Genomic DNA, 72089 nt, shown 5'->3' on the forward strand with positions numbered 1-72089 from the left:
CAAAAAAATATTTATTTTGTATTATTTCAGGATTAGGCTGGGTTAGAACAATTTCAAGGCTGAGTGCTGCGGCTAGGACATTCTAGGGGATGACCCCAACTTTATGTGTTAAAAAGGAGGGGGAATGGAAGGGGTTCCAAAAATTGTTCTCTAGAAAATTGCTAACTTTTGTTAAGATCTTTTGAAAAAATATCTTGTGGAGGGGCGCCGCCCTCTGGGATTGAAGGGGCTAGGAGATGCCAACCTCTGGGATTGAAGGGGCTAAAAGTTGCCACCCTCTGGGCTTGAAGGGGCTAGGAGATGCCACCCTCTGGACTTGAAGGGGCTAGTAGATGCAAACCTCTGGGCTTGAAGGGGCTAGGAGATGCCACTCTCTGGGATTGAAGGGGCTAGGAGTTGCCACCCTCTGGTATTGAAGGGGCCACTAGTTGTGCCACTTATTATGGATTACGAATTACAAAACCCCTTCAGCTTACGTAAATCAAAATATCAAATTTTGTTAAATTATGTTTCGTGTAAATTTGACTTTATTTAATAAAAGTTAATAAAATATTCTTGATAATTTCTAGAATTTAAATATTAAAATTTGTATTTAAAGTGTGTAATATCATTTATTACATAAATAAAAAATTTCCTGGATTACACATAACACAATATACAAACTCAAGGAAATATATTATACACAATATACAAACCCAAGGAAATATATAATACACAATATACAAACCCAAGGAAATATATTATACACAATATACAAACCCAAGGAAATATATTATACACAATATNCTGAGCACAACTCAATCTAACTTTACTATCCATGTCAAACCGGACACGATCTCATAACCTATCAATGCCAAACTACTGGGCACGATCTTATCAGATATCAATGTCAACACGGACACAAGCTTGTAACCTATCAATGTCAAAACAATGGGCACGATCTTGTCAGCTTTCAATGTCAACAAGGGCAAAGCTTGTAATCTATCAATTCCAAACCTATGGGCATGATCTCGTCAGCTATCAATATCAACACGGACACAAGCTTGTAATCTATCAATGCCAAACCTCCGGGCATGCGGATAAATATAAACGTAGTTAATCTAATCACAATACATGTTTTAATCATGTTACGTAGTTCAGGTTTTACTAATACCGTGTTACATGCTATTTATCACAATTACACGATATTTATCAAAGATATACATGTATCTAATCTGGGGTTGACCCGCTTAAATTCTATTGATGTAATAAATATACTAGCTTTGCTATACAGAACCAAAGATATTTGTATTCTGACACAATAAAATATTGATTGCTAATTTCCAAATACTTCTGTAAAAGCTGAAACCAATTCTTTAATGTTTCTGCTAATAAGTATTGAAGAGAGTTTTTTTCTCCATATCTTTGCAATCTGTTGTCGTAGACCTTTGATATTTCAAATTGTGAGTTCTGTCGGATCTTGAAGAGTGTAAAGAAATTGAGTCTTTGTCACAAACTCAAATTGTATAACCCCTATATCTGTGCAATCTGATGGTGTAAACCTTTTTCATTTCAAACTTAGATTATTTGATGTAACAAAATTCATATTTTGAAATATCTGAGGTCTACAACATTGGTTTGCAAAGATATTGGGATTAAAAAATCAGAGTTTGCAATATTAAAGGTATACGCCATCAGTTAGCAAAGATAGAAAATTTGAGTTTGTGGTTAAAACTNATCTTTCACATGTTTAAAGTTTCAAGTATTTTTCATGTGAAGGTTAAACTAAATCTTTCTGCCTCTTCTAATTTTCAGCATGTGTAGTATGCAGTATTCTCATTTATTGCTCAATTCGCTGAACTTCTTTTGCAATTGTGTGTCAAAATGAAACTTTAAATTGAATAATCAAAATAAATAATTTTGTTTCCTAATAACAAAAGTATATTATATCCCTGTTTTCTAGGCTTGTCTAAACTTGTTACTATTACCACTAGTAACTCCCACGCAGATACAGGTATGACTCATCCTATAAGCTCAAGAAACAGGGACAAATACCTCACATTATAATCAATATTGAGCCAAAACGAAAATAATTAGAAAATAAATAAAAAATAAATGAATATTATTTTATTTTTTTGCCCTGAAATGGTTCTAGAATAATCTTCTGAAGGTATACAAAACTGTCTTTACTCCATACTGTACTCATTCACTTCTACTCCTCCATTGAACAACTCCAGGACTCCATTATACAATATCATGAGTAGAGAAACATATTCGGGAGTCTTTGATCCAAGGGAGTACAAAAAGGTAACAATTATATGTATTTCTGGAGTAAATTATAAGAATTGCTCAAAATATCAATTTTCGGGCACTCCTAATCGCGAAATAAAAAAATCTCTTTTTTTGGCAACACAAGTTGGATAGCTGCTATAAAAGCAACAATAAATCGCTTATTTGACTTTGGTTGAAAAGTAAACGATTTGTTTGTTGAATATAACTATGGTTAAGGCTTATTTGGCAGCAATCCAACTTTTGCTGCCGAATGAGCGATTTTTTTTATTTCGAAATTTAGAGTTGGGTCTTTCTTTTCTAAATTAAAATTGTCGTATTTTTAGTAATTATTTAAAACATTTAAACTTTGTTTAGACTGATACTGAATGGGCTCGACGCAGGAAACCTGAGTTCCTTGGTCCAGGAAAAATACATTATACAAGAGAAGTTGTCCGAGACATTCCTCAGAATCAAGATCAAAGGGGGCAGTATCAGGACCAAAGCGGCCAAAATCCGAACGTCGGCTATACCGGTCAAAATCTAAGAGGAGCGAATGATTATCAAGAAATTGAAATTCGTCAGGATGGCCAGGAGGTACGTCGTGGAGTTAGAGGTCAGGGGGGTGGTCAGGGGGGTGGAGTTGAAATCAAGATCCAAAGGAACCCTGATCAGGGTATGTGGCCAAGAAAACTAAAATCTGACCTCACTAGGCTGTACTAATTTTTTTGTGACGAAAATCCATTTTAAAATATCAGAATTTGTAAAATTTTAGAATTCGTTGGTGGTTAATTTATTTTATAATCAAATATTAATCTGTAATCAAAATTATTTTTTTGTTTGTATTCCCTTAAATTGTAAGCTAAAATTGTTTTAGTGTAAATAAATGCATACAAAAATGGATAATTATTTGCATGCATACTATATTTTTTCATCCTAGATTTCTTGACCATTTAGGCCAGAAAAACACATTTCCCTCTTGTTGCAAAATTAACAAAATTTATGTCTCGAAAAGTCGTTTTGCACGTTTTTATTTTTATAAGGAAATCTAAAAAGGATAACATAAAAGGGTGCATTGATCGCATTTTGATTGATAAAATTGGGGAGGTTGCTGTAACTTCATGTGACCCTGGGGAGGTTGACGTAACTTCATGTGACCTGGGGAGGTTGACGTAACTTAATGTGACCTGGGGAGGTTGACGTAACTTCATGTGACCTGGGGAGGTTGACGTAACTTCATGTGACCTGGGGAGGTTGATGTAACTTCATGTGACCTGGGGAGGTACTTCATGTGACCTGGGGAGGTTGATGTAACTTCATGCGACCTGGGGAGGTTGACGTAACTTCATGTGACCTGGGGAGGTTGATGTAACTTCATGTGACCTGGGGAGGTTGACGTAACTTCATGTGACCTGGGGAGGTTGATGTAACTTCATGCGACCTGGGGAGGTTGACTTAACTTCATGTGACCTGGGGAGGTTGATTAAACTTCATGTGACCTGGGGAGGTTGATGTAACTTCATGAGACCTCCAATTTCTAGAGTTTTCAGTGTAACCTTTCAATCTTCGTTAAAGTAAAAATGATAAAGATATCTAAATGTCTTCCCAAAAAATTAAATCCTGTAATTACGCAGCAGCGACAAAGAAAGAAGTTAACAAAATTCAACACATTTTACGATAGAAAAATGACAGTATATTTTCGTTAGTTTTTAAGATTTGAAATTAATTTATAAAAATTCAAATTTTTTGAAATTCACCTTTTTTCCTGTCAGAGACAACTTAAGTGACCTTTTCTGAGTGGAATGTTCGATTTACAACGAAAACCTTAAAACCTTGGCCTGAATGCAGAGAACTCTGTGGGTTTATCTAAAAAATCATGCTGTTTAAATTGCCGGAAAACTGGAGTGCTACAATGCAGTACAGTATAAACTTTTTGAAAATACCGAATATGCTAGATGTCCATTGTCCATTGTCTAACGCGGTTTTTGAAAATTTAAAGGAAAATATTCTTTTAATCTTTTGTGACTTCTGGAAAAAAAATTATTTTTCTAAAATATAAACTGTTTTTATACAAAACGAGGGGAGAAAGGCAAGTCACACCCGTTTTACCTCCGACTTCCGGTCCAGATTGTGTGTTTTAAAATGACCGAAATTGATGAAAATGCAATTTTTACTTCAATCATATTTATTGAAAAGGAATATCTCCCGTTGAATTATAGCTTAAAATGTGATTTTGTTACGCATTTTATTCACAAATATGAAAAATAAATGCAGTTTTTTTTCAGATTTCATTAAAGATGTCTTTAAGTATGTTTTTCTCTCTGTTGGGAAAGTTTAGGTTGTCTCTCGTCACTGCCTATGGCTCTAAAAAAGCAAATGTAAAAATGGGTTAAAAATTGCAACTATAACATTGTCATTTGTTTAGCACATGCACTTATATGTAATATGGGAACCCAGCTTTACCTGGAAACTAAGTATTTTTTTTACAAAAGTCTAATCCACTTTAAAAAAAATGATTAACCAAGGTTAGAAATTTTATTAAATTTGAGGTAACTCGGTTTTGTAAAGGAAATTACAATATATCATATATTCCTGAAATCTAGGTTCTCCATCAAAAAGTCAACGCACTCAATTAAATGTAATTTAACCAAGTTACGTAGATTTCCACGGTTCTACCGATTTCCTCAGTTAAAATTCGAGGCAAATTGGTTATAGGGACTGTAAAGGAAAAATGAAACCTGAAAACGATACCTGTCTCGAGAAATTGATATAAAACTGTGTCAAAATTATACCAAAACAGGCATGTTCCAGATTTGGTATTAAAGTTGTAGTATTAAATGTACCATATTAAAAAAATACGCCACCAATATGAAAACGCCTACACACAACAGGAACCCGAGCCTCAGGTTTCAGCCTATACCCCCTTTCATTTTCCCTTTACAGTCCCTTTAAGGGGTATTTTAGTTATGCTTGGACATCCAAACAAACAAAAGGAAATTTCATCTTTATATAACTAGATATAGAATTTCATAAAAATGACATGCCTTTCTAAAGACAATATTTAAATTTCTGAGGAAAATCTTATGTTGTGAATACCCAGTATCTCACTGTTTCACACAATACTTAATTCTAAAAGTTTAAACTTGTTTTCACAATTCTATAAAATAATGTTTCAAAGTACAGACCTAACACGTGTCCTATGTCGGCTTGGTTTCAATTTTGATAGCGCGGTCAGACTTTTTTCAGTGCCCGGCCAATCATTGGCCTATTTGACCTTCCCCGCTAGCTTAGTTTAATTTGTGAACTCAATGCAATCATATTTTTTGAACATGTGTCATCAAAAAATTTCTCCGATTTTCCTGATTTTTTTTATTTATTTATGTAGGTTTTTTTGGGTGACATTTCATAAATCCGTACTGGGCATATAACATAATGTAAATGTAAATTAACGCATTGTATACAGTAGTAACTGAAAACTCCTGTTCATGTACTGTACTGTACCAACTCGGAACCAGCAAAACATGGTTGTACACTTTACAGCCAGTAATACGGAACCATACACTAATAGGGAGATTAAAGATAACACCAGGTGTGAATAGAAAAGATGTATCAAGAGAATTGATATTATGCTGTGAGAGGTAAAACAGGGGTACATATTTCTTTTTTAAAAATATCCCCCCCCCTCCAGTCAGGTATTTTATAAGAGGGTTATTTGCTGACTTGCTGAAAATAAATGATTTTAGGGGAAATTAGGTGGTTAAAAGTATAAAAAAGGACAAAAAACTTAAGCCTTTTGATTCAAATTTTTCGTTTTTTCTCCACGCAGATCTTCATAAATCATGAATCCCCCACCTCGAGGGGCAAGAGCAGGAAATTGTTAGAAATATACACCCCTGGGGTAAAATAATTGATTGTTGAATATCGACTGCAGCCATCTGTCACAAACAAGAAATATTAAGATGAGGAAGCAACCCTGCAGATTCCTGTGTACTGCACCGTGTTTACAAACAATGTCCTGAAGGTTAAACTGTTTATATTCCTCCAAGAAATTTCAGCACACTGTTTACACCAAGGTTATATCAAGAAAGAAATTGCTGGAAAATAGTCGGAATATTTTTTTGAAAATGTCTGCACTCGAAAAGAAAAATCCGCCATTATTTAAGAATAATGTAAAATGGCAGACTCTCAGTGTAATAGTTGAAAGCTAAAATTATTTATATAAAAGCCTAAATTTCATATAATCTAACTTTGGTATACAAAATCTGCTTTAAACACTACAATGAAACTACAATGACGATCTAAGTTAAAACTCATTAAAATATAAAATATAATGTAAGTTGATTCTTACAGTAATATTTCTTGATAAAAAGTCATAATATTGTTTTATATCAAATAGTATATTGTATAATTTGTCCACAGAAATATCCAAAGTAAACACCAAGCAATCATGGACGAACAGACATTATTTTAGAAATATAACTCTATCTATTTATCTTTCTATCTATCTATCTATCTATCTATCTATCTATCTGAGAGTTTCACCTGCGAAGTCGTGTAAGTGTGACGTATATATTCATCTTGGTTCAGTCAACCTTTACTATTCTAAACCTTAATAGATACGTCATACAGTATATATAAACCGTATAAGTATGTATGTATAAAAGGAACTTAGCTCACTCCACTAGACTGAAAGAAATAGTCAAACTTGTGTGATTACTGGTACGGCGTTTTTACCTCGTCGCTCTTCTAGTACTGATATTGCACATACCTCTATGAGAGAAATAGGTAATCCTTTGGTTTCATCTCAGAGATTAGAATTATATTAGTTTTTCTTAAAAGCTATTCAACAAGAGGGGAATTATGATAAAAAACATGTAACAGAACTGAATTCTTGCCACAAACTCAAATTTACAAATACTGATATCAAAAGTCATAGATTGCAATGTAAAAGGTCTACAACATCAGGTTTCTAAGATATATGGATTAGAACACTAAAGTTTGTAGTGAGTGTTCAGTTTCTTCAAAACTAACTTGAAATTTACTTTATTTGACGTGCCTCTATCAGAGAGTACTTCAGTTTCTTGAAGGAATACATATTATGTAAAAATAAACCTACGCCAGATCAGCGCTGAAACCTCTTCAACACAAAATATTTCCGGAATAATATATTTATTTTCTCAATTTTCTTGCTTCGTTTTTATTTTAAAGGAGAACTCCAATGTAAAATTTTTAAGTTTTGCCCCTGAAACTTTGCTGAGACAACGATGTAAAGAGTAGCATTGTGAATAGGACATGTCATTTTCAAGTGGAGGTTCCTTTATAATCACATTGACAGACCCTTAAAGACCATGCTTTATTTTCGTGGATAAGAGAAAATTTTGTAAAACGTAATATCAGGAAGACAGTACTTAAAGACGTTGCAAAAAAACGCGGTTAATACATTCAAGATATATAATCATGCAATTTAAAAAAAAAGAAATATGAATTGTTGAACCCTTAAAAGGGCGAATTTATGTTAGTGAAAAGTGTATATATCTAAAATTCTGTCCTTTAACTTTTTTAGAAAAGTTTAATATAAATCAGCGTTTGAAGAAAAAATGCGTGAAATATTTGGTTTGATGGCGTTGCTGCAGCTGATGCAGATGAACAGCTGGGTAGAATCCAAGATGGAGGACGTTTTTAGTTCAACAGCTGAGTTAGCAAATCTTCACTCAGGAAACAGACTAACTAAAACTAAAATTATTTGATTGTTTTCTTTCAAAAAACATGTTTTCACCAATGGGCTTTTCTACCGATATCAACTCATGTGATATTATTTATTATTTATTTGTTTATGAATTATGACACTTTTCTCTTGCTTAATCATAATCCTAGCTTGGGAACCCAGCTTTGCCCAAGGTAGTTATAGTTAGTCCCACCGTTTACCCGCGCTTTGTAGTAAATTACGATTTTAGCTTTTTTCCCCTATAGAAGTGGACCCGCTCAATTTAGAATATCAATAGTTAAAAACATTTCTATGGCTCTATTGAGTTCCCCAATCAAAATTTGAGACAAATCGGTACAGGGGCTCCTGAGTTATGATCTGATAAATAAACAAACAAACAGACACCCATACAAAATGAGATTACAACTTTATATATAAAGATGATACATATTGGATATATATTGCTTTTTCAAACCAAAATTGAGATCATTATGTCTTAAATAAACTAAATCAATATATATAATGTAGTAACCTCTGTTTGTGTGTTTGTTTGTTTGGACCCCAGCTTTGACTGGAAACTAAAATTTCACTGTAAATATGTCAAACCACTCAAATTCATATTTTAACCAAGCTAAGAACATTCCCGTGGTTTTCCCGAGTTCCCCAATCAAGATTTGAGGCAAATCGGTGAAGGGATTCGTGAGTTATATGATCGGACATCCAAACAGATTATTTGAAATATATAGAAACAACATCATGTCTTATCATGAATCAAGATTTTTTTCTTCCAAGACAAGGGTCCTATCTCATAATACTTATATTAAAGGGAAACTTTGATGAATTTTAGGAGTGGTTCGATATTAAATGAATCGAATAAAAAAGGTAGCCATTAAAAAAAAATATTTAAAAATGAAAACGAAAATCCTCTTAACATCAAACTAAAAACTGATTGCTGTAAACACTGTATTTCTAGATCACAACTAATATGTAGATAATAAAATTGTAATATTTTTGTTCAAATTATACAAAATCCTTACATTTCTGATTACTGGGGTAATGGTTTATGAAAGATACTCAATTGCAAATACATGACTTTACTGATCCGTATTTCAAAGTGTTGCGACCTTCGAAAGTATTTCTGGAATCTGGGAAGACTAAACTTTATACTCGAATGGTGTTCTATAGCAATAATTTTCATCATCATACTAAGAGAACTTTGAAATCCCTTTAATGTGCAAATAAGAATAAAAAGAAGGAATTTAATTTTAAAGAAAAACTTTTTGTTCTCATATTTTATACATTAATGTATTTTTCGTGGAACAGGGTGAAAAATACATTTCAGACTTTTTGTGCAAAATAAAAATAAAGATTGAAATAAGTTCCATTCTAAATATCTAAACCGTTTTTCTAAACCCCTTTCAGTGGATAAAACGTGTTAAATTTTTAGTGCATTTGAATGAATAACAATGGTTAACGAATTTTTATGTGAACGATGGCGTGGTTCAGAAAAAAACGAACGATAGACGAACGACTTAGATCGTTCAAAGAATTATCCTTTTTTAAACAATCTATCTTTTTAAAAAAAACGATAAAGAATACAGACTTGAAATAACAAAAAAAAATTTACTGATCGAACGAATTTTCCAAAACTTAAAAAAACTATAGTTTTTTTGAACGACTGATTTGTAAACAAACTTTTAAAAAAACCATTGTTTTTTTTACTAAACGAGTGAATTTATTGAACGATCAATGCCACAGAACGATCGTTCAGTAAGAAAATGAACGAAATAGATAAAAATAATGAAACCAATTTTGTTGAACGCTTGAAAAAAACAAACACAAACGAAATGGGTCTTTCATAAACGATGAACGAACGAAGTAAAAAATACCATCCCACCCATCTCTAGTTCTCACTGTGTACTTAAACCACTACTTATCTAGATTTAAAATGTTTATAAAAAGGAAATGCCATTTATCTTCTTCTCTAGATTTAAAGTGTCTATAATAAGGAAATATCATTTATCTTCTTCTCTAGATTTAAAATGTTATTTGAAGGAAATATCGTTTATCTTCTTCTCTAGATTTAAAATGTTTATATGAAGGAAATATCATTTATCTTCTTCTCTAGATTTAAAATGTTTACATGAAGGAAATACCATTCATCTTCATCTCTAGATTTAAAATTTTGACCTTTTATTAAAAGGTTTATTTTACTATCTATACAAAAAAACAATTTGAAAGTACGTTAATAAATATTTTCATAAAATTTTGCTTTTATGGAGTTTTAAGGAACTTCCATAGTTGTTTCACCATTGCATTTTTAGCTTTAGAATTTCAAAACTTGACGGGCATCATAATATGCATTATTAGGAGTTGAGTTCAAAAACCGGTTTGATATTCTATATTCACAAACAATATATTCGCGAATTGGACAAATTGAAAACCGACATTTTTGAGCATTTTCAAGCTCACAAAATATTTAGGCCCTATCGGTTCAACCGTTTTAACCCCTACTGGATATAAACTAAAAGAGAAAAACTAATATGTTTAGCTAGGGGTGTATCTATAAATGATGAGACTTTACAGTTGATTAGTAGTTAATCAAATATTCCCTGCAATTCTAAACTTATTGGACACATTATTCAATATATCATTAATAAACTATATTAAATATTAAAGGCATCAAGTATACCCAATCGTCATTTTTAACGGGGTTTAAGACTCATTCTTTGTGTGTAATCCTGCATAGTGTAGAAAGATGTGCACAATTTACATCTGGGGGCGAAAACGTCAATGGGGTGGGGGTGTACCAAAAGAGTGTGCGTGTCTGTGTAATACAGTAGAGAAGAATCTTGATATTTGTAAAGTCTAGGAGAGTACATTTGTTTATTGTTAATTGTTTACTTAAAAATAAGCTTAATATACATGTAATATATTATTTATGTATTTAAGTCAAAATACTATATAAGAGAAATTTTCATGCAACGAATAGAATTTGAATAAAGTTTACAATAAACTACTCGTTATTAAAGCTTAATATAATTGACGATATTGTTCTGCACTTTCCTTGACTGTAGTCATGTGTGTGTGTCTTTACCAAAGCGGTGTGCGCGTGTGATAAGGAACCCGTCTGCAAAGCAGTGCGACTGGCTTTCTCATGCCAGACCAGCGCTATTTCCATTCTCTTAATTCTTGTTCCATGATTTACATCCTTATTGTAAGTGTTTATCTGTGAATTCAGTGGAGAAAGAACTGTTACAGTACATAAAAGAATACAAAAAAGAGCTCGAGGAGAGCATCAAGAAGATAAAATCATCAGGAAAAGTTTTTTAAATAAGTTTTTAAATAAAATATATATTAGAGTGGGATTTAGAAAATCCTTCGGTATGAATTTTGTCAGTCCCTTTCAACCTGAAAGGGAGTTCAAAGTGTACAAATCATGTAAATGTTTACAAATTATATGCAGTAGAGTACATTAATACAGTATGTAAGTTCCCTAGACTATCCATTTCAATTTTGAATTTTTTAAAGCTGTTAAATAAACTTAATAAAATGAATTAGTGGAATAAAAAACATCATTTGATTTAAAGTTATAACGGAAAATCATCGTTCGTAAAGTGAAACGCATAAAGTCTATGTGAAATGATTATTGGTAAGTTATTTAACCAGCCTATTTCATAATTTGGTTTTCTTTTAATATTAATTTCAGATTTTTCTATAAAATGATGTTCCAGGGCCCAAAAGGTTTATAGCACAAATATGTGAAGCACACCAGCAGTATGGAAACAGTACAACAAAATGGCCGTTTTACACTTTTTCTAGTAAATTCCACTCTAATATATTTCTATTCTCTTTGTTTAAAGGTGACAATTGAAACTACGGTCAAACAACAATTTTAATTGCTATGAAAAGTAGAAAGATAGAGACTGGTAAGGGGGGGGGTCAAACTTGTTACAAAAGAATAACCCCTTGCTATTCATTCACAAAATCTCATCTGTGAACAATTTAATTTAAAATTTCAGAAATTTATATTTGAAAATTTATTCTATGAAGTGTTGTCAAGGGTGAAACCAAGGTTTATTAAATTCATTAAGATTTAATTATTTGGCTTCAAGCGCTAAAAGTTTAATAAGTTTTCGTCATGTAGTTTTCATTTCATGTCAGTTTTGTTCATCTTTAGTAAAAAGAAATTATGTTTATGCAGCAATTCAATGTGGGTTCAAAAAAGCCTTGCTTAAGAATTTGTATCTTTTTTGAAAATATGAATTTTGTGAAATGATGTTGAATTTGAATTTAAATAGTTTTTTTTTTTTTAACAATTCAATGTGGATTTTATCCCTTAACTGGCTGGGGATCGAACGCCCCCCCCCCACTTATTTTTTGCCTTAAAAATTGCTTGACTGTAAGTCTATAATGGTTGGGATTCTCAGCCTTTATAAAGTTTTAAAAAATCTTAGATTCGGGATTTTTTAGATTATGACATTTTTTATTTTATTTTTATCGATGAAAAACTTAAACAATAGATGATCTTAGTCTACCTATTATTCACCCAAAGTTCGAAGGTAAGCCGATTTTTTAAAATCAAACTAAACTTTTAGTTATTCCTATAAAAAATCATGTATACCTTGAAAAATTACATTTTTACTTTTTTAAAGAGAATTTCTTTTTATTCTGTTTTTTTTACTAAAGTATTTGATTAAAATATTGATAAGAATATAATTTTAAAACTCCTGAGTCGGCGATTTAAAAAATTCAGGAAAATGCGGCTCGGGTCTAAGCTGTCATTGTGCCTTATTTACGGCTTGAGCTTTCGGATTCAAGCTGCATCTTATTTTTAACGGAGTTGAGTTCAAAAACCGGTTTGATATTCTATTTGGCGGATTTTCACGGTAGGAATTGGCGCATTCCGGATTTTTATGAGAACAAGATTCAACATTGAGCCTTATCTCCACTAAAACCAACCAAGGTCAATTTCTTTTCATTGGGTCGAGCCGAAGACCTTGCAGCTGTCAATCTCGTGACACAAGCTGTCGTCAGAGTTGGGTCTAAGATTGGGTCTAAAAGTCGGGTTTAAGGAATTACGACTCGAGTCGAAGTTTTTAAATCGCGAGCTCTGATTAGTTCCTTAAATTGTTAAGAATTGGTTGAGGGGCTTCCTGAGCTGAGTGAAGTGGAAGGAGGAGGAAATGGGATTTTCTTGTTGCAGGTCATATAAAGTTTTTTTTTCCGTCAGAGCACGTTTTCTTACAAACATGTTTTTTTCTAACGTTTTCAGTTTTAGATAACTTTTCGGCATAAACATCTCATGTTGTATCACGTTTTACTTTTTATTTTTAGCACGTTTTATCGGCATAACTTGTTTTTTTGTCATAGCACATATTTTCAATTTAAGCTTTTGTACAGCAAAACAAATTCAAGATTGATCAAGTTTTTTTCTTTAAAGTAAGCTTTTATTTGTAAAAGTTAAGATTTTCTGTCATATCACGTGTTCAGTTATAGCACGTTTTATTTGCATAGTTTTTTTTCGGCATAGTACTTGTTTTGTCCTAGAACGTTTTTTATCATTAGCTTTACTTTAAAGGATAACACATTCATGATAAATTAAGTTTTTCGTTAGATTAATTTTATATTTGTAAAAGTTAAGGTTAACGCCATAGATATATAAAAGAATGGATATCATAGATAAGTTTTGATGCAATTTTCTGGCTGGGGTGTCATGCAGTATATTAAACATTAGACCCTTGACTTACAATTTGTCTGCGATTTTGTAAAAATAATAGGTGGTTTAGAAACATTATAAATCTTTAAAACTTGGTAAAATTTAGCCTCCTTCAAAGAAACTGTCGAAGATACTAAAGATTTAAACAATATTGACAGTATTTTATATTTTGAATTGTAAACACATTTCTCAATACCTCAGTCAATTTTTAAGGTACAAAAATAGCAGACCACTTTTTGGAAATCCCAAATCAAGGAGAATTTGATGCTACTATAATGTCTTTAGAGGCAAGAATGAACGATGAACTGCATAAACATTTGAAAGAGTGAAACCTTAAGCATTGCAAAGATTTTAAATATGTTACTAAAAATCTAAGGTCCTCTAAGCTATATCAGCTGTGAAGCCCATCTCAAAGTATGTACAAACTCAAGATATATAATGTTTTTACGGTAATTTTAGTTTTTTATTGTAAAACTAAAGTGTTTCGACATTGTACGTTTTTTGTTAAAGAATGTTTTTTTTGCATTACTCGTTTTTTTTCGTTATAGAACTTATTTTAGTTATTTTAGCATTTTACAGGTGTAACACGCTTTATAAATATATGTGTTGCATAATATATAGATTATATATTACTTTATATATGTGTTGTACTACATCTACATTATGAACTTTTTATAATACATCTAGGTTATGTACTTTTTATATTACATATAGATTATGTAATTCTTTAAAGTTGCATATATATGAAAATTACAATATACATAACATAAATTATGCTGTTCCTTCACAATTTTTTTAACGAAGTTATTAAAATTCTAAATGTGGACTCTTTAACCGTTTGTTTTTATAGACATTTTTTATAAAGGAATTGAGCTTTTACCACAAACTTTGATTTTCTAATCCCCATATCTTTGCAACCCAATATCGTAACTATGAATTCTGTTAAAACTAGAAATATCAAAGGTATACACATCAGGGTGCAAAGATATAAGGATTATAAAATATTATTTTGTGACACAGACTTTATTTGTTTAGGAAGTGTATCAGCTGAACTCAAGTTTGCTGAGTGAAGGAAAAGTAAGATTAAACGAAGAAGAATATTCAGCAAAGCATTCACTTGCTTATGCAGACATTGAATTTGTTGCCAAACTTGCTTATAACAGGTCAGTCTTTTTAACCTTTCCACTGCACTATATCTTTTAAAAAGTCGTCAATGCTTACTATTTAATTTTGGGAGCACTGTACCTTTATAAGAAGTTGTCTGCATTTACATTGTATCGTGTACAATTAAGGTGAAGAAAAAATTACAATTCTTTACATAGCCTAAAAAGACCATAAATAAAATTCCCACGCCACCCCAAACCTGAATTTTTTTTTACATCCTTTTCCCACGTACAGCACCCAAAAACAACAATGATCAGTGTAGTTGATTAATTAAAATCTAACGTGCCTTTTACTCCACCTGTCCTGACCGGAAAGGAATGAAGTCTACAAAAACCCAAAATTTTTAATTCCTATATTTTTACAATCTGAAAGTGTATTTCAAACTTAAATTAACTGATCTAACCGAATTCATAGTTTGAAATATCCAAGGTTTACAACATTGGTGGAAAAAATATAAAAATAAGAAAATCAGAGTTTGTGGCAAAAACTACATTGCTTTTGATCATTTCTGTGCGCGGAAACTTCTAAAACCAATTTTAAAAATTTCCTCGGAACTTGTTTATAAAAGATATGCATGGCCGCGATCAAGAGTTTCAAATTTAATTCAGTAAGCAGTACGTGTCTTTTTAACTACAGCGAGATACATTTTCGCGAAAATGTAAAAATTAAATTTTGTTTTCCAAGTTTTCTCAGTTATTTTCGGGAAAATTAGATTCAAAATAGTTGTGACGTCAATACTTAAATCTTCTGATTTGACACAAGCTCAATGAAATTGAATTATTAATTGAATTAAATGAATATATCGAATATTATAATTTTAGTCATTTTAATGAGGTTTTATAAATATCTGATAACCTTGGTCAAAAACTACCTTAGACCAATCAAAATTAATTTTTTAAAGAATTTTTTTTTCAGAGGATTTTATGATCGTGCAGTGGAATGGTTTACACTGGCCGCTAGTAAACCAATGCATAAGGAACAACATTTAATTATAAATATTTTTTTTTGAAAATCCGCTTACATCGATTGATTGATAAAATTTTCTGAAGAAACTTCGAAAATATATACATACAAAATACATACATACAGTCGTCGGTTTGTGATGACTTTGACTGAACAAGGATCTCGGACATAATTGTATTCAACTACTGAAATGCTTTTAATTGCTAAACACTATGTTATCAAGCTGTTATGTATTCAAGAAATATCAATAATTACTTTCTAACAGTGACAGAAAATAAAAATTTACTTTAGATTGTTTGAAATAATGAAAACAATTGTAAGTTACGCTATTTTAGTACTATATCAGCTGTTTGTGTTCAGACTACACATCGTGAAGTCGCGTTTTAGAGAATTTCAATAGGGTTTTGATATGTTTAAACAGAAAGATCTCTCTACTCAATAAAAAGTTGAAAGTGTCAGGGTACCGTTGTGAATTGTGCCTAGCCCTTTTTGCATGGAAGGACACTTGAAATTGCGCTTACAGTCCCTTTAATCATATTTGAAAAATATCTAAAAACAATGTTGAACCGAATAGAAGGAAAAACTCCGAGTGACCAAGCTCCTTGCAACAACTATAAAGAAGCATGATCTGGTTTTAGATAGGTAAACAATTATAAATAAGTCTCACATATTCTTTAATTACTAGGCTTCCAGACAGTTTTGTCTCCCTTTTCTAGTAACAATTTTAGCTGTTAATAAGCTGCTATTCTTTTTTGAAAGTCGTACTCGTATTTTGTGGATTTTTGTGTTTAAATTTTAAAATAACAAATATAGACAAATTTTTCGGGAAAAATCTGAGTTGTCCCATGAAATTTTGGTCGTTTTGACGTTTTTCGGACACAGACTCACAGAAATCCTGACAAACAAGCAAATAAATACAGATTGATAAAAATTCATAATATTATTTTTTTTAAATTCAAATAAAAAACTGAGTATTTCAAAACTTTGATTGGTTTCTCGTTTCATCTTAATAAGATTCAATTTCGCGGATTTGTTGAAATCAAATTATGGCCTTTCAAATGCTCTAAACTTCAAATATACAGGGTGTCCCAATAAACATTAACCAGCAACTCTCTAGAAATATACAGGGTGTCCCACTAAACATTAACCAACATTCCTCTATATATATACAGGGTGTCCCGATAAACATTAACCAACAACCCTCTAGAAATCTACAGGGTGTCACACTCTAAACATTAACCAACATTCCTCTAAATATACAGGGTGTCACACTAAACACTCAGTTTAAAGATTGTAATATTTTAGACTAAAGCGCGATTGAATTCAAATTAAAGAAACCGAACACATCTCTCCCTGGTTAGTCCAGGGTGAGTAAAGAATCAACCGTAGATGTCGAGAAGCTATTAAGAAAATCCCGCAAATGTTTTAAATTTCTAAAACAGATACATTTTCTCTTCTCATACTTGTGCATGAAATCAAAACTAGAGGAACCACTGGCCCAGAGGGCTCAAAGTCGCGCAAGTATAAACTAGAGGAACCACTGCACTGCCCCAGAGGGCACAAAGTCGCGCAAGTATAAACTAGAGGAGCCACTGCCCACGAGGGCACAAAGTCGCGCAAGTATAAACTAGAGGAGCCACTGCCCACGAGGGCACAAAGTCGCGCAAGTATAAACTTTGCCCTCTCCTTCTGTCTAGTTGACAGTGCGTATACACTCTTGGATTCGAACTACCAACACGTTATAAAATATATTTAATTGTTCAGAAAGGGATCTGAGGGGTCAAGTAGATCAGAAACATGGCGGACCAATCCCCTTCCCTTCGATCCAAATCTCAGGAAACAATCAAATAATCTATTTTCTTTAATGGTATCAAAAAATATCTTCTTGAAAATAATTTTGACTGTTAAAAATTGATCTTTTGGCGCCACCTTTTTTGGAACTTTTAAATTATAAAGTTCCTAAAGCAATGTTGAAATTTGTAACTGTTTTAAAGGACATATTTTTCAAAATTCTGAGGTCACACATTAAAATAATCAGTAACAAATTACAAATTCCGTGAAAAACAACTTATTCTAAACGAATTTTAGAAATAATAGAACCTTTCCAATAATATTGTTTATTATAACAATAAAATACAGGTCAGCTAGTTGTTGTTTTACAATTTTTCAATAAAATTATACTTCCTATTATTTCATTTGCAATAAGGTATCTAAAAATATATTATTTCATTTGCAATAAGGTATCTAAAAATATATTATTTCATTTGCAATAAGGTATCTAAAAATATATTATTTTATTAGTTTAGAATTTACAAACTAAACAGTTTTGATCTCGATCATTCAAATTAAATGTGACTAAATTAAAAAATATTGAACTTAGGAAAAAATATTGTTTCAAATGAATGAAAAAAGCAGATAAAATTACAAGCATGCAATGTGTTATGTATTTTATATATTTGACCGCAACGCTCGACCCCCTATACTAGCTGCAGAGCTCGTCTCCTAATCCTAACCCAGCTTTATCTGAATTAAGGCGAGATATTTTACATGCAGAGCTGATAACTTTTTATCCTGAACCATTGATCCCAATATTCACAATGGACACTTTAAAACTGTATTCTTTCATATTTTTTTTATTACTCCTCCTCTGATCAAAGCTACATTAAACCCCTAAATAAGTCGGATTATAAGAATACAAGAGTTTGCAGCTCAGTCCAGATTTTTTATAATCACAAAAAAGTTAATCATTTAAAGTAGTACGGTTTAAGAAAGTGTAATTTTATTGGAAATTTCATTAAAGCAAGTTTAAATTTTTAGATGTAACTCAGTCGATGTAGAAAACGAAATTTTTCCATCGACCATAATTTTTACAAATGAGGAAAATTTAAAGTTTCTGGTAGACCTGACAAACTGTTTAATGCACATATCAGAAGAAAGAAAAGTTGTCCTTTGTAGAGATAGTTCTTCAATATCTTTATCTGATTGTAATGCATTGAAGAAAGAAGAAAAAATTCAAGGGATTTGACTTTCAATATTTCGTGTTTTTAGACAAATATTTTTGAAAATTTGACATCGCACTTGTAATCAATTTTTTCATTTTCACTAAACTCCCCAGTCCCCTCTTCACTTCCATACCTCTAGATGGTGTAGATTAATCTTTGAATTAAATATAACCTCAGGTTTAATTTATTTTATCGAGTTTAGGATGGAAGACAGGAGATTTATTCTGATTCTTTGGAAATAGAAATGTTTACTTTACTCTTAACCCAAAAGAGAATTGTCCTTGGCTGCCCACCCCGGCTTCCTTTTTGAAATTTTTTTTTAGCTTTTTAAAACTTTTAAGAGAGATATTTTATTTTTTTTAAATATGTTAGTTTGAAATATTTTCATTAGGGATTTTTAAATAAGTTGATTAAATAAGTTGAAATTTTCTAACAAGCCTGGTAAAGTTCTGGGCAATCTAATATTTATATCAAATTTTTAAAATACATAACTTTATATTAATGATTCGATATCACCCAGCACTCTTTCCCAGTCTATTAGGATTAATATACAAGAAATAAATCTCAATTTAATCAAATCAGATTGGTAGAGAATTGGAAATAGAAAAAACCTTTTGCAATATTTTAAGGCGATTGTACAGGGTTAACCACAAAAAATGAGACTCCAGAGACGAAGCTGTGCTGAATTTACACAGCCTGTTTTCTTATATTCATGATTCCCTGCAATTGTAAACTTGTTTCTTTTTTGCTAAATCATATAATAAGCTCTAAAAGGCTAAATAAAAGGTAGACAACTTAATTTTACCTTTGGATCGTCATATTTTAAGAGTTTTAGGTCGTCTCAGAGTCTCATCATTTGTACATTTTACAAGACTAAAACAATCCTGTTTAAACAAATCAAAATTTAATTATAGAATAAATTATTAAATTCATATTTAAAGTAAAAGTTAAAAATCTAGAAAACAGCAGCAAAACAGCCAGCAGATCAGGTATGTTTTAAACAGATTATATATGGGTTATTTAAATTGATTGGAGATTCTAATTGTGACCCTTCATTCCTAGATCCAAAGAAATTAATTATTTTCAATATAGGGTTTTCTTATAAGTTACAAGCGCATTTATGCTGCAAAGACAACGCAGGAAGCTATGAGAATCCAACGACAATTGTTTCCTTATTGCATGTCACTCAGAAGTAGGTTTGAAGGGTACCGTTGTCAATCGGACATGCAGAGTTCTTATTGCTTTTTCAGATTTATCTTTTCCTTGCAAATGCTTAATTTTTTTAAAAAGATGTTTTGTTTCTAAATGGGTTTAGAGTTGTTTACTGTTACTACAATTATATTGTTTGTTAAGGAAAGTAATGACTGGAAAACTCTAATAATACAATTATATTGTTTGTTAAGGAAAGTAAAGACTGGAAAACTCTAATAATACAATTATATTGTTTGTTAAGGAAAGTAAAGACTGAAAAACTTTACTTCAGTTATATTTGTTATTGAAAGTAAAGAATGGAAAACTTTAATACAATTAAATTGTTTTTAAGGAAAGCAAAGATTGGGAAAACTTTAATAGATTATGTCGAGGAGAATATAAAGAGGATAAATCTAACAAGGAGAATATTCAGCAATTAATTGCTTCTCAAATTGTTAACTAACAAAATTACAAAAGGGACTGTAAGCTTAATTACAAGTGACTCTCCAACACTCCTGTATGCCGAGTCCATTAGCGCCTGATCCAATCAGGGTTCATGTGTTTGATGTCTATTCTGAACCAATAGAAATAGTTTGGCGGTAACATCTATCTTTCTTTCTATTTCATTATCCAATCAGAGTTGTGAATCCTTCAATTGACGCTATCTGTAAATGGAAATATGTACTTCTACTAAAATTATGGTGGCAAGCGCAGATTCACAACAATACCCGTCATTCTCTGATCAAGTATGAGTTAGATTAGAAGACTGATTATTTTCAATTGTGGTTGCTGTAGGAAAGTGACTTTTGTCCAGGAAAACATATAGGAATGATCAGATTTTAACACTTCAAACCTAGAAAAAGAACAATATATTCCACATTATTTATCAGATATAGGTTTTAAGGGTACCGTTGTGAATCGGTCATCTTTACTTTAGGACACCATGAAAGAAATAAACTTTAAATGCTAATTTCCATCGAGTTTTGCTTCATACAATTCAAATAGTAGATATTTATTATGTATAAAAACAAGACCTTAAATAGGTTTCTAAAATGTGTAATACATATTTTTGGTGATATATTTCCCTACTCTATTTCTAGTTGTGCAGTGTGCATGTTTATCAAAACATGCCTCCAGTTTAAAGTTTAAATTAGTTTGTACGAATTTTTCTCACGGGGTTGAAAGTTTTCTCACGGTCACAACATTTTTCACATGTGCCTAAATAAAGCTGCAATTTTGGTCAGTGCAGTATGGACGAAAAATAAGCAAACACAATGAGTGTGGATAAATAATTGATTCAATATAAATGAATGCATTAAAAAGGCTGATTGATACATACATAAGAATAATTAATGAATAACGAATATGGATTTATACATTCAGATGAATAATGAATATTAATGAATATGGGTCTGTGCATGAATGAATTTCTAAGTTGTTAAAAAGTTGAATATTTTGGGCAGGATCTGAAGTCCTACTATCTGCACTATCAGGTAAACAATTATTAATCCTCTTAAAGGGACTGTAAAGGAAAAATGAAAGGGGGTATAGGCTGAAAGCTTATCACTTATTCTCTTGATCGTGACCCATAAAAGTTAAATCTGATGTTCCTATCTCGAGAAATTGATATAAAACTTTGTCAAATTTATACGAAAATTAATATATATACAATTTTGTATAAAAGTAGTGGGTTTAAATAGATAAAATTCAGCAAAAACGCAACCAATCTGAAAACGATGATATCCCAGAGAAAGCTAATTGTAACTTAGGTTTACTCCAATTATAATTTTATATTTTTTATTTCTATTTTTAATAGATTCAATTCTTTATATTATTTACACGTCCGTTTTACTTGACCAGAAATTCCACCAATTGCAGTGCAGTAAAGTGGTCAATTGATACAGGCGGAGACACGTGACCAGTATACTGCTCTGCCATTGGTGATAGTTCTGGTCACGTGATTTAAGTTTTAGATTTTCTAAATTTTACATACATGAACTTTCGTATAATTTTAACACAGTTTCATATCATTTTCTCGAGATAGGAACACCAGAAAAAAACTTTCATGGGTCACGATCAAGAGCTAAAGTAATAAGCTTTCAGCCTATACCCCCTTTCATTTTTCCTTTACAGTCCCTTTAATGAGTATATAATTTTAAGTGACCCTCCATGCAATGATGACAATGCCCGATCTACGACGACCTTTGAAATCTTAATATGATCAAAAATGTAGAAGATACTGACGTTTTTCTGATTCGAAAATATTTCAATTCTGTGAGTTTCTTCATTGCTCCTTTTAAGCAAGAAATGCTCAAGTCCTTTTGCAGAAAAACCGCAAATGACATAAACAGTTTAAAGAAATCGTGTATTTAAATATAGGGACACTTGAAACTATCTGTCACTGTTATCTTCTACATGATATTATTTATAATTATTTGTTAGAACCCGTATCTCATGCTCGGGCCTTGGAAGTTAGATGTACAAAGCAACTTTCCTTTTATTGCGGTTTTTAGGTAAGCACTTTAACACAATATATTAAAGGGTAATGGTATTCATACATTCAAGAATAAAAAGCTTTATATGCATTATGCAAAAATGAATTATGTATATTATTTTGAAATATATGCATAAACATTTTGTAGAAGGATGGCTTAAAACAAAATATGGCTCCAGTAAAATTCTAGCAAACTTGTTTAGAGCTCAAATCGTTGTAATTTCAAGTTATCCTCGATCATTGTATTCATTCAATGCCAGATTCACGACAGTATCTTAAACCGTATTCTGATTAACAAAACAATGTTGAAGAAATCGTCGTTTTTTAACATTGAAAGTGTTTATTTTGCGAAAATTCCACAACTTTTCTGTTTCGCAAGAAATCCGCAAGTTCCTTGTTTAAGAAACCAGAATTTAAAATACCCAATTTTTTAAAGAGAAATCTATATGAATCAGAGATGCCACTCTTTGCGTGGCTGGTCCCTTGACATTACGCCTACAGCTCCCCTTTTATGCTTTTAAATTATGTATTTCTAGGGGATTTCTGTATGACGAAGAGATGAACCATTATACTGACTATGCAATGAACAAACTATTTAGGTACATTTCATTTTCTAAATAATCCAGAGAACACCCGGCCCTTATCTAGTTTCATTTCTTAGTTTTCATTTTTTACTTTGAACTTTTTGTTATTGGGGTCTCAACTCAATTTTAATCTAGTATTTGTTTGTAGCGGTTTAACAGTTGATATTTGCAGTGATCTATTTATATATATATATATTCGGCTTGTCTGTCTGTCTTTTTTAACTCAAATTTTCCATGGCTACTCCAGGGACCGCAAAACTTAAAAGATTGAAAAATGTGACCCAGAATAAATATCGACATTTATTATATATGAAAATGCACCAATTTTAACAAAAAATTCCCCAAAAAATTAAGAAATTGAAAATGGCGATTTTTATAAGTTAAAACTATTAATTTAAAGGCGGGCGCGAAACACTCTAAAAGCCTAATTATTTATAAAACTTGTTCAAGCCAATTACAATCTAGTTAAAGGTGTTTATCATCAAATTCCAGGGAAATAAATGAATAATATCTTTTTAAGGGTCTCTTTTACTGTTCAGATTTCTATGAAAGTTTTTTAACGGTACCAACCATTAATTTTAATAAAATTAGAATTGAAATTAAGTTAATTTTTAAAAGTATATGTTGACTATTTTTGCTATATTTTTATTAAAAAAACAATTGATTTCATTTTTATCTGTAATTGAAAAAAAAAACTTTTCCGAAAATACATTAAACGACAATAAAAGATAAAACCAAATTTTATCAATTTATCCAATATTTCGGGAATTCCTAAATTAAATAGAACCCAATACTTATTTTCAAAATTTTAAACAATTTTAACATTTCCTGAATTTTCCTGGTAGAAAAACATTCTATGAGAACCTTGCTATGAGATAAAGAGGGAGGAAGGAAGTATAAATTCAAAGAAAAAAGGATTTCTACAGAATTTTATTTAAAGAAAATCAGATTTAATTCCAATATTTAGTCAAAGGAACATTTGCATTTTTCTTAAAAAAATAAACAATTTCTAGATCTGATGTTTTTGCAAAGTTTAAAGGGACTGTAAGCGATATTTTTAAGTGGCTTCCATTTAAAGAGAAAGTTCGAATGTAAATATTTATATTCTATAACTTGGATCTAGAAAGTAGATAAAATATTTCTAAAATATAAAACTGCTTGCAAACAAAGTGTTCAACGTTAAACAGGAGTTTCTATAGACACAAAGTCTGCCATATTTAATCAGTTAAAGGTTTAAGGGGTATCGTTGTTAATCGGATATGCCATTCTTTAAATAAAAGTTCACTTGACATTACGCTTACAGTCCCTTAAGAGTAGTCAAAACAACCGTAGATGACAATTTTTGGCATTCTCAAAGCCAAAGACATTTATTTATACAAACATTTAGGGCAGTTTCGAATTTTGGCTTTTAATTTTCTATATTGAATTTAGATCTGAATATGGTGGTTCAGTAAGTCAGGGTGGAACTATAAAAGGAGTTCAAAGAACAAGGTTTGTACAATATATTTATATATATTTTTTATCGGATAAATATTCATTGATCAATTGCGTACTAGGTACTATCGATTCTCATAATTTGATAAATCTGGGTTGTTTAGAGAGCTCTTTGCATTTGTTTTGGCTTTGTTAAAGGGAGTGACCGGCAATTTATGGTATTTGAACTGAGAAATTTTTTAGGATTCAGTTGAAACTGTATGTTTTAATGAAGTACAATTACTGAGTTTGGGCGCAAAGTCGACGTTTAAAATCATCCATTCGGGTGGTTACGTTTTGAAAATCGATTTAAAAAAAATTTTAATTAAATGTTTAGGAACACATTTCTCGATAGTCATTTGTCAATAAATTAATGTTAGAATCATTGATTTATTTTTCATCATTGTTTTGAATTTCTTATTCTTTTTGAATATGTTCGCAGATTTATACAAATTCTCCAAATGTCGTCTTTCAATAAAAATTCTAGATAATCTACAGATTGTTTGTGAACAATGAGACATTACAGAAACCAATAACTGAATAAGATTACTTATTTTCGATGAAAAGAGTTAATTTTATTTTTTTAATCTGTTCCTTAACAACTAATTGGTTTTCTGTAAAATTGTTGTTAAATTTTTTATCGTCGTTATTTTATTATTAAAAAAAAATAGATTCTCAAAACGTAACCGCTTAGATGGATGACTTTGAACGTCGACTTTGCGCTCAAAAACAGTAATTATATATCATTAAAAAGCTTTATATGTCTCAAATGAATTAAAAAATAATTTCTCCACAATACTACGTTCTCAGTTAAACTATCTTACATCACACGTCAAACTAATCTAAATTTAAATTAATATCGAAATCTTGTATTTAATCAGAACTTCTCTTATTGAAGTTGTAGAGAGATTTAGAAAAATAAAATTGTTTTAAATTTGTGATATGTAACTGATTAATTATGTTTCCTCATACTTTTGCGTAAAATGAAAACTAGAGGAAACTAGAGAAGCTACAAGGTCACAAACTCGTATCCACAATCTAAAATTTTCCAATACATATATCTTTGCAACCTGACGGTGTAAACCTTTGATATTTATAACTTAGATTATGTGGTCTAACATATTTCAAAGTTTGAAATATCTATGGTCTACAACATTGAGTTGCAACGATATAGAGATACGAAAATCAGAGTTTGTGGCAAAAACTCAGTTCATTTGACCTGCATTTTCTGACTAGATTGCATTGAATAGTTGTATTCTGTCTAGTTTTCATCGTTTTCCATCTAATCTTAGCAATTTTAAAAGAATGCCAAATTAATATGAAAATATATTTTTGTTAAGTAAACAGGCCTGGTTGCATGAACATGATTTTCCAGATACTACTGATAACAATACACACTGGAGTATAGGTGGGACAAAACAAATTAAAAAAGTAATTGAGTCTTTGTCATAAACTTAAATTTTCTAATCCCCATATCTGTGCAACCTAATGTCGTAGACCTTAGATTTTGAAATCTATGAACTCTGGTAGATTGAATAATCTGAGTTTGAAATTTAACAAGTTTATGCCATTAGTTTGAAAAGATATACGGACTATACAATTTGAGTTTGTGGCAAAGACTCAATTCTTTTCTTCACAAAAGAAATTGAGTTTCTCCCACAAACGTAAATTTTCTATATCTTTGCAATTTGGTAGTATAACCCTTAAGTATTTCAAACTTAGATTGATTTATCGGACAAAATTCATAGTTTGAAATATCTAAGGTTTACGCAATTAGGTTGCAAAGATATTGGTTTATTAAATCATGGTTTGTGGAAAAGACTCAATTTCTTTGAGGAAGCCCAAGACAGTTATAAAAAATTCAAATTTTCATAAAGTTTGCTAGTAACATTTTTTTAAAGAGACATCATGTTTTTTTTCTTCGACGTATAAACATTTTAAAAATGTTTTACTAAGCTGATCAAAGATATTTAGAATATATCATTCTCGAGTTTTAGAAAATTCAATTTCCATTTTGGCAACATGTTTCAAACATTCAATTTTTGACAAGGGAACACTGTGTCAACTGTCAACACTGTATTTTTGAAAAGTACTTTAAAGTTATTTTATAAACCCCGTACAATTCTACAAAAAAGTATTTGTATCTCATTTTCAAAATCTGTCGTGTCGAAAATTATAGCTAAAATAATTTATTTTAAAATACAAGTTGTGTAGTTAATCAAGAAAGTATAAATCAGTAAAAACGAAAAATCTTTATTTAACGGTGGAAAAAAATGAGTAAGGTCCATAAACCCCTGCATTAAAGAAATCTAATATTCGACTCTTGTAGCTTTAAATGTTTTAAAGTGGTATAAATAACTTTTTAGATAGGAAAATATTCATTTCATTCTTAAAGGGACATACCGGCTATGTAGGGTAGTTAAACTGAGTATGCATGGTGTTGTGGAAAAATTCTTTTTAAAGATCTGTAAATCCTGAGTTTGAGCGCACAGTCGACGTTCAAAATCGTACTTTTGGGTGAATACGTTTACAGAATTTTTTTTGATTATTAAATAACGACGACAAAAAATGTTAACAAAATTCTACAGTAAACTAATTTGCTGTTTAGGAACAGGTTGAGAAAGTAAAAATTAACTTTTAGCATAGTATTAAATAAGTAATCTTATTCAACTTTTAGTTTCTATAATCTCTCTTTAATCACAAAAATTGTCTGCAGATTTTTATAGAATTTTTATTAAAATGACGACATTTGAAGAATTTGAAGAAATCTGCGAACAAATTCATAGAAAATAAGAAATTCAATTTAATGATGAAAAAGGAAATAATTAATTCTAACTTCGATTTATTGACAAATTTCTTTTGAATAATATTTTCCTAAACATCTAATTAGTTTACTATAGAATTATTACTATATTTTTCGTCGTCGTTAACTAATAATAAAAAAAAACTATTCTGAAAACGTACTCCCCCAAATTCATAATTTTGAACGTCGGCTTTGTGCTCAAACTCAGCAATTATACATCGTGGAAACGTTTTATATGTCTCAAATGAATCCTGAAGAATTTTTCCACAACACTGCATACTCAATTTAAATACCTTACATAGCCGGTCTGTCCCTTTAATCTAATTTAATCTAAGCGATAAATTTTCAACAGAATAAAAACAATCAACATAAATCACTCAGATTCTGCAAAGGAAATGCAGTTTTCTCTTCTAAATCTGGGTTGTTTAGAGAGCTCTTTGCATTTGTTTTGGCTTTGTTAAAGGGAGTGACCGGCAATTTATGGTATTTGAACTGAGAAATTTTTTAGGATTCAGTTGAAACTGTATGTTTTAATGAAGTACAATTACTGAGTTTGGGCGCAAAGTCGACGNCTTTTACAGCACAGAATAAGGCATGTTCGTAGTTTTTTTTATCAAATCGTTAACAAAAAACAGGCTAATGAAGTACTTTTTAATTCTTAATTAATAACTGAGCTTTGAGTTCAGTTAAATTTTTCTTCCGATAAGAATTAAAGTTGCCGTTAGTTAACTATTTCGTTATTATAAAGAGCGTTCCGTTTACGATTGTTAACGTTTTCGCGTTAATCGGTTTTAAACAGACAGACAAACAGAAACGCATGGTATATATACAAGGTTACCCACGAAGGATGAGACGTCAGAGACAATTGTACAGAATTTATTTAGTCCATTTCTTTGCATTCAGGGTTCCCTGTAGGCCAAAACTGGCTTATTTCTGTGCTTAATTATTAAGTTAACCATCAAAATACCCAACTGAGCTCAGAAACCAAAGAGCAAGCTTTAAATCGTCATAATTTTAGTGTTTTAGGTAGTCTTTATAGTCTCATCTTTTGTGGATAACCCTGGATAATATACAGCTAGTAAATAGCATTCAAAGACTAATGTTCGTTAAAGGATATTTGCCCAGCCCTATACTGTGAGGATATAAGAGATACAGACTAACACGATCTAGGTTGCCCAGCCCTATACTGGGAGGATATAAGAGATACAGACTAACAAGATCTAGCTTTAAGCTTTACACATTTTTCACAGAGATAAAGATGTCAAGTGAAAACCAATAGTACAAGAGTTTATAGTTAAAAATAGTCAAAAATCCAGAAGATTTTGTGAATACCCTCATCATTTGTTTTGTTTAAGATAATTAAAAACAGACAAGAATAAGTTTTTTTGACTTTATTGCTTTAGAACTATTTACCTACAAATATCAAGGATCAACTAACAGTAAACATGGTAACGGTGTTCGAATTCAATGAATTTGAGCCGCGGCTTAAATCTGCCAAAAACCGGTTTCGATTGAGCGCCGGCTTAAATCTTGAAAAATTAAATACAATTTTAAGTGGAACCAACCATATTTGAGCCGCGGATTAAATTTAAGCCGCGGCTAAATTCGTTAAATTCGGCCTCAGATCATATAGAATTTTATCTATTTCTAGATAGATATTGAATCAAGGATCAACTAACAATATAAGCATGGTAACGGATTACATAGAATTTTATCTCTTTCTAGATAGATTCTTGAATCAAGGATCAACTAACAGTAAACATGGTAACGGATTATATAGAATTTGATCTATGTCTTGATAGATATTGAATCAAGGGTCAACTAACAGTAAACATGGTAACAGATTATATCGAATTTGATCTAGGTCTAGATAGATACTTGAATCAAGGATCAACTAAGAGTAAATATTGTAACAGATTATATCGAATTTGATCTATGTCTAGATAGTAAATATATACTTGAATCAAGGATCAACTAAGAGTAAACATGGTAACAGATTATATAGAACTTGATCTATGTCTAGATAGTAAATATATACTTGAATTGAGGATCAACTAAGAGTAAACATGGTAACAGATTATATATAACTTGATCTATGTCTAGATAGTAAATATATACTTGAATCAAGGATCAACTAATTGTAAACATGGTAACAGATTATATAGAACTTGATCTATGTCTAGATAGCAAATATACTTGAATCAAGAATCAACTAAGAGTAAACATGGTAACAGATTATATGGAACTTGATCTATGTCTAGATAGTAAATATACTTGAATCAGTGATTTTAGGATTTGTCCATAAACTGGGATAAAGGGAGCTTTAAGATACAGACAATTAGTTGAATAGGCGTTAGGTAGTTCATCGACCAACCCACAGTGGACTAAGGCAGTGGAGTCGGTCAAATAGGCCTAGGATTAGGCCAGGTACTGTAAAAAGTCTGAACGCGCCACAGGAGTTGTCATAGTTAACCCTCCGACGGGACTATGCCAAGAAAATTGACCCCTGTCGTATGTTAGTCTGGTTAGGGCGACGTACTGTCAGAATATGGCCAAGAACCGGTCTACCATAGGATCGGGTCTGTACACGCTGTTATCTGGCAGGCCGGTACAAACTGGGCAGATCCTGTTCGAATTCAAATTTACTACGGCCCAGAGTGGACCTCAAATAAATTAAATTAGGTCCCTGAGAATATATATTTGAATATATTTATTCAATTTCAAATTATATTTGAATTCACTTTGATATATGCATCTATTATTTGTTCGTTTTATCGTTATTTAGAGATATAAGATATGTTTCACTTCTTTTTACAGGAATTTTGTATTTAGGACCTTACCACACTACAGATCAGATGATTGTATTGAATACTGTTGGAAGAAAGGTATAAAGTTTTATTTGCACAATTCTTGCAAATTACATTTAATTCTTACAAAATACATTTATTACTTTTTCTTCTTCATTTCCTCAAACTGATTTTTAAGTGTGTGATTGGTTTAAAATATGGATTTTGTTAGATCAAATAGTTCAAGTTAGCAATATAAAAGGTTTACATCATTGTTTGCAAAAAGAAATGGATTGCAAAGGAGACTTTGCCACAAACCTTGATTTTCTAATTCTTATATCTTCGCAACCCAATTCAAACTTTGAATTCTGTTAGATGAAAAAATCTAAGTTTAAAATATAAAGAGTCTACACCCTATGATTGCAAAGATATAGGGATTAAAAAGGTTGAGTTTGTGACAAAGACTCAATTCCTTTGACCTTAAGTTAAAAGAACGCAATTCAATTACAGGAAAGTATCAGTTCAGAATCCCTCCAAAAATTAAAATTTTGCAAGGATAAACCAAAAATATGCTTTTAGTTGTAACTATACTTTGTTCACTTCAGAATATTGTACAAACCGTCTTAGTTGTGCAAGCTCAAGCTGAATAGCCGGACAGGTAGTTAACTCATAACTACCATTAAAGGGACTGCAGACGTGATTTCAATTGTTCATTGGCACATTTGGCTTCAATTGTCGCATGACCCGAACCGGTACAAGAATTAATCAGTCTAGTAAAATTGTTCTATATATGCATACTCGTACTGGCCAGTCTAGACTATACCCTAGTGGAAATTATACCCTACAATGCATGTAGGCAAAATCTACGGGTATTTAATGGAATCTTAGTCCAACATAACAATTGTTCAGCGTAAACAGACCCATCCCACTAAATAAGTAATTTTATAAGTTACTATTAAAACTAATCCGAGGAAGATTTTGTGTTTGCAAATATTACAACAGAAATTTTTCTTGAAACAGTGAGTAAACTTAAACCTAAAAACAGTTCAGGTTAGGACAATATTTCTACCAAGCAACTAAAGAAAATAATTGAAAGTATTGTCTATCCTATAAATCATTTGTTTAACCTTTCTTTTAAAACAGGATATATCCCTAGTGATTATAAATGTGCAAAAATAATTCCTATCTTTAAAACTGAACAAAAAAATGTAAAAACAAGACGGATGTTACAGCCTGACATGGGATCCATCTTTCACATAAAAAAATCAATGAAATATTCTGGTCAAGGAAACTACTATGTGAATTATCAAAATTATCAAATTTAATGCGTTTAACCTCTTCGGATACTAAACGAACACTGATGCATCTATTCTTGTTTACAAATTCCGCTCAAAGAGAACTGGTTTCAATATGTACGCAGAGTAAACACGACTGCAATTAACTTTCCTTGCATTACACCCTTTATAATCTCCTTTATCCTTTATCAGCAAACCGTCTTAGTTGTGAACTCAAGCTGAATAGCAGGGCAGGTAGTTAACTCAAAACTACCAACCCCCCTGGTAGGAACTTCATCTAACCAACAGTGCATGCATTAAAGGGACTCCAGACGTAATTTCATTTGTTCATTGGCACATTTGGCTTCAATCGTCGCATGACCCGAACCGGTACGAAGATTAATAGGTCTAGTAAAATTGTTTTATAGATGCATTCACTCGTACTGGCCAGTCTAGACTAGACCCTAGTGTAAATTCTACCCTACAATGCATGTAGGCAAAATCTACGGGTATCCAATGGAATCTTTGGACCAATGAACATAACAATTGTTCAGCGTAAACAGACCCATGTCACTTAATAAGTAATTTTATAAGTAGCTATTAAAACTATTTGCTTTGTAACAACATAAACACTTAAGAATTATGGCTATGTCGTCCTTCTATTCCACATTTAATTTTGTGGTTCTCGCTGAATTTAACAAAAGAACAAAAAATTCGAATATAAATTGCCTTCCTTGTCATAATAATAATAATAAGAATAATAAAAATCTATAAATAATCTAGCAGACAGGGAGTTTCTTTTATCATTCCAGATAATAAACTAGCAGACAGGTAGTTTCTTGATTATTCCAGATAATAAACTAGCAGACTGGTAGTTTCTTGATTATTCCAGATATAATACTTGTAGACAGGTAGTTTCTTGATTAATCCTAAAAATAAACTAGCAGACAGGTAGTTTCTTGATTATTCCAGATGATAAACATAGCAGACAGGTAGTTTCTTGATTATTCCAGATAATAAACTAACAGACAGGTAGTTTCTTGATTATTCCAGATAATAAACTAGCAGACAGGTAGTTTCTTGATTATTCCAGATGATAAACTAGCAGACAGGTAGTTTCTTTATTATACCTGATAATAAACTAGAAAAATTAATTGAACGACTCATCAATGAACCGTTAGTTTTTTACCACTACACATTTAAATCAGCTAACCGTATTACCTTTGTTAATGATTTAGATTTTTAACCACGTTATCCTGAAGGTTACAGGATTAAAATTCCAAAAATATCCTTATTTTAAAAATTTTTCCGATCGGTCTTAAAAACTTTCGATATTTTCGTTAACAACATAGGAATTACGGATTTTTATTTCGTTTACATTCCATTAATTTTAAAAAACTGCTGTTTCTTAACGGATGTTTCCTTGACCTAATAATGATCGAAACTTTTTTTTTCCAAATAAAAGACCCAAAGAGGACAAAACAAATACTTCAATATACTACTCGATCAGGTTCGTGGGATAACTGCACTAGCGTCTCTCTTCCTAATTTCTAATGTTCCTGCGTAGAAAACAAATCTCAAAACTTTCTGTTTTCTTTGGCAAAAAACTCTCTGACAAGGTCACAAGAAAAGTATCGAAAAGTGTATATTTTTATATTTTTAGTATGATTAATGGAGATAGAATGGCAACTTTCATGGGATATCTTTCTTCGGTTCAACTTGGAGGAAATACTGTTTTCCCAAAAATTGGTAAATAATTTTTTGGTTTTAGTTTTAACTTTCTCGGAATTGTTTACTGCATTAGTTCCACTATTGCAAAATGCAGTCCTCAAATTTTTTTGTTTTAACTTAAACAAAATTAGTTTATTTAAAAAATTTTTAATCGAAATTTTTGCATTCTAAACATTCTTTAAACAGATATAAAATTTTTTGCTTTATTCAATTTTCGTATCTAAAAATCTTTTCGGAACATTATTTCTTTTTAAAACTTTTTCAAAAACCTTTTTTTATCCTAGAAAAATTGAAATGTATATAATATTTTTCAATTCAAAATAAGTGTTTAAAGAAACAAAAAACAAACATAAAAACTTGAAACTAACAACTAAAAACAAGTTCTTAATTGTTTATTTTAGCAGAAATACACCTGTATAGAATAATTGTTCTTGAAAACAAAATTCTATTTGGAATTGAACACTCGGCCCAAGCTTAAATGTCATACCTTTGCTACCTGATAGTGTAAACCATTGTATTTAAAGTTTTTACTATTTTATCTTCAGCAGATTTTATAGATATAAATATGAAAGGTTTACGACATCAGGTTGCAAAGAAAAGAGATAACAAAATTTGAATTTGTTGCGAATGTTTTCAGTTTAGAAATTTATTCATAAAAAAATTTGAATTGTTTAGATGTATCAATATCTCCGGAAAGGGGAAGTGCCGCCTTCTGGTGGAATTTAAGCAGGTTTATTACAATTTTTTAATGCTTTTTAAGAATCCATATCCCGTAAAGAACCAACGACCCTTGGAGTATAAATATGGAGTATTTTCAAAGGTTCACATAATTAATTAGTTTGAAAACATAAATAAAAAGTTTAAAGTTTTAGTTTTTGTTTTCTACTTTTCAGTAATGGAGTAACAGATACAGATACTGTTCATGGAGGGTGTCCTGTTCTGGTCGGATCAAAGGTTAACATTTCTTAGTGTAAACAATACAAGAAAATATAATTANCAGGGATGACTGACATATTCTTGTTTTTCTAGCTATCAATTGATTTGCATAGTTTAGTTTCCCTAAAAGTAAACCTGCGGATTTATTCAGTATTTACAATCAAGGACATTGTCAGAATTAAACACTTTTTAGGAAAAACGACGATATCGATTTTTAGTAAACCATTGTGTATCAGGTTAACACTTTTATAAAAAGCACGGGTCACTTGGATTTGCGTTTACAGTCCCTTTAAAATTAGAATAATATTCTAAATTTCCTTGTGTTTAGGTTGGTATGAAGAACCGGTTCTCAACTTTGATGAAAAATGAAGTTTTCCTAAATACTCCTGTGTATTATACTGCCCTCACGCACTTTTCACCAGAATTTAAGAAAATTTCATGATTTCAACATTTTTTTCTTTTCACTTTGTTACCCTTCATGACACTGGCATATTTGTTATAAACTCAAAACTAGATAAGCTACAATGTCACAAAGTCGCAGCAGTAGTGTCGCATAAATTTTACCAATTCTCATCCTGTCTAATTTACAGTAATAAAGGTTAAATTCGGCTTTCTGTCTTGAATTATATTCTGGTAATAAAATATAATATTATATGAACGAAACAAAGGAATTGAGTCTCTGTAATAAACTCTGGTTTTCTAATCCCTTTATCTTTTCAACCCAGTGATGTAGACCTTTGATATTTCAAACTATGAAATATGCTAGAATAAATAATCCAAGTTTGAAATATCAAAGTTTTACACCTACCGGTTGCAGAGGAATTAGAAAATTTGAGTTTGTGGCAAAACCTCAGATCATTTGCTTAAGAATACAAAATGTACGGAAATGGGTAAATTTCCCTTCTTTTCAACACTAAATTCACAAATCCCAGTTGCAATATGGGTTTAAAACTTAAGTTCCGAAAGCAGTTATAATACAAATTGATTATTATGTTTTCCATTAGGCATTTTGGATGTTAAGTGTATAAATATTTATAACTTTAAAAGCAGAATTCTTTTTATTTTTTTTTATTTTTTTGTTCTAAATTTATCTTGATCAATGAATAAGATTTTGCTGAATATAGTTTTTTCTTATAAAAGTTTTGGTATTTTTATTTATGCTTGCTTAATTCAAATTATTAATTATAAGAAAATTTTGTGAACTCATATTTTGTAAGTCCTACCTTTACATAACTTTTGTTTTTCATTGAATTCAGTTCAAACAATTCTAAAAATACAGATTTATTTTGAGCGTATTTAGTTAAATGATTTACACCAAAATTTGAAGGGACTGTAGGCGTAATTTCAAATAACCCTTCAGTTTTAAAGTGGCTTGTCTGATTCACAACAGTGCCCTTTAACCCTTCGTCTGATAAAGGTTTGAAACTGTTTATTTTGATTTGTGGTTTCTCAATAAAAGTGCACTGTCAGCCGTAGTACGTTTGACTTTCCGAGCCGGGTCAACCTTTCCGGTCGCAGTTTGTACTGTACCTAGATCTGTGGACAAGACTAGCCGGTGCAACAAGATTGACGCGGTCAGACTTTATGCTTCATATAGGTTAAATTTACTTTTACCAAAGGGGCAGATTTAGGACGGGTAAACAGTGGGACTAACTAAGACTCCCCTGGGCAACGATGGGTTCCCAAGCTATAGTATTTAAATACTTTTTAAAATTTTTCTATTGTTATTTGCTTGCCAAAATCCTTTTAAATTTAAATCCTGTCGTGACGTTAAAAATATATTTATAGTTGTAAAAATAAGATAAAAGACGTGTAGCTACTTTTTAAATTAGGCAAAAATAAATGCCTGGGCCTGGGAAATAAATTTCACTTAATCGTTTATTTGGCGAACTGCACAGCTTGCTTTAGCTGGTGAAACGTCGGCCTGGTACTTGAAATGAACCGGAGTTTCCAGTACTCAGTAGATTTAAAACTTAACAAATAGTAGTTACTGGGACTGTCGTCGTATTTCAAGTCATATTTTATTTAAAAAATTAGGTATGCCCGATTCATAACGATACCTTTGAAACCTTAGTCTTGTTATAAATGTAAGGGACTGTTAACCTTGTTTTAATTTTTTCAACTAAAAGTGCTATGCCATTAAACAACCAGACAGATATAATTACAATCAGTTGATTTTTGGCAATCTTTCTTGTTTCTGCTGCATAAATTTACAAATCACTTTAGTAGCAGAACTCAAATTGGAACTGATCATATGTAAAATGCAAAGAGAATAGAATATTTATTAGAGGGGAATTTAGAAAATCCCTCGGTATGAATTTTTTCAGTCCCTTTCAGCCTGAAAGGGAGTTCAAAGTGTGCACATCATGTAAATGTTCACAAATTATATGCAGTAGAGTACATTAATACAGTATGTTCTCTAGACTATCCATTTCAATTTCGAATTTTTTAAAGCTGTTAAATACACTTTATAAAATGAATTAGGTGAATAAAAAACATCATTTGATTTAAAGTTATAACGAAAAATCATCGTTTGTAAAGTGAAAGGCATAGAGTCTATGTGAAATGATCATTGGTTAATTATAAAACCAGCCTATTTCATAATTTGGTTTTCTTTTAGTATTAATTTTAGACTTTTTATAAAATGATGTTCCAGGGCCCAAAAGGTTATATAACACAAATATGTTAAGTACATCTGCAGTATGAAAACAGTACAACAAAATGGCCGTTTTACACTTTTTTCTAGTAAATTCTATTCTATAATATATATTCTATTCTCTTTGGTAATATGTTAACACAAGTATCCTGATCATTTTTGCTCGCACAAAAGTTTAAGAGGTTCTGTTGTGAATCTAGGTGCCCCTCTTTAAAGGGACAGTCTAGTTTTGAAAATATAAAAAAGTAAATCTGTAGTAAGCAGTTTTAAAGATAAGAACTGAAGGAATAAAGAGTCTAAATTCTGACATATATATATTTATAATGCGGCTCCAGCTTTAGGTAAAAACATCATAAATTTCCCTGTTTCAGGTTTATATACTTTACGCATAATTTATATAAACCAAGTTATTTACTTAATATTTACTGGGAAACTCAATAATGTTTTGATTTAAATACTTACATACTTATTTTATAACATCAAAGTACACTTTTAAAATAAATTAAATTTGCTCTACTAAAAGTGATTTTTTATTCGTTATTTCTATTGAATTTTTAAATTAGTCTTAGACCAGGGGTCTAATTGGTTTGACTAAATTATATCTGTAATTTTAAAAAGCAATACTCTTTAAATTTATAAGTTACAAATTACAAATTGTTTTTGTGAAGCTTCGTGTTTAACCCTATACAGGCTGAGCACGGGCCGTCGTAGTACATTTGAATTTCCGAGTCGGGCCAACCTTTCCGGTCCCAGTTTGTACTGTATCGCCAGGACATTGGGTAAATTAAGCAGAAACTCAAAAGAACTAGCCGGTGCAACAAGATTGGCGCTTGAATTTACTTCTACTGAAGGGTCAGGGGTGAGTGGGGAAGTCTAGAGGTTGCAAGCTCTGAAGCTAAAACAAATTGATGTGAACTTTGCCAATAACTTTTAAAAAGCTAGAGCAAATAACATGTTCCTTTCAGTTCTTAATGTTCTAATTATTAAGTTAGCGAGGTAAATTTAATGGCCATTGCATTACGACACTTCAAACTCGACCCAGTTTTACCAATTTCTTCATAGAAGTCTGGAATCATACACAAATCATGTTTTTGTAAGTTTTCCAAGAATCTACTAATGATAATGTATTAAACATGATATGATGATGTATAAATCTTTTTCTGATGAACAGTTCTGAGCTTAAATGCTATAAAGAAATATTATTTTTAATATCATTTTTCTCTATTTAAGATTAAGATAAATTTGTCAATATTCAATATTTTATTTAAATTGAAAAGTTCTAAGAGGTGACAATATTTCAGAATCATAATTCTTAAATATTCATAACAAAATCTTTTGATATAGTATAGTAAACCCCACAAATGAGACTGTACAAAGACGACCTGAAACTTTTAAGATGTTAATTCAAAGGTTAAATTAGGTACAATAGTCTCTGAAGTCTCTTTTTTTGGGTAACCCTGAATACTTCTTTCCCATTTATGAATTAATGTTTTAACATTAAGATTATTATAAAGGAAACTACAGCAAATTTCATTTACAATGTAATTGCAAGGTTGGCATTTTCTCAACAATATAAGATTAAAAATTGGCGAACTGCAAAATTTGGAAGAACAAATATTTGGAACAAAAGAAGAAATGATATTTAATCTCAAATCCTAATTCAATTTTCTAAATTAACTTGATTCAAAGTTAGGAAACAGGGTTACCCACAAAGGATGAGACTTCAGAGACGACATTAAGGAAATTATACTTTCTGTTTCCCGTTATTCATGATTCCCTGTAAATATTAACTTCTTTCTTTCTTTGCCAAAACATGAAATATGCCATTTTAAAACTATACATTTAAGACAGAAGATTTAATTTAAACGTCGGATCATCATATTTGAAAAGTTTCAAGTCGTATTGAGAGAAAATCAAACTGGATCAAAGAACTCTTAACAAACGACCTTATGTTAATAAGCTGTTTAATTTAATTATTTTTTGTTACAACTCATTATTTCCGAAACTGGGTACTTTATTGATTATTTTAACGTTTAACGTAACTTTAAGTAACTTTTTATTTACAAAGTGACATATCTGATTCCCAATGGCACCCTTATTTAAAAGCTTTGTCAGATATAATTTATTGTTCTTTTAACATGTTTTGTAACGACATTATCCCACTAAAGTTCAAGTAACTTGTTTTGTTAGGTTTGGAAAACTAATAAATATTCCGTCTGAATTAACGGGGGTTTTCGTGTTGTTTTACATTTAACTCAAAGGATAATTTTTCAGGTTGGTTTATTTTTTTAAAACATTGATTTCATTAACGGAACATCGCCCAGCTTTAATCAGAGTCAGAATCAAGGGTTTTTAGTCAAATAAGCTTTTTAAAATTGTCCTCAAAGTTCTCAAGTTGAATAATCAATTATCAGGTTCATCCAGCATTGATGCTTCTGAATCCCCGGTTTACGTGGATTTAACGGTTCTGTCAATATTCCAGAAAGCTGTGACTTTCGATCACAATTTGACCCATTAAACATAATTTGTTAGCCTTTTTTCTTAAATACTTTTTTGTTGGCATATGCATCTTGAAGGAAAAATATACAAATCCGAAGGGTAAAAGATTGCTGAATTATAGACCAAAACACGTTTGATTTCAAATAGAAAAAAAAATGCTGCTCACTCTGGTAAGTCCGGGGTGCACGGGTTATACCTAGGTCTAGTTAGTTTCACGTGTAATGTGATCTCGTCAAAACTAAATAAAAAAACACAATTTTTAAAATATTTATTTTATTAAAAATCACCAATATTTAACAATCAATATATATCTATATTAACAACCAATTTTACCATAACACAGGGCAACCCACAAAGGATTTAATTTAAAGACGACCGTAAACTATATGAGAATCTGTCTTCTAACTTTAGTTGGAAAAATTAGGAAAAGAAACGAAAAAGGAGAACATATATTTTGTCCAACTGAATCTGGATTTTCACCCTTTGTGGATAAACCTTTATGTAATAAAATAGCTTTTAATTGATGTTTCTCTACTTTGGGGGAGACTACATGAATAAGAAAATCAAATTTGAAATTGTAGGTATAAAAATAATTTGTTAATAGTTAAAGAGGGCTATTTATGTTGCTTTTTGTATTTAAAGAAATTATGTTTCTATTATGCTATGACTATACATACATTTATTACAGTAAATACTAATATTACATGTTTTTAACACTAAAGAATATAAAAGCTCGCCCTAAGTTTTATTTTCTAATCTGGAAACTCTTGTATTGTGGAAATAGAGATGATCTCCACTTTTTAATCGTTTAATCTGCAGATTAATTTAATCTTTATTTGATATCCAGGAAAGGATCTAAAGTTCAACCAATGTGTCGTTTGCAGAAACCGAACAGCCAATAAAAAATTGCCGGGAAATTTTTCGTGCACTCTCATTGGTCGGAACCCAACAGAGAGGATTAAGCAGAAAAAAATGTCCACAGTGGATAAAGAGATATAATTCGAATAAGAATAAGTGGTATACCAAACACAAGTGTTTTCAGGTCTGATGTCATACATCTTGGATATTTTGTTAATCCTTACTGAAACATCAAAGAATTACACCATCAAGTTGGACATACATATATGGGTTTAAATACTTAGAGTACGTGGCGAGTATTGAGTTGACGAAGATAACATTTTAGTATGACATATATCTTGAAAAGTAATGTTTGAACAGTTCTACATTTACACTTATACATACATACACCCTAACATAAGTTTTGGATAACCCATTTTTTTTAAATACAATTTTGGCCATAATTCTCTCCAATTAAAATACTTTTTCGTCAATGAAATATATACCATTTACATTTCTTTTTATATTAAATTTTAGTTAATTTTGAATGTTAACCAAAACACATTTATTTATTAATTTTTGATATCGATTACAGGGTCTGAAGGTGTCTTAAAGTTACAAGTATTTACTAATAATATTCCTGATTGATATTTTTGGAATCCCAGATTTCCTGATTTTTCTTTTGATTTTTTGGCAGAATTTTGGTTTATGGTTCAGGACATGAAACATTTAGTTCACCATCATAATTTTTGCTTTATATAGTCTGTATGTGTGGTGTACTGCTTGTAAATCGGCCCGGTAGTTGGAATCCACCAGAGTTTGGTGAAGAACTGATGAAACTATTCAGATCTGGTAAACTCTAGTATTTCTGTTGGAATGAACCAGAGTCTGGTGAAGAACTGATGAAACTATTCAGATCTGGTAAACTCTAGTATTTCTGTTCCATCCAAACTGAAAAAAAGTTAAGTTGACAACAATGGTTGCAAATTGCTAGCGATCCTTTTTGCAAAAATTCGATGATTCTATTGAAAATTTTGCGTTTTTAACGTTTTGAACAAAAGATGAGTAATTAAGATAAAATAGGCGTTTACTTTTCCTTTTATCCTCGTCCTTCAAAAAATAAACGACAAATTAATAGCTCTAATTGGGACAACATTCGATTTTTTTTTAAATCTTAGTTATCTCTTACGAGAACGTCACCACGGTATATCCAAGAAAGAAATTAGTTGAAGAGACATTGTGTTTCTGTCACAAACTCTGATTCTCTACTGCCTAGAATTTTGTAGACCAAAGTCGCATACTTTGGAATTTGTTAGATCAAATAATCTAGTTTTGAAATGTCAAAGGTCAGGATTATCAGGTTGCCAAGATATAATGATTAGACAATTTGAGTTCGTGGCACAGACTAAAGTCCGATGTTTAATGGATAACTATCAACTTGATCCAAGGGTTCACAGCAAAAAAAACTTTGACCCCTCAGACTATAAATCTGTATATTTATATAGTTTCAGTCAGATTAAGAAATAAATATTTCGGAGTTTAAGTTTTTTTTGTTTATCATTTCTGATAAAAATGACCGTTACTTACTATTAGTCCAATTGATATATAGCATCATATCTGTTTTTGTAATCAAATGTATCTTTATTACATGTAGTTATAGAAATGTGATATCCAACGAGAACAGATTAAAAATAAAATTAAAAGATCCAGTGCAGAGTGGACTTTCAGATTAAGCAATAAGGGTTAAGGGTATACAATTCTAATGTTTTCAGCTCTGAGCTGGGAACTTTGAAATGGAGGATATCAAGATTAATGCTTGATCCTCTCTTTTTGCAAATCTGAAGACTAATTTAGTCTTTAGATTAACTTCTAGAAATTAGAGATGCGCTCTTTAACTTTTGAAAACCCGGTTTTTAATTTTCCCGTATTAGTGGTGACATATTTTACTACAATGATCGATTGAACGAATGTTAGTTTTGGATTGATGTTATTAAGACTAATGTTCAAAAGGACTATAGTCCTTAAATGTGATAAATTATGTTTTTTAAAAAATAAGTTCATATTAACATGATTAAGTTTGTATTCGTTAAAATACTCTAAAAGCCGGCTGGTAAACAGCTGACTTTAGTTCATTCGGATATTAGTTCAATCGATATAGTATCGATATGAAATCGATATAAATCCAACAAGAGCGGATTAAAAATGAAATAAAAGTTTCTACAATGGTTATTTAGATTAAGCAATTAAAATTAAGGCTATCTAAGTCTAAAGTTTTCAGCGCTGAAAGAGTGGATCAAGTATTAATCCCGATGTCCACCATTCAAAAGTTCCCAGCTCAGCTCTAATAAATTTGCTTATCTCATACTTGTGCATAACATCAAAGCTAGAGTTTTTCACAAGATCACAATGTCGTACCGTTAATGTCTTTAAAATTTGACCTTCACCTTCTGTCTAATTCACAGTGAATCTATGTAACATTTTTGAAAGATTGTCACTAATTAAAGGGTTTTGGCCCTAAAATTGAGAAAGTTTTACATTTTGGCTTGGTTGAGTTAAAAAATGTGTTTTCTTCTTTTTTCATAGATGTTATGTGATTTCATAAGGGTCTGAAAAGAGAATAATTCTATTTATAAATATAAAATCCTAGGGTTAGACACCAAAAACTAGGGAAATTAATGAATAAAAAGTTACAACAAAGAGGGAAGTTGCTACTGTTGATGTTGACATGTGCAAAAGAACGACACTTAATATAACAGAACAAAATCCAGTGAAATTCAAATTTGATCAATTTTTCATTCCTTTTTGAATATTTGACATATGTTATTTTAATATTTCAAAACATAAATTTAAATTCAAAGAACTTTTTTTCCCTTTTTTATTATCTCGAAAACAAAAGTGGCAAGTGGCAAATGACAAAAGTTGGTACAATACAAAACGTCGATTATCAAAAGGTCCAGTAGTATAAAATGTTGAATAACAAAACGTCGATGGTACAAAATTACGACTGCTACAAAACGTTGAATAACAAACCGTCTAAATTACAAAACGTCGACTGCTAGAAAACGACGGCTGCTGCAAAACGTTAACTGCTACAAAACGCCCTAGTATACCACAATGAATTATGTGAACGTGGTCAGCCCTAGTATTACACAATGAATTATGTGAACGTGGTCAGCCCTAGTATTACACAATGAATTATGTGAACGTGGCCAGTCCTAGTATTACACAATGAATTATGTGAACGTGGCCATCCCTAGTAGTACACAATGAATTATGTGAACGTGGCCATCCCTAGTAGTACACAATGAATTATGTGAACGTGGTCAGCCCTAGTAGTACACAATAAATTATGTGAACGTGCCCAGTCCTAGTAGTACACAATGAATTATGTGAACGTGCCCAGTCCTAGTAGTACACAATGAATTATGTGAACGTGGCCAGCCCTAGTTTTACACGGTGAATTATGTGAACGTGGCAAGCCCTAGTATTACACAATGAATTATGTGAACGTGGCCAGCCCTAGTATTGCACAATGAATTATGTGAACGTGGCCAGCCCTAGTATTATACAATGAATTATGTGAACGTGGCCAGCCCTAGTATTACACAATGAATTATGTGAACGTGGCCAGCCCTAGTATTACACAATGAATTATGTGAACGTGGCCAGCCCTAGAATAACACAATGAATTATGTGAACGTGGCCAGCCCTAGTAAAACACAATTAATTATGTGAACGTGGCCAGCCCTAGTATTACACAATGAATTATGTGAACGTGGCCAGCCCTAGTATTACACAATGAAGTATGTGAACGTGGCCAGCCCTAGTATTACACAATGAATTATGTGAACGTGGCCAGCCCTAGTATTACACAATGAATTATATGAACGTGGCCAGCCCTAGTATAACACAATGAATTATGTGAACATGGCCAGCCCTAGTATTATACAATGAATTATGTGAACGTGGCCAGCCCTAGTATTACACAATGAATTATGAATCCAAGGGGAATAATGTGAAGGCAACTCTCCAACTGCACTATAGAGACACTAGAGACAAAAATTATTCTTACAGCATCAAATATTGTAAATAATTAATGAATACAATAATGGGAGAGACAACTGCGTAACATCTTGTTTCTAATAGTTGGAAGGGGGGGGGGTTAATTATGCCCCCTCTCCTTTTTTTACATAACTCAAATTAGAATCTTTGAATGCTTTTACGTTTTCCAGAAACATAGTACTCCTGGTTTAAACTGGATTTTATACCAGCACCCTACTAGTACTACCCATACCTGGCTTTCAGCATTGCAATTACTATCATTCATTGTTGTTAGCTCATTCTGTCTAGAAAACAATAAATATGTAAAAATATAATATCGTATTTATTGGAACTTTTTGAAAAAAACTATACAAACTTAAATATTTGGCAGGGAGGTAATACAAATAAAGTTAAATATTTATTAATTAACTATAACTTATCGCATTTGTAAATGAAATGAGTTTTATATCTGCACAAAGTCTAATTTTTAATTTATTTTCAGCTTGCAAAGTCGTAAACCTTTTATTTTTTTGAACTAGGAATTCTGTTAAATCAAATAATCTAAGTTTAAGGTATAGGAAAGGTTTACACCATCAGTTGTCAGGAATATAGAGATACGAAAATTTGAGTTTGTGGCAAAAACTCTATTCCTTTTATCTTTTGCGTGAAAGAAAGTTCCCACTTACTGGATGCAAACGTTGATCTTTTCAGTCTGGGCGTTCAACACTACAGCTAAATCCCTTGTTTCTATCTGTATGAGTGGATTGTTGGTCATGTGATTTATCTGCGTAAAACCGGTTTCCTCGGCACAGGATACACCGTCATTAACAGCTTGGACAGTGAGAACGTTTGTTTTCTTTACTCCGTTGGATGGTTGATTCTTCTCCATAGACTGTAGAGATATACTTTCAGCCTTCCCATTTCCAACTTTGGTTGCAGTCAAACGCTGAAAAAAAATCTTCTAAATATTCACAGTTTTAGAGATGAGCATGTTTGTTTTTTCCAATTTGTTCGTCCACCTTTCGTTAACAACTCATTTCGTTTCTTTTTTTAGTCGTTCAGTAAAATTAGATTTTGTTCGTTTTCTAACTGAACAATTGTGCAATTAAAGTGTTGGTTCATTAGAAAACTGGTCGTTTTCTGAAAAACCTGTTTGTTCAGTAAAAAAATATTGTCGTTTCAAGTTCATATCAAACTATCCGTTCATTAAAAAATGATTGTTTTCTTAACTTTATTCGAACCAAGGATTTTGGAACCGTGTATTAACACCCTTACCTATCAATAAAATGCGAACAATTTCAAATTGTTTGGTTTTGTTTTTCTCGTTCGTTTCGAAATTTTACTTTTTTTCTCTGAACATGCGATTCATAAAAACGACGCCCATCTCTCCTGACAGAAAGAAACAAAATAATAATGAATGAATTGCGTCTCTGATTTGTTTTATAAATATACCATTCTAAAATTTGTTATATGTAACTGCTCTGTATTTCCAAAAATGTGGTCAAATTTAAGAGTTAAGAGTGGTTAACTTATTTTGTGCGGTTCAACAACTCTGACTATTTACGAAATCTGGTTTTGAAAGTTTTATAGAGACTGTAAGCATAATTAAAAGTGACCCTCCATACAAAGATGGCAATGTTCGATTCATTTCTGGTGCAGGAAAGCTTACAGGGATTACTATGAACATAGAAAAACGACAACATCTTTCATATTATTGTTCAGATAAAGGTTTTACGGGTAACATTGTTAATCGGGCATTGTCATCTTTGCATGGAGAGTCACTTGACATTACGCTTACAGTCCCGTTAATAGTTTAATTCCGGCGTTTTCAGTTGATTCTAAGAGTTATAATAGAAACATATAATTTCGTTTTTTGTTAATTTCTTTAAATACTATTTGCCGATTTGTGAAAACTATGTTTACCTGTAAAGATTTTTTTAGATTGTTTTTTGTTGAAGTTTGTGCCGGGTTAGCTGGTGGGCCTTCTAGACAGGGCTTCAAACAGGGGAACAGCATTGCCAATTCCTGAGAAAAATTTATAAAAATTGAAAAATAGAATATTTTTGTTGATAAGATTCATCACTATATATTTGAGAGAATTATATTGTGTAAACATATTGGCTTAAATGGAAAATCCAGGTGCTATTGTTGAAAAAAAGAAAAAAAGCATTTCAAAAATGAAAACATATATACATTATTGTTAATTTAATTTTGCCACATTTTGTTTAGGTTAATTATTATTCTTAACAATAGCAACAAAAATTTAAAAACATTTCCTTTGAATTTTGCAATTTTTGAGTTTTAGCCTTTGGAGAAAATTTTTTGAGCTACGAAATGTTTCAATTATTTTGATGATTATGCACGTCAATAAAAAAAATAGGGTGGTAGTTAAAACGTTTTGCAATGATTAAAATTAAAATTATGTTTTTAAACCAAGAAAAGTGAAATATAATAATAGTTATTTTCATTATTACACCGTTAGTCAGACTTTAAACCCATTTATAGTCGTTCAATAAAAACATTTCTTATTTTTTTTTTTTTTGGCAACTCCTGCAATATTTGTCACTGAAATTGTATAAATCCAAAGTTTATACAAAAAAAATTCACATCCAAAATTATTTTGGTTTCTAAATAAAATTTTGCTAGAAGAAAATAAGAAAAACTTTATACAAAAAAGCATTCACATTCAAAATTATTTTGGTTTATAAAAAAGTTTTGCTGGAAAAAAATGAGAAAATTTAAACGATTTCCAAGTTTTAACAATGAATTTTCTTTACAGTTTATTTTTCTAAGAAATTTTAAAACTAGAAAAAGACAAATGTCAACTTGGAATGAAAAACAAATTGATTTCTTGGAAAAGAGGGAAATTCTTCTTTTTGTGAAAAATATATATGTTTTGGTTTTTGAAATGCTTTTTTACTTTTTTTCAACAATAGCACCTGGATTTTCCATTAAAGCCAATATAATTATACAATATAATTCTCTCAAATATATAGTGATGAATCTTTATCTATTCTATGTATCTACTATAATAGTTAGATGCATTTTTTAATCTAAGTTGCTTACAAAGCTCAGCTCTTAATATTTATTCTAACTGTAAACCTAACATTGAATACAACCAGACAATTAGAGATATGGCTACAACAATAAATAGTGAGATATTTTAAATAGCGCAGACTTGGAATTCAGCCACTTTCTTTTCACTTTCTTTTCTAAGAAAATATTCTATTAAAGAAAAAAATAAAACTAATTCTTTGCTTATTTTTAACACTGATTTAGTTTGTTTTACCTTAACAAACTTTTCGTTCAAGAATCCGTAAAGAATAGGATTCGTGCAAGCAGACGACATTCCTAGTAGGTGGCAGATACAGTAAACCAAGATCATCGTGTCTAAACAGTTATTATGATCATTGTATTTAAACAATAATTATGATCATCTGTATACACAATATGATTATCACGCCTAAACAGTAATTATGATCCTCGTTTCTAAACAGTAATCATGATTATCGTGTCTAAACAGTAATTACGATCATCATGTCTATATAATAATTATGTCCATCTGTATTCTGTATACCCAATATGATAATCACGTCTAAACAGTAATTAAGATCATCATGTCTAAAAAATTATTATGATCATCTGTGTACCCAATATGATAATCACGCCTAAACAGTAACTACAATCATCGGTTCTAGACAGTGATTATGATCATACGATTCCTTTCTGAGTTCTTTTTGAAATATACTTCCTTCCAAATAGATTACCAAGTACAATAGATGGCAACGTAGAATTTGTATACTCTCAGTACAGCTGTATTCTTACGTCACAAGTGTCAATTCAGTTTTATTTACCCGACAAATGTTATTAACAATAGTGAAAATACAGTGCTTATCTAACAGTGAAATTAGTGTAATTTGTGTATTTCATTCTCTGTTTTTACACTCTTTTATGTAATCTTGGAAAACATGTCAACTAATGGGAGAACAAATTTTCTTCCTTGTTAAATTTGACACTTATGACGTCATGTATAATTTGTCGAAAACGATCTCTAATAAAAAACCCAATTGTTTGTGACTCCAAGAATCATATATTAATAATATAACCCGGAAAACCAAGAAGTAAGCAGGGTCGTATACTCATAAACGGGGAGTTATGGAATAGTAAAAACTTTGATTTACACGGGATATGCATCTTTTTCATAGGAGCTGAGAGTTACCCCCCCCCCTTGGAATTTCTGAGAAATTTCTTTGTACGCCCCTGGAAGGAAGCCAGCCAAATCTAATTTATTATATTGTGATGAACGTAATATAATAAAACAAAACAACAACAGAACTCATGATTCTACAGAGTGCAACCATTTAAGATTTCAACAATCAAAATTTAATTATTATCGATTTGTACTGTGTAAAACTTTTATTGGAAGCTTGAACAAATGTCTTCATTCAAAATATTCATTTTTTATTTTCAAAAATTTCATATGAAATACTTCTAAAAAGAGTTTTTTTTCACAAGTGTTTATTTCTATTTTTTTAACATTTTTTTCTAAAATGTTAACAAAAAGACAATTTTAGTTTCGAAATGCTTTTTGTAAGTTGGATATTATACTAAGAACTTACCAACTAGCTGATGAAAACCGACCCAAATAAAACTTAGTAACTGTAAACATCATGCAATCAATGCTTTTATTGATAAGTTTATGAGTAAAAAATAAGTCGATAATTCCTGAGGCGTGTTTTTTATAGTCATTTAAAGTCAATTGTCAAGCCTTTAACAACTTGAAACCACGTCAACGTCAGTCCTAGAATTGGAGACCCATCTCATGTTCGGCTTTCTAGGCAAGAAAACCCGCTACTAAATATACTGCCCAGTACGAGTAAATCGAGGGTTTAAATTTCTTTTTAAGCGTAAAAAAACAGTAGTAAAAATGTTTTCTGATAATGTTTTACAACCCACCTGAATCTTCAAAGATATCAAATAATTCACTAATAATGCAGAATACACTGAACGGAGTCCAACTGCAAACAAATATAATATTTATTATCAGATTTTTTGAACGAGAAATTAAATATTAAGACAATGTTTATCTGCGTTATTGTTTATTTTCGCTGGAATTAATACTTCTAAGCCAAATTTAAAGAATTTGAGACATGGCTCAAATGAGACGTGGTTTAAACAAGGTTGGTTCCACTTGAAGTGTTTCTAGATTTGACCCGGCGCTCAACTGGAACCGGTTTTTGAATGATCAGCGACGCGGCATCTGTTAATATTGTGTTTATAAAAAAAATCCCGCTTTGATCAAAGACGATGCTCATTCGTCACTGCCAAGGTACTAATGCAGTGTTCGTTTATTATCCGAGGGGGTTAAAAGCATTAAAATTTGATAATTTTGAAAATTTACATAATAGTTTCCTATGACCAGAATATTTCATTGATTATTTTTGTGAAAAGGGATTTCTTGTCAGGCTGTGACATCCCTGTGTTTACTTTCCGCCCAAAGACAGTACACTGCATTACAAAAAATGCGTACACCTCTGAAATAACTTTCCTTGCATTAGTACCTTGGTCACTGCTATGTTTTAGGGAACATTTGAACAAAGTAAATGGTAGAGGGGTATGAGTGAGGGAGGGGGGAGTAATAATCTTAATAAATCAATTTTCTGACACTAAAACATTTCTCTTATTGTTTTTAAATAAAAAAAGATATAAAGGTGTCTAGGCTGATTGTTACCTGACAAAGAAAATTATAGATATTGCCACAAGAATGTGATTTGTTCGTTTTTGTCTGTCATTGTTAGATCGTGAGGCCAGTCTATGATCCTGAAATAATTTTTGACTGTTATTTTTTATAATTTATTCTTAAATTTTATCTAATTGTTTTGTCATTGAGGATTTTCATTTGTACGAAGGGAAACTGTTTTCTTCAAAAAGTTATCTGTACAAAAGTCTGATTACGTAGCAGATCTGTGGCCGAATTTAAAGAATTTGAGCGACGGTTTAAATTTAAGCCGCGGTTTAAATGTGGTTGGTTCCACTTAAAATTGTATCAAAAGTTTCAAGATTTAAGCCAAACCGGGTTTTGGCGGATTTTGGCGGATTTAAACCGCGGCTCAAATTCTTTAAATTCCATCTCAGGTTTAATTTTCCCTACGTTTAAAAATAAAAAAATTGATATCAATTACAAACATGGTTTTTGTTTTTTGTTTTGAAATCATAATGATTTCAATAGAACAGTTTGAATATCTTTTTGTTTTAAACGATGCCCATACATAGCCACAATATGGTGCATTTAAAATATAAGCACATTTATCAGTTATTAGAAAAATCAAACTTATAATCCTGTGATGTTGGAAATAAATCCATCAATCAATCAATAAAGAAATAAATAAAAAAATAAATAAATAGATAAATAATTTAATGAATACATAAGTGAATCAATAAGTAAAAAATAAATAAATAAATAAATAAATAAATAAATAAATAAATAAATAAATAAATAAATAAAAAAATAAATAAATAGATAAAAAAAATAAAAAAGGTCCTTTTTGCTTTTCTAGACAATGCATGATCAATATATTGTTCCTCAGCTAGTGTTTCCAATCAGAGCTTTATATTCTAATTAAAAACTAGAACAATAGTTCGGATATATAGAAATATATATAAAAAATTAACGAATACAATTTTAAGGAAGCGTATTGCTGATTCACAACAGTACATTAGTACATTAGTACATTAGTACATTAGTACATTAGTACATTAGTACCCTGAAAAAATTTATCTGAACTACTTTAACTCCTCTTCTTGATGAGCTATATTAACAAAGAGAATAGAATATATATTAGAGGGGAATTTACTAGAAAATAGTGTAAAACGGCCATTTTGTTGTACAGTTTCCATACTGCAGGTGTACTTTACATATTTATGCTATATAAACATTTGGGCCGTGGACTCCGTGGACCATCATTTTATAGAAAATCTCAATCTGGTTTCATAGTTGAGCAATAATCATTTCACATAGACTCTATGCCTTTCACTTTACAAACGATGATTTTCCGTTATAACTATAAATCAAATGATGTTGTTTATTCACCTAATTCATTATAAAGTTTATTTAACAGCTTTAAAAAATTCAAAATGGAAATGGATAGTCTAGGGAACATACGGTATTAATGTACTCGACTACTGCATATAATTTGCGAACATTTACATGATTTGTACACTTTGAACTAGCCCCCTTTCAGGCTGAAAGGGACTGAAAAAATTCATACCGAGAGATTCTCTAAATTCCCCTCTAATATGTATTCTATTATCTTTGTATATTGAGCATGACAAAAAATTTGGAATTTTAACTTGTATAACCAGATCCTCTATTAGAAACTGTGCACTTTAAATAAAACTTTTAATGCGTTCTTCAGTAATCTTAATACACTGACTGAAAGAAAAGTGGGTTTAAGTGGAAAGTGTAAAAGGTCACAAAGTCCTACCGGTAATATCTAGTTTTTACCTTTAGATAAAGATAGATGTTTATGTAGACTACTGAAATGATGACAAGTGGTAGAATAAACTGAACACCGCTTGAGTAGATTGTGAACCTAAAAACAAATATTTACGAATTTTATGCAAGATTTAAAAAACCTTAGTTTTTTCTTCATATTACTCCGCTAATGTATAAATACAAAAATAAATAGTATATTAAAATCTCCTAGATATAAAGTCAATGTGCCAAAACCAAATTATGAATCAAAGGAATTGAGTTTTTGCCACAAGCTCAAATTTTCTAATCCCTCTATCTTTGAAACTTTACTTCTATATTTCAAACTATTTAATCTAACAGATTTTACAGTTTGAAATATTAGAGGTCTACAACATCAAGATGCAAAGATATAGGGATTAGAAAATCAGAGTTTGTTGCGAAAACTCAATTCCTTTTCCAGAGACTTTAAATCTAGATATTACATTTGGCGCAATCATCTGCACCAAAAATTTTTCCTAACCATGTATCTATTGTAACATCATACATAGATGTTTATAGGTCCTTTCTTAAAGACATTTTCCCAAAAGTCAACTTGTCAAGAGTATTTTCCCATGTGGAAACTTCCCAAATGTGCTATTTCCCAAGTGGCAACTTCCCAAGTCTGTAATATCCGAAGATCTCTGCCTTTTGCCTGTCCTAGCCGCAGCACTCGGCTCCGCATTGCAGCGCCTTAGAAGGCCTAACCTAGGGGAAGTTGCCACTTGGGAAGCCGCCCTTGGAAAAATGCCTTTGGGAAAAAACATGATACCCTTAAATGCAGAAAGACCAATAAAATTGCGTAAAAGGAAGATGACAGTTAGACTATAGTTAAATATTTTTGGTTGTCAGAAGTCAGAACTCTACGGAACTTCAAACATAAAATTATTGATGGTTTACAAAGACGAACCCACTTCAAAAGTTGATTTTGAAGTTAAAAATATATTTACTTTATAAAACCATCCCATGCACTGTACAGTTTAAAGAAAAAAAATCATCATAATTAACTTACGTCTCAAAAAATTATATTTTTTAAAAATATATTTTTCGGATAAAACCAATAATTAATATCACATCATCACATGCCCTATATAATCCATGTACTAACAAATCATGAAATCGGTCTTGTTTAAAGAATCTATAATATAACTTGATTATAAATCATGAAAATCTATAATTACCATATTCGATCTTGTTTAGTGGTTGCTTCGTCAGATCCGAGACTCCAGTCCTGCAGGCAATATCGAAAACGTGATTAATTTTTAAAAATAACAACGAAAAAATTGTACATGTACACGCGTAACTAGATAGAGAAAAATATGATGGGGTTCTCTAGCAAAAGAAGGAGATGCTTGTTTTTGACAAAAATTGCTTCTATTCAACAAAAAATCGCTTATTTTCCAGTCATTCAAATCCAACTTACGCTATTAAAAAAATCGGGTTTTTTATTAAATTAATCTGATTTTGTGTCGCTTAGTTGGTAGCTGCAATCTAAACGGCTTCTTTTTAATTTCGTAATTTATATGCGAGTATAAACCAGAGGAAAAAACTTGTGAATCTTAAACACGTGTTTTAATCTACAAAGACGGTTCAATTTAATCTTAGATGCAGCCAATGGTGCCAACGAATGAGAATTTTACGTGATTAAGCGAATGAATACCCATTAATTGATAAATGCTGTAATCAAAAGTTTTGCTCCCAGGACGTCTAGATTATCATGAGGTGAAATCCAGAGGATGCATAAACTAAGTCTAGCCCCCCCCCCTCCCCCCTAACTCATTAAACAAGATTTCGCTTTATTTGTAGCTAAGATTTTTTATTTTTCTTGGTCTTTTAGGTTTGTTAAATCAATCTTTAAATGAGCCAAGGACATATAAAAAGAAAAATTTAGAGTTATAAAACTGTGCGATTTCGGTAACATTATTTACAAAGTGATTTTTTTAAATATTTTTTCGAAGGTACACACAATATTTTTTAAAGAAATCATGTTGTTTACAATTTTTTTCTTGTTTCTTTATACTAACATTTGGATAAAATTTAAGGAGGGAGGGGGGGGGGCCTTCTTTAAATATTAAAAATTACAAGATTAACTATTTTAAAAATGTGAATTTATGAAATACCTCGTAACAGATCAAAATCTTGGAGAATTCTTCTTTGTAGTCATCTGGCAGCTGGTAGCGAGTTTCCTAGATAAATTCTTATTCATATTTATATACATATATATTTATATACATCTATATCTTGATTTTTATATTCAAGATAAACAATATGGAAATAAACATAGTTACGTTGGGGCTGGGTGGTGGGTGTTGTTTTATAATAAATTACATATACAGATAGATAGAGGTAATTTATCTCTGTTTGTCGGCCTTGGTAATTTGAACTTATGATATGGGTTTTCTTAAGGCATTTTCGATAACTATTTTGTTATACTGATTTAGACTTTAATTCCCATGAGCAATGAGCATAAGCTTTTCATAAAAATGAGAAAATCTAAATTAGATAAATCATGCTTTTTATTCAATTTTTAGAAAAATTTAACGCAATGATTCAAGATTTTTTTTAATAATTTGTTGTCATACCAAAAGAAATTTAGTTGTGAGATTAAATGTGATAAATTTTGAACAAGCTAATTTTTTTGGCTACAGGTAAAATTGCGATATTATTGCTATCGGAAACCCTACTCAAAAAAAGAATGTTTACCTAACTGTAGGAAACCGTAAGTGCAAAAAAATTTTGATTTATGTGCTCTGCGAACTTTACTTTTGAAAATTGATTATTTTTGCTGAGAAATGTATTTTCAATTTTGATTCCTTAAAAATTCTAAGGAATAAAAAGATAGAGGAAATCAGGAAATACAATTTTTCTATTTGTCAACACTTCATACACGAATTCAAGGCAATAAAGTGCACGGAACTTCGGGGGGGGGGGGGGGTGTACACAACTTACAGTGACATATTAGGACTGCTAAGAACTAGTTTTTTTATTCTAAAAATTTTTCGTTTTTTTTAAATTACCGTTTGTTAACAATCACAATTTAATTAACGGCGTTAATGGAACATTTTCAACAATCGTTAACGGCTTTAGCCATTAATGGCACGGTTATTACAAAATAATTTCGTTAACGATTAAAAAATAGTTAATGGCATAGCCGTTATATAATGGTATATTACAGTATTAACGGCGTAAACGGAGAAAAAAATTTCGGCCTTTATAAACACAGAAGACGACATTTAAAAACATCATCACGCGGAAATTTTTAAGTTTTAAATTAAATTTCATGCAATCTTAATCAGAAAATAACGGTATTTTTTTAACTTTTCAGTTACCGTTTTTAACCATTATTTTTTTCAAAAACGGCTAATCCGTTTTGTTAACGATCTTAAAAATTAACGGTTTTTGCCATTTGTTAACGGACTCTTCCGTTAAGTTTCGGAAACCTCCGTTTTGTTAACGGAACTTTGGCCAGCCCTAACCATGACAGCAACTATATATATAGATATATATAATATTTGTGTTTTACAATCTTGAAAGATATTTTAAAAAATTAAAGTAAAATTTGTATGAAATGTAAAGTTTAAAAAATGAAATTAAAAATATATAAATATAATGGCAGCAAAAGTGTATTGATAATTTTATTTAAATAAAAACCGTAAACAACGTTTAATATTTACGTCATCTAACGTAAATAGATAAAAATTAATTTTTTAAAAATTTTTCTCAGATGTTTCTATCAAAGAGAAATGGATATGAAAGACAATAAAAGACCACATGACTCAAACCCAAAAAAGTTGAATTGCTAGGTTTTTTTTTAGAAACATCGGATTTGAATAAAGCAGTATCATTTATAATTAATATAGTGCTTGTCTTAGATATACCCTCTTTGATTTATTGCTAACACTCCCTTTAATGTTATTTAACAACATAAAAACGTTCAATAAACCGATATAAAAACAGTATAGAAGACGATAATAGTTAATATTTTTAATTGCTTTATCCAAGGGGGGACCGGGCGCCATAAAAGGACTGGAAATGTGAATAAAAATGACCTTCTATGCCCAAATCACGCCAGTATATACCCTTATAACCTTTGTATGATCAATAAAATGGAATATATTTTTCTTCTTTTACGACATTGGAATTAGAAAATCTGAGTAAGAGGCAAGAACTCTGTTCTTTTTGCTCTATATCTATAAATTCTATTATTGACATTGTAAAATCCCATCCTTTTCATTTAATAGATTATTTTGTATAATATACATAAGACCCGAAATTTTGTAAACTTGAAAACTTTAAATTCAGAAGAAACATTATAGAAATATGGTGGACATAGATTCTTTTGCCTTATCATAAGGCAATGATACAATTTTAATTTTATTTTTATATTAAAGTAAGAAGATTTATTTTTCCCGAAAGTCACGAAATTTGCAACAACAAAAAAAGACACGATGGTTATTTTGATTAAAAATATTGGATTATTTCGGGACAATCAATTCATCATTGAGCAGCTAAATTGTCTCAGTTGTGTTATTAATTTGGAAAATTGTGCTCACTACACGAACAACATTTAGTTAATTTTTAATTGGAAACACACTACACAAACACATTAAAAGCGAAATACAGTGAGACCCGGTAAACTCTGGAATAGAAAGACGATCCTAAGACTCGAGCTATAGCTTTAGATAGTCCAATGAACACAGCAACTTTGCAGTATAAACAGACCCATTGGACTTAGTAAGTAATTTATTTACTTACTATTTGCCCTGTAAAAACATCAAATACACAATTTATAGTATTGCTTTAATGTTGTCTTCCTAATACATAATTTTCTGGTTCTCACTAATGTCTACTAACATGTATATAATAACATTGATTTTTACCTGTATCGCCTAGACCAACAAAACAAATATATTCATTTATATGTAGGGTCTACCATCAGTTTAATATATTTAATTAACTAGAAGCAGAATTAAGTACATTTTTAAATTTGGAAAATTTTGATTTTTAAAGCTTTGAAAAAAAGGACTTAAAACTAAATTTAGCTGACAAAGAAACAGTCGTCGTAATTTTTAGTGACCCTGCATTTAAAGCTTAATTCACAACGGTACCTTTGACATTCAACTGATTAATAATGTGGAAGAAATCGTCGTTTTAAAAGTGTTTAAGGGGGCTGTAAAGAAAAATGAAAGGGAGTATAGGCTAATCACTTTAGCTCTTGATCGTGACCCATGAAAGTTATATCTGATATTCCTGTCTCGAGAAATTGATATACAACTATGCCAAATTTTTACGAAAATTCATATATATATATATATTCAATTTTGTATAGAAATGGTAGATTTGAACAGATCATATTCAGCAAAAACGCAACCAATCTGTAAACAAAGATATCCCAGAGAAAGCTAATTGTAACTTAATTTTTCTCCAATTATCATTTCATAATTTTTATTTTTATTTTTAATAAATATAATTGAAAATATTATTTATCATTAGAACTCCATCCAATGATAGTGCAGTATACTGGTCAGTTGATACAGACAGAGACACATGATCAGTATATTGCACTCTCATTGGTGGGAGTTCTGCTGTATATATATGAATTGTCGTAAAAATTCGACACAGTTTTACATCAACTTCTCGAGACAGGAACGTCAGATATAAAACTTTTATGGGTCGCGATCAAGTGATTAGCTCTCAGCCTATACCCCCTTTCATTTTTCCTGTACAGTCCCTTTAAACCTTTGCTACCGAAGCAAAAAATGCGCAACTCAATTTCCCACATATAATGAAAATAAACAGTTTTCAAAAACAAAAACATGAATATCGAAATCATATTTGATCATTACGCCTACAGTACAGGTAAAGGAATCATGATTCACCGAGCCAAATTTTCTAGCTTTCCCAGCTAGAGCTGAAAATTAAATTTTTTTAAAGTTTTTCACAGTTTTTTTTTCTAGCTGGGTAACAATTGACTGATCGAGGAATGATTGAGGATATATCTATCTGATTCAGAATACAAGTCGTAATTTTAGATGTTCAATAACTACAAAATTAGAAAATTATTTACAAAAATTGAAAATCCAATCTCTTACTCTCCTTTAATTCATCAGAAGAATTTAATGTTTAAATTTAATATTTATGGACAAAACATGCTTAATCGCTTTAATTGGGACACGTGGACGAACAAGAATTATTATGGAACTGTCCACCTTATTTCAAGTGACCCTTTATCAAGAAAATTAAATGTCAGATTCACAGCGTACCCTTTGAAACTTAATATCTATAAAGTAGAAAAGAGGTCAATTCCATCCTTTTCTTTGGCTGCCTAAATCCGCAAATAGCTTATTTAGATTGGTCGTAGTTGCAGTTGAAAATGATAATATTAATCAGACATGAATATATAAATTGCTGGTCACTTGAAATTCCGTTGGCAGTCCCTTTAAAGCTGTATATTTAATGAATAAAATTCAAGAGGATATATGTTTACTTACAAAGATCTCCTTGAGGTTGGTGAGGGTGGATGAGTAAAGGAGGGGGGAGGTGAGGATGGTGGCTGTAGTGCAGATTATTGGAAGTATACACCAGGCTCCAGTAGTTCCAATCTTATATTATAATAATAATAGATATTATCTACATCGTATATATTTGTATATATATAAACTATCTTGGAAACCCAGCTTTTCCCAAAAACACAACTTTTCCTTTAGAAGTAAAACCCACTCAATTAGTCAAGGGGTTCTTGAGTTACGATCAAACATATAAATAAACACAAAAAATACTTAAAAAAATACCCTTGATTCGAAAACTCGGTAGAACCACGGGAATATTTTTATAGCTTGGTTTAAACATTATTTAGTGAATGGGCTGACTTTAAAAGGGAAAGGTGGTGTGGTGTCGTATCGTTTGCACTAATTATTGATCAGACTAACGTACATTCGCACTAATGTTCATTCGGACTAACGTTTTATTTGAGAGTTAGGTTAGGTTAAGAAAATTTCTGGGCCGAGCTCTGCGGCTAGGAAAGGCTAGAGGGCCGAGGGCCGCGGCTAGAACAGGCTAGGGGGCCGGGTGCTGCGGCCTCAAGTTTTACTGATCAGCTGACTTTAGTGCAAAAGTACGTTAGTTCAATCGGACATTAGTGCTAACGATATAGCATCGGAAAGGTTAGATGTAAAAAAGATGAAAACTAACAAAAGTTAAGGCTCTGACATCAGCTGAACGTTATTTCGGGATTCTTTGCAAGTATTCCATAATTTCTCAGACAGAACAAATTATTTAAAGTGACCCTCCGTGGAAAGATTGCAATTCACGATTCACAACGCCAGCATTGAAACGTTTATTTGATAAATGATGTGATACATATTTACGTTTTTCTGGTTTAAACGTGTTGAAATCTGATTGATATTCCCTAAATGCTTTCCGGCAGCAGATATGCGTAAGCGAGAAAGAACCACACTTGAAAATTGTAAGTTTTCAAAATTATAAACCATGATATCGATATCTCATTTATATTTGATCAGACTTAATGCTTTTAATGGTATACCGTTGTGTATCAGGAATCGTCATCTTTGCATGTATGATGGGTTCACTTGATATTATTCTTACAGTCCCTTTAAACAGTGAAAGATAGAGATACTATTAAAAAGGAAAAGTTGTCTCTTCATAAATTCCTTATCAGAAAGAAAACAGAAGTTAAATTATATTTTTAATTGAATTTGTTCTGCAATATTTTTTTTACTTTTTTCCTTGTTATGCAGGAAAAGTTTGTCTAATATGTATATATGTACCATTACATGACATGAAAAAAAGATTTTGTTGGGGAGGGGGCGGCGGTAATTTTTTTCTAATTTTTAAACTTTATATTTTTTATTAGTTCAAAGTGTACCCAATTATTAAACTATGCATCCCCTGAATTTCATGATAAATCTATTCTAAATGTTTCTTATGAAAATCTAAAGAAATATACCAGTTTGGGCCTACAGACTTTATTCTTAAAATAATACATTTGCATCCAAGATTAATTCGAATTTTCAAGGAAAAAGCAAAGAATTTAAAAACTCTCTCCTGGATCAAGTGTAAATATGAACTTTGAATTTTCATATTTTATCAAACATTTGTTTAAAACTTATCTACATATAGGTTATTTTTAGGGTGGAGGGGGTGGGGGGTGGAATACCACCAGTGTATGCATAGGAGTAGCCCCGCAGTCGGGTCAAAGCCTGGGTGTTTTAAAAATATCAAACCTTTTTGTGTTTTGAGCAACAGATCTAAATTTACATTTTTGAAAAGCCCCTCAAACTGGATGTAAAAACATGGGACACATTAGATCATTTGTCAAAAATTATAAATACATTATTCTGACATATCTTTTAAACCTATAGTACCCTTAATTATTAAAGTTAGAAGTATATTATTTTAATTGAGCCGGCCTCTAAAAGGTGGATTAGTAAAATGTATCACAAATCCTTATCTCAACTCACAGGACAAAATTATAATGGGAGGAGGGGCTACAATATCCCCCTCTATATTAGACAAAAATAGACAAAAAATTATGTTTTTTTTCTTTTGTTGGAAGTTTCCAAATAAAAGTTTGGACCCCAAGGTTATATTTCTGGGAAAGCATGATACAATTATGACCCAAAACTACAACAACCAGTTTTCCAAGAAAAATAAGTTTCTACTTTTCCATAAACTTTGCTTATTCATGGCAACTGAAAGGGACTGAACGCACAATTTCAAGTAACCCTTTATTTATAGAGTTAAATTTATCCAGTTCACAACTGTGCCCTCAAAAGTTTTGTCTGAACGAGAATGATTGATTTATCCACATTTTTCTGCTTACAATTTGGCTATTTTTAGTTGCACCTTGTTAATTTCTGCCATCAGAAACAATGGAGGAATTAAACACTGTTTAATCTAGAAAAATGACGATACCTTCCGCTCTTGATCAGAAAAAGACTTTAGAATGTTTTGTTATGAGTCGGAAAACCCCTCTTTGAATGGAGGGTTACTTGAAGTTGCAAAGACAGTCTCTTTAAAAAGACTCTGAAAGTAAGTACAGTTCTGTCAACATTCTTAAGGATACAAAAGGGGAAAGATATCCATAGGCCTGGTTTTAAACCTTTCAAAAATCCTTTTACTGATTTAATAAAAGTGCTTAATGATTTAAAAATTTTATCGAGTGTTATATAAGTAATTAAGTAAATAAGAAGTATTTGTATTTACAAAATATGATAAAAATTATAAAATAAAGTGTTTAAGAAGGAAACCGATAAAAATTGAGGTTGTGGGAATATTTCCCCCCCATTCTTAAAACAGAATTTTATATATTTATTCCAAGTGACATATGTGGGACACCTTGAATATGATGTGGTAAACCATATATATGATGTGGGAAGACACCCTAATATGATAAGGCATACCCAGCATATGATATGGGACACCCTGATATGAAATGGAACACCCTATATATGATATGGGACACCCTATTATGATATGAGACATACTGATCTGATATTGGACACACTATATGTTATATGGGACACCCTATATATGATATGGGACACCCTATATATGATATGGGACACCCTATATAAAATATTGGACACCCAATATATCATATGGGACAACTGATATATGATATGGGACATACTGATATGGTACGGGACCACTATATATGATATGGGACACACTGTAAATGATATGGGACACCCTGTATATGATGGGACACCCAATATTTGATATGGGAGACCCTATATATGATAATGGATACTCTATATATGATATGGGACACCATATATATAATATGGGTAACCCTATATAAGATATGGGACACCCTGAATAAGATATGGGACACCCTATATATGATATGGGACAACCTGATTTGCTATAGGACATACTGATAAAATATGAGACACCATATATATGATATGGGATACCTTATATAAGATATGGGTCACCCTAAATATGATATGGGACACCCTATATTTGATATGGGACCGACTGATATGATATGGGAGACCCTGCATATGATATGGGACACCCTATATAAGATGTGGGACACCCTATATATGATATGGGACACCCTGTAAATGACTCACCTGTTTAGCTGTTGATCTACAGATAACCCAGTATCTGTCTAGAGCTATGGATAAGATAGAGAGAGAAGACATGAAGACAGCTATACACGAGGTCGACTTCACCATCCTACAAATAAGTGCAAAAGAATTAGATTTTTTCAAAAAAAACTTAAATTTTCTATCCTTATATCTTTGCAATCTGATGGTGTAAAGCTTTGATATTTTAAAATTTAAATATTCGATTTGAGAGAATTTATAATTTTAGATTTTAAGTACGACATTAGGTTGCAAAGCTTTAAGAGATTAGAAAATCAGAATTTGTTTCAAAAACGCATTGGCTGGATTCAGAATGGTTAACGGGTACACCCCCCCCCCAGCAGGAATAGGGTTAACGGGTACAGCTTGTACAGGTTTTTTAGTAACTTTGAATAAACCATTAGTATTTATCTGATACAATTTGTAACCAAATTTTATTGGTTCAAAGGAACTGCAATTTAAGTTTTAATCACAAACCCAAATTGTGTGAACGATTGACATTTCTAATATAGAATATTTCATCCAACAAATTCAAAGTTGATTCAAAATAACTGAGTGTTTACGCTACAATGTAGTAAACTTTTTATATTTTAAACTATGAATTCAGTTAGATCAAACAATTTTAGTTTTACATATCAAAGATTTACACACATTAGGTTGCAAAGATATGGGGATTTGAAAAACTCGATTGGTTTGATTCAAAAGAAAACGCAAAATATCGTACAGAGATATATAATATATTTTTAAAAAAAATGAATTAAGAAAATAACCTAAAACTTCTTTATCAATTTAACGATAATTTAATTCCAGCTAAACAAGATGGTCAGAATTCTTTCATTTTCTCGCGAAATCTTTTGATTACAATTTTATGAAATTGTTCTATTTTTGAATTGATTCTTAATATCTGTCAAGTTGATTATTCTGAAAAAAGGTGAATCTTTATTTTAAACGAAACAGAAATTGACATAACTAATCAATAACAATTTAAAAAAATATATATTTTTTTAAAACCTCTTGTGTATTAAATTTAAGACTAACACCAACTAAAATTTGATTTTTGGGGTTAATATATTTTACATTTCCTATTACGCTTTTTTTGCAGAATTTGAATGAGAGACCAAAACTTCCTTGCGCTAACCGGGGTGTTCTCATTCCTATTGTATTTGAACAAGGTATTTTTTAATATTGCAGGTAATAGTGATAGGGGCTATGTACACATTTTATTGGAACGAGTTACACCAGAGCCCAAAACTTAAGACAGGGTATCGTTATGAAAACCAGTTTTAGAACCCGGGTTTCATAAATGGGGTAATTGGCAGTTTTCTGAATATCAATACTTGTGTTATGAAATATTATTTTCTTTAGTTTCTTAATATTCTCTATTTTTTTCGAATCTTTTAAATCAAAATCTACACAAATGTGTAGACCCCAAACAGGAAACTCGGGAGTTTCGTTCAACGATACTCTTATAAATTTTGGGCTCAGGGGGGATGATAGTTCTCTACCTGTGTGCTCAGTAAGCTTATAGTGTACACTTACAACTGTTTACTAATATTGATATACTATAGGTTCGGGCAGAATCTCCTTCTAATAAACAAATATGCAGTACGCTCTCAGTATAGTTGATGGCCTATAAAATTACTGAAGGATTAGCGTACATCATCACTCTACACACTATAACCTCGTTGAGTTACACAGAGACTAAACTGCAGGGCGGAACTTTCCGTGGTAGGAAAGGAAAATTTGTTACCAACTATTCTTATCCCCCTTACACATAGATCTAGACTGCCTTGAAAAGTTGCATACATTTTTAAGACTAGGTTGGCTTTAGAGTGTTGAATCATGTTGGTCTTTAATTAAACCTTACTAATATACAAATACTTTGTTGTAGCCCTATACAAATGCATTTAAAATTAACTTGCTTTTAAGATTCAGTTGAAGAAATCGGCAAAATTCTTAAGAACTTTAGCGTAAGAGCTTGAAACCTTTGGATCACTGTGCTACCTGTGCTACCTGTGTTACCTGTGCTACCTGTGCTACCTGTGCTACCTGTGCTACCTGTGCTACCTGTGCTACCTGTGCTACCTGTGCTACCTGTGCCTATGTATATATTTATTTATTAAATAACTGCCCGGTAACTAGAATGCTTCCCAGGAATCTACTTGTCCCACCAATTCATCTTACAGGCCCTTTTAGGAAAATTCTGGATAAATGATTTGACATGTGCATTGTACAATGAATAGTCTTATGCGCACTGTACTCATATATACAGTGGAAACAAACTTACTTGCAGACGAAGAGTGAACTACCCAACGGCCATCCGCTGGTCAGAGCGTCAAGGGCGGTGAAGGGGATTGTCAGGGACAAGATCAGGTCAGAGAAGGACAAGTGGAAGATGAAGATGTTCCTGAACATATTATACATGGTAATATCTATCTTTCTATCTATCTATCAATCTATCTATATATCTATCTATCTATTTATCTATCTATCTATCTATCTATCTATCTATCTATCTATCTATCTATCTATCTATCTATCTATCTATCTATCTATCTATCTATCTATCTATCTATCTATCTATCTATCTATCTATNTTTAAATTTCTATTTATGAAAAGTAAATAGATTTGTCAAAAAACTAGAGGGGGGAGCCAAACTCCCCCCCCCAGCCTGTTTAGGGTTAAGAAGAACAAAATATTTTTTGAATTTCTAACATGTAACTGCATTAATTTACTATCCTCCTAATTAAATTAGAGGATATACGAGTTGGAAAAGTATAATATTTGTAAATTTGAATTTTAATTGTAATTGTTTATTTGTTAAAGGCAGTTACAGTGCGAAAAATGAAAGTGGGTATGAAGGCTTATCAAGTTTCATTATGAAATATCAACTTTATACGAATGTGTCGAAAATTTATCGATAATAGGTTGCAATATCTGAATGATTTGTTTGGATTTAAACTGATTTTTTTACGATCCGAGTCGTATGTCGCAACTTTCTGAATTTGTATGGACGCTACGTTCTTCGGTATGAGAAGTTTTTAACAAATTAGTCCTTATAGACGCAGCAGATAGAAGTAAGATTAAAAGCTACTACCATCGATAATTTTTCGCTTTAAGTATATACCCTCTTTCATTTTTCGCGAACTCTCCCTCTAAGTACTATCTGATTGGTATTGTTTCTCAATAAGTAATTGGTAAACTGTACTATACATGTTAGACTCTCCAGGAACTTATAGCAATCAATTAATGGCATTTTAAAGGCACTGAAGACTTAATTTTTAGCAATTTTATGAATAAAAACAAAAATATTCATGAACAATTTATAATGACAATCGAACTCGAAGTTGAATTTTCTAGTCCTTAATTCTTTGCAACCTTATATCGTAGACCTTTGATATTTCAAACTATTATCTGATTGATTGTTCAAAGTTCTTTGTTGTTTGATTCAAAAAGTTAAGCCTATTTTGTTTGCTTCAAAAGTTGCAAGCTATGAGTTTACCTGCAATCGATACCAGGATAGTATAAGCTGTAATTATTACTGTTCTGAACAACAACAAACTTTTATTATTTAGAGATTTAAACATTTCAGTTCGACACTTATTAAGAAATTTTGGGCTAGCCAATTTTTGAGAACTTTTAATTTTTTTAAAAACAAATTTCCTATTTAATGTTCTGAAATATTTTGACAGGATATGTCACTAATTGTCGTCTATTCAAGATTTAGCGGTTTTTCGTTTATTTTAACCCTGAGGCAGAAACCCCAAAGGGGATACGCGCAGTCAGCGTAGAGCGGTTTTATCTCTGTCTTGTAATTCTACGCAGCATGCGCGTAACTAATTTGGGCTTCGGCCTAAGGGTTATTGTATACGAAAAACATCTAAATATTGAAAAGACGACATTTAGTGGCCTATCTGTTATTCTAAATAATCTATAATTCTAAATATGTCTGAAAAGTAGGGTTTCCAATCGCAATTGCGCGCAACTGTCCTCGAATTGCGCGCAAATAAAATCCACCTGAGTTGGAAACCCTACTGAAAATAAGAATAAGAATAAGAATAAAACTAGTATTGTTCCTGTTGGTCTCCGGTAGAACTGTTCTATTCTCTGAGAAAGCTTCTAGATATCTATCCAACTCTGCTTTAATCTGATCTTCACTCATATTACTAGATCAGGAGATGAATAGAAAACTGATTCTTAAAAGGAACTAGATAGGATAGCTCAACACGTCAAATTAAACCAAATTTACGTTATATTGAAATCTTAAACATTTTCATTTCTTTTATTGAGGAGTTATTGAGAAGAAAAAATTACTGAACAAATTTCTGTATTGGAAACCAAACAAATTAAGCTTTTATCACAGAATTCACAATTTGAAATATATAAAGTCTACCATATTGGGTTCCAAAGATATAGGGATTAGAAAATTTGTGGCAAAAACTCAATTTCTTTTATGGAAACATTTTCAAATTCTTCTCTTGTTTGATCCAATAATGTTTAACATTGATAAATTAGATTGTTGCGTCAATGATCTTTTCTCTGTAAAATGTTCGTCACTGAATTTAATCTTTAATAGATTTATGGGGAAAAATTACATTTTAATTCTAAAATAATTGTTTTTTATATTTTAACAATTCATTTCCAACCTCATAGTTTGCTCAGAAAAGTTTGACGCCATGCTGTTTGATCTGCAATAAATATATTTAATATACAGTAAAAAATTCTGATGAATTGGGGTGTTTACATACAAATACACAATAAACATAAATAAACGCGGTTTTTATATTTAAAGGAGATGTGAACGTAATGCGATATCTTTGCAAAGTGGTTTGCTGCTTGAGCACTTTTCTTTAGAAACAGAGGACTAAATAATTAGAATTAAACACATTTAAAGCTAGAAAAACGATGATATCTTCAACATTATGGATCAGATTAAGGTTTTAATTTGGTATAGGTATGGTTTCCAATTTGAATTTTATTACGCGGAATTGCGCACAATGATTGCTTCTGCTTGCGTCATTTCAAGGAAGCAATTAAATATTCGCGAAATTAACAATTTAATATGAAACATTTTTCATTTGTTCACATTGAATGACCATTAAAACGGAAACTTTTTTGGTTAAAATTATAAGGTTCGTTAAATCAAAATTAGATATTTTGCTACTGGTGAGAACCAGAAAAGTATATTACAGAAAGATAACATTACAGTGTAGTTGATGTCGTTACAAAGCAAAAAATTTTAATTTGTAACTTATAAATCACTTATTCAGTTACTGCTTGAGTCTAAAATGTCGTTTTCCCATGCCACAGATTTCTGGTTAACATGCTGCATATAAATATTATAAAATAAAAGATTACGTTTAAATTCAATTTTCTTAGCATTTGAGACTGAAATGTTAGTGCAGTTCATTTTATTGTATGCCACTAACAAAGTTTGAATTGAATTTTTGGTTGTTGAGCGAAATTGCGCAATAATTAATTGCACTTATTGTGTGGCATAAGGTTTAGACTGAATATTATCAAAAAAACAGAAATACAAACGCAAGAAAGTTGGACGGAATTACGCGCAATTCCGTTGCGTTCATTGCACGCCATTAAATTTACTTGCGCGAAAGGGCTCTAATTTGCGCGCAAGTAAAATCCCACTTTTGGACATGCCCCTCTTTATATTTTGAATGTCACTTAGAATTATTCGCGCCACACTCCCTTTAAAGGAATAAGAAACTTTAATTTTAGGTGCCTTTAACTCCCCAGTCCCAATTCAAAAACAACACGCCTTAATCATTTCTCTCAGCAAGAAAGAATGCGATATCCGTATTTTCCCTACCTATAAATGGGCAAGGGCCATTATGCCATAGATAAAACAGTATATAGATTGGTAATGTTTGCAATGTACACAAAAAATTGTACTCCCCACTGATTATATCCAATAGGTCATATATTACGTGTTATATCCTATGCATGTTTCATGTTTGTTGTAAACATCAATCAGCGCTGGGAACTTTAGAATGGTGGATATCGGGATTAATGCTTGATCCAATCTTNAACTCATCATGAAGCTGACGCTGTCAAATTTCTACAGGTTTATAGTCTGCTCTAGTTTCTAGTTTCATGTATTTTAGTAGCATACTCCTCCACAAGGTTATGCATGCAAACTCATCATGAAGCATGACGCTGTCAAATTTTCTACAGGTTGTATACTCTGCTCCATCAAGGTTCATGTATTCTGCAGTAATTTAGAAAAAAGTTCAAGAAATCTCCCTTGGCTATAGTTGCATGGTTCAAGGGATGTAGGAGCATCTTTTATATGTTGAGTTTAACCTTTATTGAAAAACATTTGCCTTTGAATTAATTAAACTTATTTTAATCCTGAAAAATCTATACACAACTTCAGAAAAAACTTACAGCTAACATGTAAAAAGTCACCAACTTTTAGAATTATAGAACAAGATTTATTTTGGAATTATCGTTGCAACATAATCGCATACTGTTTGGATGGAGTTTTAACATACAGCTAGGGATGGATCATTTTAACTTTTCTAGAAAATGAACCCAAATCGTTTCGGTAACGATGTAGAAAAAAGCAAAAAACTAAACAATTGTTTTTGATTAAAAAAACGAAGCAGTGGTTTTTATTCTATAACATCGTAGTTTCGTTAATGAATGTAGATTGTTTATAGTTCTGTTGATTCTTAACGGTAATTACCGTTAACGACGTAATATCCGTTACCCACGCAATTTTTGTTGCGATTAATAAAACGAAATCCACGTATTTTCTGTTGTGATTAATAAAACTATATCCACGTACTTAGAGTTTTATGTGATTTGGGTGTTTGATTTTGATTTACTATTTAACGACGACATTTAACAATTAGTAGAAAGAATTAATGCAAGGCCAATTCAGTTACTAAACCTCATATTGTTAATAAGAGGACCCAGAGTTCTATATACAATTGCAACCTGATAAACCCTGATTAATTAAATTGCTGTAATTACGTAAGTGGCTGAAAAACCAAGAAGCGTTCTGTAATATAAAGATAAAATAAAAATAAAATCTCTATTTATATAGGAAGTTGACCGATACATAACGATACCCTTAATTCCTTCATCTGAACTAAAGATATGGAGTTATCCTTGTTCTACTTTCTACAATCAGTTTAATTCAATTAAGCGGTTTAATTACAACTTAGTTTGAAGATACAATGGAGAAATTGAAAAAAACTTAATTTCTTGTAATTTTTTAAATTTTTTTTAATTAGAGTCATTAAACAACTATTCATTTCTTTTTATCCTCAAAGTTTGATATTGATCCTAAATCCCAAAGAGGACTACTGTTATCCCTGGGATTAATTTCTAATTCTCAGGTCACAAGGGCTTTTCAAATCAAAATAAGTGTCAGTGTGTTAAGGGTTTAGGTTCCTGAAAAATCCAAAATGTTTATCGTATTCACAATATTATAATAATTCACAATATAGACAGATTTGTTTTTTATTACACAATGCACAATATATTTAAGCAAACAATTAAGAATGATGTTAATTGCGCATATTTTTGTGAGAACTCTTTCTTTTTATTCATTCTTTTTTAATTGAGATATTCATTTATTATTCTTCTTGGTATATTAGTCATATGTTAAACTTAATGCTTATATGTTAAAAGGGTTATACTGTTAATTTTGTCAGAGAACGTTATGATCACTATAGTTTCAGGAGAAGTAAATATTTCCATTTACTGATAGCGGCGATTGAAGGATTCATAACCCTGATTGGATAATGAGATAGATAGCAAAAATAGATGTCACCGGCATACTATTTCTATTGGTTCAGAATAGACAACAAACACATGACTGAACCCTGATTGGATCAGGTGCTAATGGACTCGGCATACAGGAGTGTACAAATAACAAATATATCAGAGTTACCCATAAACGGCGAGACTTGGAAATATTCAAAGAAAGTTAAACGAAAGCTATGCCTGAGTGAGGCCTATTAATTATTTAGCAAAAAAATAAGTCTAGGGACCAGAATTAATAAAAAAAGGAAACACTCATTGCTTAACCGCGAATACAGTACATTAAAATACCAACAACGTGTGCAAAATCTGATAGATTACAAATAAATCTATAATTACAATTTAGGGATACTAGCATAGTATTGTTTATGTTGCGTGTTTACTATAAATCTAACAGATCTAAAGGAAAACAAAAAATATGAGAATTCTATTTCATTAATTTGAAAATAGACATATTAGGTCTAAATGCAGAGTACTAGAACTTGTTAAACAATTAAGATTAGGATTTAAGACTTAAATAGTTTATAAATATCTAAATAGAGAAATAAGAATAAAATAAAATAGAAGAATAAAAAGAAGGTGCTATAAAAAACAGTTGCAAGAAGAAAAAACCTACAAATAATCAATCACAATTTACTATACAGAGCCTGGACCCGCTTAACCAGGGTAGGTTCTTTTGAGTGGTTGGTCCTATGTTAGTTAAAGATAGTGAATATAATTGGTTACACACATCAAATTATGTTTCTGGATAAATAAGGAGTTGATTGGGAAGTATGAGATTGTCAGGTAATCTGAGGCAGGGTGAGATCAGAGGGATTAATGTAGAGATAAATTAAAATACAGGGTGTAAAGGATGGTGGATGAACAAACACAAATAAATTAATAACGTTTAAGTTTTTATTATAGTTTTCTATATAAAATCTACAACTAGATTTTTAGTTTCTTTAAGGTCAATTTCAATTGCATTCCACAATTTAGGAAACATTGCAGACGGAAGGCTTTCTAGATTTTGTTTAAAGCCCGTTCTAAGAAACTGAGTTTTTACCACACAGTCAAACTTTCTAATGCCTATATCATTGCAACTGGATGGTGTAAACATTTTATATTTCAAATTTAGACACTTTGTTCTAACAGAATTCATAGTTTGAAATATCAAGGGTCTACAACATCGGGTTGCACAGATATAGAGATGCGAAAATCAGAGTTTGTGATAAAAGCTCAGTTCCTTTATATGATTTTGTTCTATTCGGTTCAGCTAGCGACTTAACCATATTTTGGAAGGAAGAGGGAAGGTTTAATCAGTATCCAATGTCAAAACACTAAATTTGTGTGTGTCATCAAGATTAAGAATCCCGTTTAAAAATTTGTAAAGTTAAAGTCCAACAAATTTGAACACAGTCATTACCAATTTTTTCAAGCATCTCATTTCCTATTGAGCTGGGGTCAAGGTGCATATTTTTATTTCTAAATACTATATACTTTGTTTTGGAGACATTTAGTGTGAAACGATTTGCTTGAAACCATTTTGCTGCTTTTTTTTAGTTCAGTGTTTGCATCAAGTGTTAGGCTTTCAATACCAGGAGATGACTCTAAAAGACTTGTATCATCTGCAAAGAGGCTGGTAAAAAAAAAGATATTGCTAGGGGCAAATCGTTTACTTAAGGAAGAAACAGCAGGGGGCCCTAGAACACTTCCTTGAGAAACACCACATGTTATAATTTTTTCTGTTGAAAAAACTCCATTTATACATACACATTGAGTTCTGTTAATAAGATTATTTTTAAACCAAGTGTTGGTAACATTTTCGAAACCATAATGAATTATTTTTTTTAAAAAGTATGTCTAAATCACAACAATCAAAAGCTTTTTTTAAATCTAGGAATAATCAAAGTGTAAATTCCGGTTTAGATTTATTAAGGTTTTTATAGATCTTATTCATTAAGTGCAAAAGTGGTTGATTTTTGTTATCTTTAGGTCTAAATCCATATTTGTGCTTGTAAAAGATATTAAACTTAAGATATCTAAACTGCACAGAAATAATGGGCAATCATTATAAGTGACCCTTTATAAGTGCCATAAAAGCACCATTAACATTATTATTTATAAACACTTAAAACATTAAAAAAAAATTGTAAAATTTTTCAATTTAATCTTCTATGCTTGTAATTAAGTGTAATGTAATGTTAATGGCAAACTTTATGAAAGTATAATACGTTGTAATCTGTAAATAATACAAAATTACTGTAAGTAATGTATAATTACTCTAAGTAAAGCATGATTACAGTAAGTAATGTATAATTACTGTAAGTAATGTAAATTTACTGAATGAAATCTATTTACGGTAAGTAATGTAAAATTACTGTAAGTAATGTATAATTACTATAAGTAATCTATAATTAATGTAAGTAATCTATAATTATTGTATGTAATCTATAATTACTGTAAGTAATCTATAATTAATGTATGAAATCTATTTTTTGTAAGTAATGTTTAATTATGTATATTATGTGAAATTACTGTAAATTATGTATAATTACTGTAATAAAGTTCCTTTAACCAGTGAGTTTG

At 31.1% G+C, this 72089-nt stretch overlaps 4 protein-coding genes across 4 annotated transcripts; 3 read left to right on the forward strand and 1 right to left on the reverse strand.

Moving 5' to 3' along the window:
* Positions 1-2166: 2166 nt before the first annotated feature.
* LOC111714981 (uncharacterized) lies at positions 2167-3150 on the forward strand. Its single transcript, XM_023490208.1, has 2 exons — positions 2167-2286; positions 2626-3150. The coding sequence occupies exons 1-2, from the start codon at positions 2236-2238 to the stop codon at positions 2968-2970; spliced, it is 396 nt and encodes a 131-aa protein (XP_023345976.1). The 5' UTR covers positions 2167-2235; the 3' UTR covers positions 2971-3150.
* A 4667-nt stretch (positions 3151-7817) lies between these two features.
* On the forward strand, positions 7818-30308 carry LOC111714983 (uncharacterized). The gene is made up of 17 exons (XM_023490211.1): positions 7818-7962; positions 11193-11270; positions 12475-12513; positions 13090-13157; positions 14706-14833; positions 15750-15810; positions 16372-16439; positions 17562-17633; positions 18796-18814; positions 19759-19788; positions 20343-20411; positions 21454-21483; positions 22433-22503; positions 23021-23083; positions 24500-24559; positions 25882-25949; positions 30177-30308. The coding sequence occupies exons 1-17, from the start codon at positions 7845-7847 to the stop codon at positions 30233-30235; spliced, it is 1101 nt and encodes a 366-aa protein (XP_023345979.1). The 5' UTR covers positions 7818-7844; the 3' UTR covers positions 30236-30308.
* Positions 30309-32435: 2127 nt separating this feature from the next.
* On the forward strand, positions 32436-34683 carry LOC111714984 (prolyl 4-hydroxylase subunit alpha-3-like). The gene is made up of 5 exons (XM_023490212.1): positions 32436-32476; positions 33068-33153; positions 33811-33865; positions 34029-34089; positions 34400-34683. Exons 2-5 carry the CDS (start codon positions 33069-33071, stop codon positions 34511-34513), a joined length of 315 nt encoding a protein of 104 aa, XP_023345980.1. The 5' UTR covers positions 32436-32476; position 33068; the 3' UTR covers positions 34514-34683.
* A 5930-nt stretch (positions 34684-40613) lies between these two features.
* On the reverse strand, positions 40614-64144 carry LOC111714982 (neuropeptide F receptor). Its single transcript, XM_023490210.1, has 14 exons — positions 64017-64144; positions 61715-61820; positions 58106-58216; positions 56495-56503; positions 53735-53800; positions 52796-52845; positions 51609-51696; positions 49836-49924; positions 49061-49122; positions 47394-47494; positions 46028-46129; positions 44791-45050; positions 44358-44409; positions 40614-41014 (listed from the first exon to the last, which is right to left on the reverse strand). The coding sequence occupies exons 1-14, from the start codon at positions 64142-64144 to the stop codon at positions 40976-40978; spliced, it is 1263 nt and encodes a 420-aa protein (XP_023345978.1). The 3' UTR covers positions 40614-40975.
* Between the last annotated feature and the right edge of the window lie 7945 nt (positions 64145-72089).

Source organism: Eurytemora carolleeae, unplaced genomic scaffold, assembly GCF_000591075.1.
Source record: "Eurytemora carolleeae unplaced genomic scaffold, Eaff_2.0 scaffold1492, whole genome shotgun sequence".
Classification (NCBI taxonomy): domain Eukaryota; kingdom Metazoa; phylum Arthropoda; class Copepoda; order Calanoida; family Temoridae; genus Eurytemora; species Eurytemora carolleeae.

What these genes read in the sequence shown, in the direction of transcription:
- LOC111714981 (XM_023490208.1), top strand. Translation starts at nt 2,236, where the DNA reads ATGAGTAGAGAAACATATTCGGGAGTCTTTGATCCAAGGGAGTACAAA. An exon ending in ATCCAAGGGAGTACAAAAAG is followed by an intron (nt 2,287 to 2,625) that starts GTAACAATTATA and finishes AACTTTGTTTAG; the next exon opens with ACTGATACTGAATGGGCTCG.
- LOC111714983 (XM_023490211.1), top strand. Translation starts at nt 7,845, where the DNA reads ATGCGTGAAATATTTGGTTTGATGGCGTTGCTGCAGCTGATGCAGATG. An exon ending in CTAGTAAACCAATGCATAAG is followed by an intron (nt 15,811 to 16,371) that starts GAACAACATTTA and finishes TGAACCGAATAG; the next exon opens with AAGGAAAAACTCCGAGTGAC. An exon ending in CATGATCTGGTTTTAGATAG is followed by an intron (nt 16,440 to 17,561) that starts GTAAACAATTAT and finishes TTAATTGTTCAG; the next exon opens with AAAGGGATCTGAGGGGTCAA.
- LOC111714984 (XM_023490212.1), top strand. Translation starts at nt 33,069, where the DNA reads ATGATTAATGGAGATAGAATGGCAACTTTCATGGGATATCTTTCTTCG. An exon ending in TACTGTTTTCCCAAAAATTG is followed by an intron (nt 33,154 to 33,810) that starts GTAAATAATTTT and finishes TGAATTGTTTAG; the next exon opens with ATGTATCAATATCTCCGGAA. An exon ending in TTCTGGTGGAATTTAAGCAG is followed by an intron (nt 33,866 to 34,028) that starts GTTTATTACAAT and finishes TCTACTTTTCAG; the next exon opens with TAATGGAGTAACAGATACAG.
- LOC111714982 (XM_023490210.1), bottom strand. Translation starts at nt 64,144, where the DNA reads ATGTTCAGGAACATCTTCATCTTCCACTTGTCCTTCTCTGACCTGATC. An exon ending in TGAACGAAAAGTTTGTTAAG is followed by an intron (nt 46,130 to 47,393) that starts GTAAAACAAACT and finishes AATTTTTCTCAG; the next exon opens with GAATTGGCAATGCTGTTCCC. An exon ending in AAGATCAACGTTTGCATCCA is followed by an intron (nt 44,410 to 44,790) that starts GTAAGTGGGAAC and finishes ATTGTTTTCTAG; the next exon opens with ACAGAATGAGCTAACAACAA.